Here is a 72,089-nt window from a genome sequence, read left to right on the forward strand (position 1 = left end):
CACTCTGACCTGACATTCAGCCACCCACTGCCTTCAACTAAATAAGCACTCATATCTAAGAAATTGGAAGATATCTTTATCATGTCATGTTATGTTATGTTATGTGTATCTGTAAAGTGCGTATGACTCACAAGGGTGGAGTGGAAGGCCGTTCCACGCTTTAGGAGCATTGTAAGAGAACACCCACCACCCAGATCTAGTTCTGGTTCTGTGTATGTGTGGGATGTCTGTGAGTAGAAGTCCTGCGGGGCGGAGGTGTCTGAGTGGTTGGTGGAAGGAGATGCAACTGTTTGGGTAGGTGGAGTCTGAGTTGTGTAGCACCTTGAATGTGTGCACAAGGGGTTTGAACTGAGCACATATGTGTATCAGGAGCCAGTGGAGCTCCCTGAGATGTGGTCTAATGTGAGTTGTATGTGGGAAGTTGAGGATAAGTCTGGCTCCCAGGTTCTGATTAGTTTGAAATCTTATACTTAGTTGCTTGGCGATCCCAGCATAGAGGGTGTTCCCATAGTCCATCCTTTGCCGGTGACTAGAATGCGAGTGACTGGTTTGATGGTTTTGCTTGGGAGCCAAATCTTCTTCACCATCTTTAGAGTGTGGAAGCAGGATGCAGTAAAGTGTTGACATGTGCGGTCATGTCCAGTTTGGTATTGATGATTATTCCAAGGTTCCTGGCGTAAATTTTCAGTGTGAGTGTGGGTCCGAATTCTGCCGACCACCAGTAGAGGCCGATGATGAGGTGTTTGTGCTGAAGATCACTACTTCTGTCTTGTCTGGGTTGAGATTGAAACAGCTGGCTTACATCTTTGCAACATTGACTAATATGTTCTATCACATTTGGCATACCTTCAGAAAATCTCTCTGTGACTCTCCAGGTTTTGATGCAAATTTGAGTTTTTCTAAAACTGAAATACTGACATTAGCCCTGAAATAGATGTCAAACTTGTTTAGGACTATCCTTCTTCTTTCATAAATAACTATATTTTCTCTTTTTCGAAAAAGGAACCTGAATCAAAAATATATTCACTGTAGTTGTCTCATAAACTGCAATGTAATAAACACATGTTAGAATTATAAATTACACATGAGCAGCAAGCAATCCATTCTCCAACCTGGTTCCAGCTAAAATGTTTCTCAATTTCCTATCAAGGCTACTCTGGATTGCAAGGAACCAATACTTTGTAACTTCAAAATGGCCACTACCACTTGCAAAGCTTGAGAGACTTCTCTAGCTTCATGAAGCATGTATTTTATTTGATTGTACTCGGGTTTCTTGTGTAATGCATCTAGCAAAGATACACAGCATCCCACCAAGTGCCATCTACACTCCACAGCATCTCCAACCTTTCCTTCCTCTGAACGTGTGGACCACTTGACAGCTTGGGGAATCGCACTTTCACGCTTCTCGAGCATGGAGAGATGAGTGCCAGCCAAAGATCATGACAATTGGCTAAAAGGAACAGAGAGATGATACAACTTAGGTTGGGTAAGATGTTGGGGGCAAGTGTTGCTTTATTGAATAGATGTGCCACAAACCATATTTCCAAGAATAACAATCACAGCCCTTTGAGGCCCAACTGAGCCCTTGCAGTTATGACCAGATTGTGCCTTTCATGTGGGATTTTATTAAAGAGAAATAAATGAAGGCCTTTACAAGAATTCTGGGAAAACTTCATTATTGGGGCTTGGGAAAGTTGGAGGGATCCTAGTAATCGCATAAATAATATCCAAGGGTGGGTAGCCGCATTATGGATAGTTTTGGCCCAGAATCCATTTAGATCAACCAGTGGCAGCTTTATATGATTGAAATTGAGAATAAAAAAATATTTTATCTTCAGTTTTATGATTCCTAAACTATCTGATCTCAGTTCTACACTTAGCATCGTCATTTGCTTAACTGCAGAGAGTACCAGGTAGGAAAATGTGTCTGATCCTAGCTAGTTTATCTGGAGTGACTTTATCTATAAGCTGGTGCATAAAAAGTATACGTGTAATCTTCTTGGCTGTACTCCTCTAAGCAAAAAGTAGAGGGAGGAAACATATCGAGTAAAGGGCAGGAGAGTGCAGAATGACTCTCACCCTGAAAGTGTCTCTCCAACTACACAGCAGGGGGTTAGAAATTGCACCTCATAAATTAAGATTCTTTGAAAATTTCACTATATACATGGAGAAATACTGGTGGAATGGTTTAAATAAATATGACATTGAGAGTGTGACCTTTGGCATGAGTAGGTATCAGAATTAGGGGCTGATTGCTCAGACCATCTAGTGAGTTGAGTGAGAAGAGATTGGCAGATCCTCAGGAGTCTCTAACCAATGATTCCAGTTTCCCTGAATGGTGAGTCTAAAGAATGCAACAAAAATATGGCTACAAAGTAAGAACATTGAGGGGTGTTTAGCTTCTGCCTAGTAATAGGTGTGTATCCACCTTCTGTTGTCTGCACAGGAGGTAGCTATGGAAATTACCATATGTTCCCACCCAGGACAAAGGTCTAAGTGCATCACTTTGGAAATAGGAATTGAGACTCTAACAACAACTGCTAGTACTTCCCTAACCCTACAGCTTTGCGGAGGCTCATTATCTTGCAATCCTCTTGTACCAGGGTTGACCAAACAACCAATATACAAATAGCAGATAACCACTAACTACACATAGCTGCCACCCTTTGCTTTTAAACTTGTGCAACAGGATATGTAGCGCTTGAATGAAAAAAAATACATTTGGCCCAGTGTGTCGTGGTTTTCAATGGTCTTACCCTCGTAGCTGAGAGGTGTAGGGGAACGGTCCTTGTTCCGACGGGTTCTGCTCTGGCCGAGGTAGGGGCGACCCCTTCCGGTAGCCACGGTGCTGTTTGGTATGAGCGAACCACTACAGTCCGTGCCCTCCAGAAGGAGTCCCAGAGGAAAAACCCCAGTAGGGTAAAAAACCTCCACAGGAACTCCCTGAAACGAAAAGGAGGACACCAGGGTATTAGGACCGCAGATCAGGAAGGCAGGAAAACAAGGCAGCTCAGGAACAGACAGGATTCGTAGAAGGATATCAACTAGGAGCGTGACTATCACCAAGGAGTGTTGCAACGCAATGAACAGGCAGTTGGAATCCCCTTAAATACCCCTGGACAGGAAACAGGAAACAGGAAGTAGAACACCGCCATCTTGGATTGGGGAAGAGATAACAATAGTGAATTAGATATATGCGTAAAACAATGCATGCTGGGTAGAGAGGAAGTGGTCAGCATGCTGAGAGGAAAAGAGACAAGTATAAAGTTCCCCAAGTGTAAGGGTTCGGTTTGTTTCTGATAACATCGGTAAGTGATTGGCAGGTATTAGTCATGCAGGAAAAATAGATGTTATGCGCAAACTGCGCTAATTGCGGCCATGCCTGAAACCCCCTTCGGGGTCTCAGGCTCTGCCGCTTCTGCCCTTACGGCAGAACTTGAAGTAGGGCCAGCGGCGAGCGGCGCGACCCCTAGACTGGCTGCCAGGAGCCTCCATGGCTCTTGTCTGGGCCGCGGCAACCCCCGCGACCCGGACGTTGGCCGCGGCGCCCACCGCGGCGCTCTCCGCGGTCCGGGCGCCGGCCGCGGTAGAATGCACTTGCCGCGGCGCGGCAACCCGAGCCCGCGGCCGCGGCGCTTGCCGCGACATAACAGTATGCCCCCCCCGAGGCCCCAGGCTTGTGAGGGAAGAGCCGAAAAAAGCGGCGGAGCAACAGAGGAGCATGGACTGACGAGGCATCCTCCCAGGAACACTCACTCAAAGGATATCCCTTCCAATGAATAAGGAATTGGAGGCGCCCATGAAAAAAACGAGAGTCACAGATCTCCTGAACTTCCTACTCAGGCACATTGTCAACCAACAGAGGAGGGGGATAGGGCAACTGCCTATGAAAAAGATCAGGACGGTAAGGTTTCAGTTGCGAGACATGGAATACAGGGTGGATCTTCCATGTCCGAGGTAGGCGAAGACGTATAGATACTGGGTTGATTTTCTTGAGAATGAGAAAGGGACCATAAAAGCGGGGTTTGAATTTGTTTTGGGTGAGTCGGAGAGGTAGGAATCTAGAGGAGAGCCAGACCTTATCATGGACCTGATACGGAGGAGCCGCACAGCGTCTCCTATCTGCCATTTTCTTCATGCAGGACTTAGTGGACACAAGGTTGGAATGGATAATTCGCTGTATACCCCGTAACTGTCGAACGAAGGAGGAGATAGCGGGAAGATTGGAGTTGTCTCTCAGGGGAGTTGGGAAAGCCCTGGGATGGAAACCATAAGAGCCATAGAAAGGAGAGAGTTTAGAGGCACTGTGTAGAGAGTTATTATAGGAGAATTCTGCAAGCGGTAAGTAGGGAGCCCAATTACTTTGTGTAGCGTTACAGAAGCTACGTAAGTACTGTTCGAGACCCTGATTGAGTCGTTCCGTTTGTCCATCAGTTTGAGGGTGGAACCCGGATGATAAGGCTACTTGGATCCCCAAGATCTTGCAGAATTGATTCCAGAAACGGGAGATATATTGAGGACCCCTGTCCGATATAATAACTTGGGGTAGCCCATGTAGCCTGAATATTTCTTGAGTAAAGACCTGACTTAACTCTTTTGCCGTAGGTAACTTTCTCAAGGCTGTGAAGTGGGCCATCTTGGTGAAGGAGTCCACAGTTACCATTATGACGTGGTTTCCCATTGAGGAAGGTAATGCGCACATAAAATCAGTGGATATGGTATGCCATGGGCCTGGGGGAACAGGTAATGGGCGGAGTAACCCCACAGGTCTGGTTCGGGGTGTCTTGGCTTGAGCACATGTAGGACAGGATAACACATATGCCTCAGTGTCAGCCTTGAGAGTTGGCCACCAGAAAGAGCGAAGCAAAAGATCTTGAGTCGCTTTCATTCCTCGATGACCTGCAATGGGGGAATCATGGCACATGCGTAAAGCTTCGATTTGTACTGTTTTAGTGGGCAAAAACAGGGCCTTATCATGATAATAGTAGTCATGATCTATGTGCAACTGTGGACGTAACCTTTTTAGTTCTGTTTCGTGTAGACGGGCATATTCAGATTTGACTTGATCTAAAAAGGTCTGTGCTACCCCTATGATTTTATTGTTGTCAAATAAGTTTTGAACCGCAGAATCACCGCACCCAGGATAACGTCGGGACAGGGCATCCGCCAGAATGTTCTGAGAACCAGGGATGTAGGTGATATAAAAATCATATTGGCTGAAGAAGAAGGCCCATCGAGCCTGCCGGCTGTTTTGGCACTGGAAATTTCTTAAGCACTGTAGATTTCTGTGATCGGTTCGGGCTTCGAAGGGCTCCTTGGATCCCATCAAAAAGTGTCTCCATTCGGTGCACGCGACCTTTAAGGCAAGTAATTCGCGTTCTAGCACGGAATAGTTTCGCTCAGAATCAGATAGAATGTGTGATAGATAAAATACAGGGTGTTCTAGGTCATCATCGTCTTGTCTTTGTAACAAGGCAGCCCCAATGGCTCTTTCTGAGGCGTCTGTGACAACAATGAATTGTTTGCTGGTGTCTGGGTGTCGAAGAATAGGAGCTTGAATAAAGGCTTTCTTTAAGTCCTGAAAAGCTGACTCGGCACCTGGTGTCCAACAAAAACCTTTCTTTAGGTGTTCTTTTTTGAGGGTTTGGGTAATGAAGCTGGTTTTCTGGGCAAAGTCTGCTATGAACTGTCGGTAGAAGTTGGCTAGTCCCAGAAAACATTGAGGGCCTGATTCTAACTTTGGAGGACGGTGTTAAACCGTCCCAAAAGTGGCGGATATACCACCTACCGTATTACGAGTTCCATAGGATATAATGGACTCGTAATACGGTAGGTGGTATATCCGCCACTTTTGGGACGGTTTAACACCGTCCTCCAAAGTTAGAATCAGGCCCTGAGTCTCCTTAATGGAAGAAGGAGATGGCCAATCCAATATTGCCTGTACCTTGTCTGAGTCCATGGCAACTCCGGTTTGGTCTATACAGTATCCCAAATATTTTACTTCTATCTGATCAAATTCACATTTTTCAGGCTTACAGAACAAATGGTGTTGTCGGAGTCTCTCTAAGACTTGGCGGACGTGCTTGGAATGTTCCTCTGGATGAACCGAATAAATTAGGATATCGTCAAGATACACTACCACTGTTTGTTGCAAAAGATCAGAAAAGATAGAATCCATGAATCTTTGAAAGATGGACGGGGCATTAGTGAGTCCGAAGGGCATTACTCTATATTCGAAGTGACCAAAAGGTGTTCTAAAGGCGGTCTTCCACTCATCACCTTCTCTGATTCTTAGTAGTTGATAGGCTCCTCGGAGATCCAGCTTGGTTAATCTCTTGGCTCCTCTGACTGCTTTTAAGATGTCCTTGATGAGAGGTAATGGATACCGGTCTTTGATAGTGATCCTGTTTAACCCTCTGAAATCGATACAGGGACGCAGATCTTTGGTTTTCTTTGGTACGAAGAAAAGAGGAGCCCCAGCGGGTGAAGAGGAGGGAGTTATTAACCCACTTTGTAGATTCTCATCTAAGTATTCCTTCAAAATTTGTTTCTCTGGTTCAGTGAGGGAGTACATCCGCCCAAAAGGAACTACAGTGTCTGGCTCTAAAGAAATGGCAGAGTCGTATTCTCTATGGGGTGGCAATTCAGGTCTTTCTGGCTTCTGGAATACATCGATATAGTCATGATACTGTCTGGGAACTCCCTGTAGGGCATTAATGGATCTTCCCACCTGAGAAGGTGCTGTTGAGAGACTTTTTGGGGACCAATAATCCCCGGCCGGATAGCAATGGTGTTGACAAAAGTGGGAGGATAATGAAATGGTTTTTGTTTCCCAGTTGATGTAAGGATTGTGCCGTGTAAGCCATGGAATTCCCAGGATCATGACATGGTGTGGTGATGAGATTAAGTCAAACAAGAGGATTTCCTGATGTTTACCGAACTGTAAACAAAAAGTAGGGGTGGTGTATTGTACAGGCCCAGAGGCCAAGAGCGACCCATCAACGGTATGTACCTGTTCTGGTATTTCTTTGGGTATTTGTGTTATCTGTCATTCTTTGGCCCAGGTTTCATCTAAATAGAGGCCACTGGCTCCGCAATCCAATAAAGCCAAAGTTCTTGCTTCGCGGCCATCAGTCAAATGGAGGGTAACTGGTAAGAGAAAAAGAGCAGTTCCTTCCTCCCTGGAAGAGCAAATAGAAGGTACATCACGATATCCCGCCCTCACCCTTCTTACTGAGGACGGGAGTTGGCGTTTCCAAGGGCTTGGTTGGACGAATGGGACAGGCGCGAATTAGGTGACCAGCTGCACCACAATATAGGCAAAGCCCCTTCCTTCGTCTATGTTCCCTTTCACTGGCGGATAGAGGTCCGCGAGCTGTGTCAATCTGCATGGGCTCTTCCTCGATATTCCCTTTGGATTCAGGGCGGACTTCCTCAGAACGATGGGCGAAGGGACGAGATGGTACTGAGTGAGAAGGCAAACGACTCTTCTTTTTCTCCATTCTTCGTTCATCCAAACAATACTCTATCGTTAGTGCCTGGTCCATCAATCCTTTAAGGTTTTCTATCCTGGCAGAATGTACTAGTTCATCTTTGATGTCCTCTCTTAGACCCCTACGGAAGAGTGTCACCAAGGTACGTTCCACCCAGGTTGTTTCTGCAGCTAATTGTCTGAAACGGGTGATGTATTGTAATACATCTTGACTCCCTTGTTGGACTTCGCAAAGAGCCTCTTCTGCTGACGCCTCGAGTCCAGGGCGTTCAAACATCTGTTTGAAAGTCGTGATAAAGGTGGAATAATTAGATAGACAGGGATCGTTTCTGGTTACTAAAGGTGTGGCCCAGGCCAAGGCTGGTCCTGATAAGGCACTAATCAAATACCCCACCTTGGTCTTGTCTTGTACAAATTGCGAGGGGCGAAAGGCAAAGTACACCGTTAAGGCATCCAGGAATTCTTTTAATGTGGTGGGATCCCCGGAAAATCGAGGCGTAGAGGCGGCTACTGCAGGGACATCTGTGGTCCTGGAGGCAAAGGCTTGTCGATAAACAGTATTCTCAGTACGTAGTTGCTGGAGTTCTTGAGCCTGTTGTTGTATCGTCGCCATTAGGTCCTGGTTAGTAGGTTCTGTGTTTGCCACTGGGTTATCCATAGTTCCGGACTGCAACGGGAATTTTGGGCGTTGCAATCTGTCGTGGTTTTCAATGGTCTTACCCTCGTAGCTGAGAGGTGTAGGGGAACGGTCCTTGTTCCGACGGGTTCTGCTCTGGCCGAGGTAGGGGCGACCCCTTCCGGTAGCCACGGTGCTGTTTGGTATGAGCGAACCACTACAGCCCGTGCCCTCCAGAAGGAGTCCCAGAGGAAAAACCCCAGTAGGGTAAAAAACCTCCACAGGAACTCCCTGAAACGAAAAGGAGGACACCAGGGTATTAGGACCGCAGATCAGGAAGGCAGGAAAACAAGGCAGCTCAGGAACAGACAGGATTCGTAGAAGGATATCAACTAGGAGCGTGACTATCACCAAGGAGTGTTGCAACACAATGAACAGGCAGTTGGAATCCCCTTAAATACCCCTGGACAGGAAACAGGAAACAGGAAGTAGAACACCGCCATCTTGGATTGGGGAAGAGATAACAATAGTGAATTAGATATATGCGTAAAACAATGCATGCTGGGTAGAGAGGAAGTGGTCAGCATGCTGAGAGGAAAAGAGACAAGTATAAAGTTCCCCAAGTGTAAGGGTTCGGTTTGTTTCTGATAACATCGGTAAGTGATTGGCAGGTATTAGTCATGCAGGAAAAATAGATGTTATGCGCAAACTGCGCTAATTGCGGCCATGCCTGAAACCCCCTTCGGGGTCTCAGGCTCTGCCGCTTCTGCCCTTACGGCAGAACTTGAAGTAGGGCCAGCGGCGAGTGCCGCGACCCCTAGACTGGCTGCCAGGAGCCTCCATGGCTCTTGTCTGGGCCGCGGCAACCCCCGCGACCCGGACGTTGGCCGCGGCGCCCACCACGACCAAAGCACCGGCCGCGGCGCTCTCCGCGGTCCGGGCGCCGGCCGCGGTAGAATGCACTTGCCGCGGCGCGGCAACCCGAGCCCGCGGCCGCGGCGTTTGCTGCGACATAACACAGTGCTGCATAAGTAGAACAGGAGGTTAATACTGAAGGGATGAAGTAACTAGCACCAGTGGATGATGAAGCTCTTCAGACTGGAAGCCAGGTGTGGCGTGTTCCCACCCCTAACATGTTGTTTAATGTACTCTGCTGTGGATATGCCTTCTCCAGGACAGTAGTAATGATCTATGTGCATCACTTGAGCACTCAACCATCTGAGCAATTTCCTGCACAATCAACCTATTGAGTAAACTGTACAGACACAGAAATTATAAGGCAGCTGAGGATGCCCAAGTTTCCAGGTTTTTCTGAGCTACTGGAAATGAGTTTGTGTAGGGCAGTAAAGATGGCATATCTGCCACCTGTCTGCTCCTATTGTGTCTCAGACTGGGAGAAACATTTGTCCACCGGTTCCATCCCCGTACCCTGAAGTTGTCTGGGTTCCATGTGTGGAGGAAGACTACAAGAGCTTAGAACAGCTCCTGTTGTCACCTTTAAGCCTGCAGTTACAGTACTCTCACATCACCATTGCACCATGCTTTAGTGTATCCCCTATGGAATGCTATGTCACACACCCAAGAAGGATATCATTCTGCCCTTCAACCGGGACTACGGCGGAGCCACTGAATGTGTCCGCACCTGGTCATTGTCAGCCTGACTTTCACTGACACAAGTCACACACACCAACCAAACCCAGCATTTCGGGTGGCTATGAAATACTTGGTTTGTCAATGCGCATGTCAACCTTTCATCTGTGTATGCAAAAATACCTTTGCCTTTACTGATGATTAACAGTCCTTCTTTTTCAGATTTTACTTCATCAGCCCCTACTGTATCGGACTGTCAGGGTTAGATTTCAGTTGATGGAGCCAGCGGGGGCTCTACTGATGGATATCTTACTGTACGTCCATCTCTCAATGAAGCCGGTAAATCAAGAATTTAGTGGATAGGGTTCTAGGTTGTGTTTGCGATGAAGTACCCTGTGCACCAAACTCTCAACCAGCCCAATATCCTCTTTTAGTGATTGTCTTGATTATTTATAGTCAAGGAATAACACAGAAACGTGCCTACTGTGACACAACAGCCCAGTAGAAGCAGGATAACTACAAAATATTAGTAATACCTGCTATGTAGTTTACTTTTCCTACATTTAGAAGAGGAGGTGTGTGTTGGTGTGTCACTTGTGTGCTAGGGGGGAGGTTTTTTATTTCCTGTGTCATCCAGGCCACCCACAAGTGGATCTCAGTGAGTACAGGATGGCAGTGTCAGTTGGATGATGGGAGCTGAAAAGTAAAGATAGAGTTGGACCCCATGGTAAAAATGAACTTGGATGCATAGCATAGTCCAAATGGTCGTTCTGAGGTTCCCCCCAAAAAGTGATAATCCAGAACATACTCAGTTCTAAGAGTCCAACCTGCAACTGCTCCTGAATGATAGCATGAGCAATGGCTGCCGCTAGTGCCTTGCATGAAATATGTGTGTAGATGTAACTTGGATTCCCACAACGAGATGGCACAGATACCCTGCTGGGGAAAGGGTGGAAGGTGGTGGGTTAGCACTGTCTGAAATAATTGTTAGGGGGGATATTACACTAAAGTTCTTGAAAATTATGCAAATTAAGGTAAATTAATTTTGCTATATACCATGTAACAGTTGAACTAGAGGGCACACCTTGCATTCAAATATCACATGATATATGTACATGGGGACTCACTCAATTAAAAAATGTATCCTAGAAGATATTTTCTGCACAATCCAATCTTCTGCAAAACATTTTCTATTTGACCCGAAAATAAACACTACAAAATAGGGAACAATTCACATGTGATGAGTGTAATAATAATGTTGCACAACCTGAGTAATGGGCAATGTGATGATGGAACCCTTGGGAGGAATAGGAGGGATTTTGCATTATTTATGGGATAATGGTGCCATGCTGTACATTACAAGCATATTAGAGGTCACTGAGGCATTCCTTGGCCATATAGAGGAAAGAAGCCAAAGGCCGAGTTCCTTTACATGGTTATAGAACTCCAAAGTGAGATGCAATATCCTTATCATGTACATCAGCGGGTAATTTATTCCCTATAATACATGGTCACACCTTCACCTTTCCCACAAACCACTTAAATACTTGGTGTGTGGCTCTTTCATATTATATTGAGAGCACGTTTGCAAACAGAACAAAAATATAATCTCTACTTTAAAATTAAACACATTAAAAAGCTGTTAGACACTTGTTGCAAAAAGATATTAGAATTAGTTTAGTAAAAGTCAGTTTAAAAAAAAGTGCAGTAGCTCAGCTTGTGTAGAAACATGCAGAAAGATTATAACTTTTCCATAATTACCCAATGAGTGCAAAAAATAAACATGTTTTCATAAATATCTCCTTTATGCTTTTCACTATAAGGCTAGAAAAACAGAGCAGAAGAAAGACCATTTTTTTTGTTTTGTTCCTTAAACATCTGCTTTAATTATGCTTCATGACCTGACCTGCCTTTCCCCTTAAGCTGCCGCCAGCAGGCATTGTGAAGTCAGATATAATTTCTTTATTAGGTGACTAGGTGTGTCACAAGTCGCCTATTGTAAAGAAATTACAGACAGGTTTTATACAGGGATTGCACAATCCTATGTATTATAGAACCCTTATGTATATCAGAGAAGTACTTAATATAAGTATAGAGTCCGAACACTAATTATTAGTGAGGAATGGTTATCTGTCTCTGCTTGTAATTGAGAATGTAAACTGTAAATTGTAATTAAATAGCACTTACTATCACTGATGAGTCATTGAAGCGCTGTGCGCAAGAACCCTGCTACCCCGGAACCGAAGATTAGAGGGAAATAGTTAGTTAATTAGTAATATGTACCGACTTTTTTGTAGGATTGTGACACATTAGTGCTCTCAAGATCTCATGCATTCTCTACTATTTTGAATAGGGACACATTCATTGAAATTGATTGAATTTTAAAAGATCCAAACCTAGAAAGAGCTCTGATCAAAAGGCATATGGAACCCTAATCTGAGGGAGAGTGACTTTACTGAAGGGCAGAGCGCTTAACCTGACCAAGCCTGCTCAAACTCCTCACCCGCCTACTCAGAAGGTGCTTGTGTGGCAAGAAGAGGGGATGGGAGAAGATGGGAAACCTACAGAAGGGCACAAGAGAAGTAGTCATGCATAAGGGCAGAGAGAGGGGTGATCATGCACAAAGGCCCACTGGTTTGCATTTGGACACCCTTGGTAACCCTCTAGATAGCAATGGGTGGTCACTGAGTGAAGAGCGTGCATTCTGCAGCTCTTTAAATGGCGAGCAACTCGTGTGAATATATGTTTATCCAGAGTTTCTTATGTGTATTAAGCATTCTTTAATTGCACTGCTTTTTCAGAGCTTTTCACTGTACTCAGCAGCTCAGTATGAGCAAAAATCTCAAATGTTATGGTCTGTGCTTCAGGAATTCTGCTGGATGTATATTTATGGCCTAGCCCAGGTACCAGGTTGGTGATGGGTTGGTCCATGGATCTCTGGTCAGGGACTTTCCTGTGGGACAATGCTTGTGTTATACTGGGTTCGATTACCTTTGTGCTGTGGTTCACAATTGGCCCATGTAACCACTGCAACACTGCTGTAGTCGAATATCACTGCCGGTTGCTGCAGGATTTGAGAATTTTCTCACAAAACTGGCTTATTTGATCAAGTCCCATTGCAATCACTTCTACAGGCTGTTATGTATAAGGCAGCCGTTTTATTAACTTCTCCTCTAAGATGTATCTGTTCTCAACTTTCAGTGAATGTGTTTTTGTACAGTTAACTGAAACGGCCTTGTTTTCTTGGAAGTAGAGAAGGTGACCCTCAGTGGTGTAATTGCAGTGGTGTGCAGTGCCACTTTCCTTAAATCTGCCCCTAAATTTCTCCACTTTGGTTACATCAAAAATCTCTCAGAATGAATGAGCCCACTTTAAACTGAAAACTGTAGAAGAGACAACCAGAGCTTAGTTAATCTTGCACTAGTTCCCGCACTCCAAACTGATATCCTTAATCCCAGATTCAGTTATCAATCCTGGGAACGTCAAGCGTAATTTTCAAACGAAAACAAACAAAAAAAATAAACAAATAAAGACTACTTGAATGCAGGCGAACCAAATGTATGATCCACAAATGAAAGCAGATTTACCACTGCATGACAAGTCTTTTGTACGCACAGCTGTGACACTAGAAAGTCAGCATTATTGTAATGGAATTTACTTATTGCAAATGCAGCCACTAAAATGTTACTATTTCAAGTGGAGCCACCAGCAATTTCCAGACACTTTCTTCTTGACGCTCACTGGAAGCATTCCCAACCCCTGTTCACTGAAGTTTGTAATCGGTCTCCTTTTCGGTCCTGGTCAACAGATCTTTTATTCGGTGTGCTAATTTTTGGCTTCAGATAGAGGAAGAAGGTAAATGGAAGTGCTTTAGTTATATGCAGAGCCACTGGAATTATGTGACAGGAAAAAAACAAATTATGAGGCAGGGTTGACAAATGTATGTGTCAAGAAAAGTCCAATTATAAATTTACAACGCCAATAGCTCAAACACAATCAAATGCAAGACCCATTGCATTGCAAATGCTTGTTTTTGTATTTGGGCCTCCTGGCTTTTGTCATCCAATGTGATCTGGGGCCTGTTGAAGAGACTACAGAACCTCTATGCTTGCGCAACCTGACTTTTTTGTATATACTGCCCCATATGACTGCTATAATCTCTTGTCCTGAAGTCAGGACAGTAGACGGACATCATGAGGTGTAACACATTAACAGCTAGTCATATATGAGAGAACAGGAAGTGTACGGACTAATTTGTTGGGTCTTTGTGGACCTTATGTAATACTGCTTTCTTTTACTTGTATTTGTTTTGACATGTTGCATGTGAAATCCTCACAGCGTCAGCTCTGTCCAAGATTCCAGAGCGTCCGTTTTGGCAGTTGTTCACAGACGCCAGTCTAGGATGGCAGCTGAGGTTGTCGTGCATCCTTCAGAATAAAAGAAACTGGCCTAATCTTGCTCCCGCCTGCATTGTCCTATTGTGAGAAAGTAGCCTCTTTCTAGCCTTGTTACCCCCACTTTTGGCCTGTTTGTGAGTGTATGTCAGGGTGTTTTCACTGTCTCACTGGGATCCTGCTAGCCAGGGCCCAGTGCTCATAGTGAAAACCCTATGTTTTCAGTATGTTTGTTATGTGTCACTGGGACCCTGCTAGTCAGGACCCCAGTGCTCATAAGTTTGTGGCCTATATGTATGTGTTCCCTGTGTAGTGCCTAACTGTCTCACTGAGGCTCTGCTAATCAGAACCTCAGTGGTTATGCTCTCTCATTTCTTTCCAAATTGTCACTAACAGGCTAGTGACCAATTTTACCAATTTACATTGGCTTACTGGAACACCCTTATAATTCCCTAGTATATGGTACTGAGGTACCCAGGGTATTGGGGTTCCAGGAGATCCCTATGGGCTGCAGCATTTCTTTTGCCACCCATAGGGAACTCTGACAATTCTTACACAGGCCTGCCACTGCAGCCTGAGTGAAATAACGTCCACGTTATTTCACAGCCATTTTACACTGCACTTAAGTAACATATAAGTCACCTATATGTCTAACCTTTACCTGGTAAAGGTTAGGTGCAAAGTTACTTAGTGTGAGAGCACCCTGGCACTAGCCAAGGTGCCCCCACATTGTTCAGGGCCAATTCCCCGGACTTTGTGAGTGCGGGGACACCATTACACGCGTGCACTACATATAGGTCACTACCTATATGTAGCTTCACAATGGTAACTCCGAATATGGCCATGTAACATGTCTATGATCATGGAATTGCCCCCTCTATGCCATCCTGGCATAGTTGGCACAATCCCATGATCCCAGTGGTCTGTAGCACAGACCCTGGTACTGCCAAACTGCCCTTCCTGGGGTTTCACTGCAGCTGCTGCTGCTGCCAACCCCTCAGACAGGCATCTGCCCTCCTGGGGTCCAGCCAGGCCTGGCCCAGGATGGCAGAACAAAGAACTTCCTCTGAGAAAGGGTGTGACACCCTCTCCCTTTGGAAAATGGTGTGAAGGCAGGGGAGGAGTAGCCTCCCCCAGCCTCTGGAAATGCTTTGTTGGGCACAGATGTGCCCAATTCTGCATAAGCCAGTCTACACCGGTTCAGGGGACCCCTTAGCCCTGCTCTGGCGCAAAACTGGACAAAGGAAAGGGGAGTGACCACTCCCCTGACCTGCACCTCCCCTGGGAGGTGTCCAGAGCCCCTCCAGTGTGCTCCAGACCTCTGCCATCTTGGAAACAGAGGTGCTGCTGGCACACTGGACTGCTCTGAGTGGCCAGTGCCACCAGGTGACGTCAGAGACTCCTTGTGATAGGCTCCTTCAGGTGTTGCTAGCCTATCCTCTCTCCTAAGTAGCCAAACCCTCTTTTCTGGCTATTTAGGGTCTCTGTCTCTGGGGAAACTTTAGATAACGAATGCAAGAGCTCATCCGAGTTCCTCTGCATCTCTCTCTTCACCTTCTGCCAAGGAATTGACTGCTGACCACGCTGGAAGCCTGCAAACCTGCAACAGAGTAGCAAAGACGACTACTGCAACTCTGTAACGCTGATCCTGCCGCCTTCTCGACTGTTTTCCTGGTGGTGCATGCTGTGGGGGTAGTCTGCCTCCTCTCTGCACTAGAAGCTCCGAAGAAATCTCCCGTGGGTCGACGGAATCTTCCCCCTGCAACCGCAGGCACCAAAAAGCTGCATTACCGGTCCCTTGGGTCTCCTCTCAGCACGACGAGCGAGGTCCCTCGAATCCAGCAACTCTGTCCAAGTGGCTCCCACAGTCCAGTGACTCTTCAGTCCAAGTTTGGTGGAGGTAAGTCCTTGCCTCACCTCGCTAGACTGCATTGCTTGGAACCGCGACTTTTGCAGCTACTCCGGCCTCTGTGCACTTCCGGCGGAAATCCTTTGTGCACAGTCCAGCCTGGGTCCACGGCACTCTAACCTGCATTGCACGACCTCCTAAGTTGTTCTCCGGCGACGTGGGACTTCTTTGTGCGACTTCGGGTGAGCACCATTTCACGCATCCTCGTAGTGCCTGTTTCTGGCACTTCTCTGGGTGCTACCTGCTGCTAAGAGGGCTCCTTGTCTTGCTCGACGTCCCTTCTACCTCCTGGTCCAATTTGCGACCTCTTGGTCCCTCCTGGGCCACAGCAGCATCCAAAAACACTAACCGCATGATTTGCAGCTAGCAAGGCTTGTTGGCGTTTTTTCGGCGGGAAAATACTTCTGCACGACTCTCCACGGTGAGAGGGATCCGTCCACCAAAGGGGAAGTCTCTATCCCTTTTTGTTCCTGCAGAAACCTCAGCTTCTTCTGTCCAGTAGAAGCTTCTTTGCACCCGCAGCTGGCATTTCCTGGGCATCTGCCCATCTCCGACTTGCTTGTGACTTTTGGACTTGGTCCCCTTGTTCCACAGGTACCCTAGATTGGAAATCCACAGTTGTTGCATTGTTGGTTTGTGTCTTTCCTGCATTATTCCTCTAACACGACTTCTTTGTCCTTAGGGGAACTTTAGTGCACTTTGCACTCACTTTTCAGGGTCTTGGGGAGGGTTATTTTTCTAACTCTCACTATTTTCTAATAGTCCCAGCGACCCTCTACAAGGTCACATAGGTTTGGGGTCCATTCGTGGTTCGCATTCCACTTTTGGAGTATATGGTTTGTGTTGCCCCTATCCCTATGTTTCCCCATTGCATCCTATTGTAACTCTACATTGTTTGCACTGTTTTCTAAGACTATACTGCATATTTTTGCTATTGTGTATATATATCTTGTGTATATTTCCTATCCTCTCACTGAGGGTACACTCTAAGATACTTTGGCATATTGTCATTAAAATAAAGTACCTTTATTTTTAGTATAACTGTGTATTGTGTTTTCTTATGATATTGTGCATATGACACTAAGTGGTACTGTAGTAGCTTCACACGTCTCCTAGTTCAGCCTAAGCTGCTCTGCTAAGCTACCATTATCTATCAGCCTAAGCTGCTCGACACCCTATACACTAATGCAAGTACTTGTGCAAGGTGCAAGTACCCCTTGGTACTCACTACAAGCCAGTCCAGCCTCCTACACCTATTATTGGCGATCGAACCCTTGGAACTCTCCTGTCAACCCATCTTACATATTTTGGTACCAGGAGTGGGGTAACGCCTTTTGTTTCTGAAGTTGGACCCACCGACGGATTCTGCAGCCGTGTATGGGTGTCTACCTACACGTTGGAGGCATATTTAGCCTACACTTCCCGGCAAGCTGACTCTTTTGAAGTATGACTCCACGCCCTCACGCCAGGGGCCATCGGATTTCTTCAGTTTATGCTCTGTGAATCAGCACGGAGTGGTGTGATGGATACATCAAGCTGCTATCAAGCTGCCATTCTTTTATAAATGTGGAGAAAGGCTACCTGACTACTGCTCTCTTCACTCTAAAATTTTGGGCTGGATTTTCGGTTTTGTTTTAAGCCAGCTTTTGTCTTATTTTCACCACTTTTATGCAGTTAATTTCCTTAAACCTTAAATTTTAACTATGGCATACAATCAAGGAATTGTTCAGCCTCCCCCTTTTTTACAAAGCAGTGGCAAGCCAGATATAAAATGGAGTGAGTGGCTGAGGATTTCTGAGAACTACCTCACAGCCATTGATGCTATTGGATTTTCTCCTGTTAGAACATGGCCTTGCTGTTCAATCATCTAGGGGCTGCTGGTCAATGTGTGTTTGACAATTTGCCGCGTGTTCAGGCGCAGCAAAGTGGTGATACAGTTTGGAACGTTTATTTGGAAGGAAAGGATGGGAAAACAGTATTCCGATGAGTCCAGTGTACTTCTTGAAGGATTTAACTTTGCCATGTGCAAGCAATATGCTGAAGAAACTGTCGAGGAATATGTGGCAACTTTGCGAGTTTTAGCTGCTAAATGCGATTTTGGCAATAGTGTTGACATTTACATAAGGGATCAATTTGTGTTTTACTGCTTTTCTAAGAAAATACAGGAACGTCTGCCAGCCTGTCGACATTCGTCTTTGGTAGAAACAATTGACATTGCAAAAAGTATAGAAAGGTCTTTTGTTTCTTCCAAAGTTTTATCAGGTCACATTAGTCAATCTTCTCTTAATTGCATGACTGAGGATGATTCGATCTGTGCAGTTAACACTAAGTCTTCCAAACAAAATAGGGGTGCTAGAGTTTGTTTCCGATGCGGTTCTCGCAATCATATTGGAAATAGTCCGTCATGTCCTGCAATGGGAAAAAAATGTTTGAAATGTCACAAAGAAGGACATTTTCAGGTGGTGTGTAGAAGCACAGCCAGTTGTGTTGGTACAACTAGCAATCTCAGTAGAGTAAAGATTAGCAATGTACATACTAATGATATGGAGGATCAGTCTCACAGTTTGCTAGAAGGCTTTTCCAATGTAGTTTTGACTGTAGATTCTATAGCTTCGATTGTGCGTTGGAAGCTGGAGCTATCAAAGGACCTTTGTGTGAAGCACCCCTGGATTGCAGAACAATAACAGTTATGGCTGATTCAGGGGCTCCTGTGACAATTTTAGCAGACACTACTTATAGTAAATTCTGGTCGGATTCAAATGTTTTAGAAAGGCCTGATATAAGGCCTAAAGATTTTGGTGAACAGGATATTGAACTCCTTGGATTCTTCTTGTCAAATTTAGAAATTTTGAAGAGGTGCACATATACTAAAATATATGTTGCGGTTAATTGAAGAGACATTGTGGGCTGGAAAGATTTAGCTAACTTGGCATTATTCTGCGTCCCGGACATGATGTTCCTATTGTTTTGGGTGACTTTGGATGCCTTTTTTGTTGATAGGAGTGTTGTTTCTTCATCTCTAGTTTCTGCAGATGGACTGTTTGAGGAGTTGAAATCTCAATTTCCTAAAGTTTTCGCAGATAAGGCTGGAACTGTTGTACGCTTTGAGCATTGCATCAAATTAAAGAAAGGAAATGTACCCATAGTACATAAGGTTAGACCAGTACTTTTGAGTAGCAGGCAGAATTTGAAGGAGTTGTTGGATAGGTTAGTTACTGAGGGTATAGTTTTGCCTACTGATTCTTTGAATGGTTTTCTCTCATTGTTCTCACAGAGAAGAGGTCTGGTGATCTTAAACTGTGTGTTGATTTGAGATCTCTTAACATAAATATTTTAGTGGATTGTAATCCCCCTCCCCACATACAAGAAATGGTGACTAGCATAGGAAATTCTACGTTTTTTTCCTACTTTAGACCTACATTCAGCTTACCATCAAATAACACTGAGTGAATGTTCCCAACCATTTACTACTTTTGTCACACCATTTGGTGCATTTAAGTATTGTAGGTTACCATTTGGATTAGCATCTGCTACTAGTCTCTGTAGGAAAGTACCATCTTGCCTGGCATGTTACCCCCAATTTTTCACTGTATATATGTTGTTTTAGTCGTATGTGTCACTGGGACCCTGGTATCCAGGGCCCCAGTGCTCATAAGTGTGCCTGAATGTGTTACCTGTGTAGTGACTAACTGTCTCACTGAGGCTCTGCTAATCAGAACCTCAGTGGTTATGCTCTCTCATGTCTTTCAAATTGTCACTAACAGGCTAGTGACCAATTTTACCAATTTACATTGGCTTACTAGAACACCCTTATAATTCCCTAGTATATGGTACTGAGGTACCCAGGGTATTGGGGTTCCAGGAGATCCCTATGGGCTGCAGCATTTCTTTTGCCACCCATAGGGAGCTCTGACAATTCTTACACAGGCCTGCCACTGCAGCCTGAGTGAAATAACGTCCACGTTATTTCACAGCCATTTTACACTGCACTTAAGTAACTTATAAGTCACCTATATGTCTAACCTTTACCTGGTAAAGGTTAGGTGCAAAGTTACTTAGTGTGAGAGCACCCTGGCACTAGCCAAGGTGCCCCCACATTGTTCAGGGCCAATTCCCCGGACTTTGTGAGTGCGGGGACACCATTACACGCGTGCACTTCATATAGGTCACTACCTATATGTAGCTTCACAATGGTAACTCTGAATATGGCCATGTAACATGTCTGTGATCATGGAATTGCCCCCTCTATGCCATCCTGGCATAGTTGGCACAATCCCATGATCCCAGTGGTCTGTAGCACAGACCCTGGTACTGCCAAACTGCCTTTCCTGGGGTTTCACTGCAGCTGCTGCTGCTGCCAACCCCTCAGACAGGGTTCTGCCCTCCTGGGGTCAAGCCAGGCCTGTCCCAGGATGGCAGAACAAAGGACTTCCTCTGAGAGAGGGTGTTACACCCTCTCCCTTTGGAAAATGGTGTGAAGGCAGGGGAGGAGTAGCCTTCCCCAGCCTCTGGAAATGCTTTCATGGGAACAGATGTGCCCAATTCTGCATAAGCCAGTCTACACCGGTTCAGGGGACCCCTTAGCCCTGCTCTGGCGCGAAACTGGACAAAGGAAAGGGGAGTGACCACTCCCCTGACCTGCTCCTCCCCTGGGAGGTGTCCAGAGCTCCTCCAATGTGCTCCAGACCTCTGCCATCTTGGAAACAGAGGTGCTGCTGGCACACTGGACTGCTCTGAGTGGCCAGTGCCACCAGGTGACGTCAGAGACTCCTCCTGATAGGCTCCTTCAGGTGTTGCTAGCCTATCCTCTCTCCTAGGTAGCCAAACCCTCTTTTCTGGCTATTTAGGGTCTCTATCTCTTGGGATTCCTTAGATAACGAATGCAAGAGCTCATCCGAGTTCCTCTGCATCTCTCTCTTCACCTTCTGCCAAGGAATCGACTGCTGACCGCGCTGGAAGCCTGCAAAACTGCAACATAGTAGCAAAGACGACTACTGCAACTCTGTAACGCTGACCCTGCCGCCTTCTCGACTGTTTTCCTGGTGGTGCATGCTGTGGGGGTAGTCTGCCTCCTCTCTGCACTAGAAGCTTTGAAGAAATCTCCTGTGGGTCGACGGAATCTTCCCCCTGCAACCGCAGGCACCAAAAAGCTGCATTACCGGTCCCTTGGGTCTCCTCTCAGCACGACGAGCGAGGTCCCTCGAATCCAGCAACTCTGTCCAAGTGACTCCCACAGCCCAGTGACTCTTCAGTCCAAGTTTGGTGGAGGTAAGTCCTTGCCTCCCCACGCCAGACTGCATTGCTGGGAACCGCAACTTTTGCTGCTACTCCGGCCTCCGTGCACTTCCGGCGGAAATCCTTTGTGCACAGTCCAGCCTGGGTCCATGGCACTCTAACCTGCATTGCATGACCTCCTAGGTTGTTCTCCGGTGATGTGGGACTCCTTTGTGCGACTTCGGGTGAGCACCATTTCACGCATCCTTGTAGTGCCTGTTTCTGGCACTTCTCTGGGTGCTACCTGCTGCTGAGAGGGCTCCTTGTCTTGCTCGATGTCCCCTCTCTCTCTTGAAGCAATTTGCGATATCCTGATCCCTCCTGGGCTACAGCAGCATCCAAAAACGCTTACCGCATGATTTGCAGCTAGCAAGGCTTGTTGGTGGTCTTTCGGTGGGAAAATACTTCTGCACGACTCTCCACGGCGTGGGCAATCCGTCCTCCAAAGGGGAAGTCTCTAGCCCTTGTCGTTCCTGCAGAAACCTAAGCTTCTTCTGTCCAGTAGAAGCTTCTTTGCACCCACAGCTGGCATTTCCTGGGCATCAGCCCATCTCCGACTTGCTTGTGACTTTTGGACTTGGTCCCCTTGTTCCACAGGTACCCTCGACTGGAAATCCATCGTTGTTGCATTGCTGGTTTGTGTCTTTCCTGCAGAATTCCCCTTTCACGACTTCTATGTCCTTTGGGGAACTTTAGTGCACTTTGCACTCACTTTTCAGGGTCTTGGGGTGGGCTATTTTTCTAACCCTCACTATTTTCTAATAGTCCCAGCGACCCTCTACAAGGTCACATAGGTTTGGGGTCCATTCGTGGTTCGCATTCCACTTTTGGAGTATATGGTTTGTGTTGCCCCTATCCCTATGTGTCCCCATTGCATCCTATTGTAACTCTACATTGTTTGCACTGTTTTCTAAGACTATACTGCATATTTTTGGTATTGTGTACATATATCTTGTGTATATTTCCTATCCTCTCACTGAGGGTACACTCTAAGATACTTTGGCATATTGTCATAAAAATAAAGTACCTTTATTTTTAGTATAACTGTGTATTGTGTTTTCTTATGATATTGTGCATATGACACTGAGTGGTACTGTAGTAGCTTCACACGTCTCCTAGTTCAGCCTAAGCTGCTCTGCTAAGCTACCATTATCTATCAGCCTAAGCTGCTAGACACCCTATACACTAATAAGGGATAACTGGGCCTGGTGCAAGGTGCAAGTACCCCTTGGTACTCACTACAAGCCAGTCCAGCCTCCTACATTAGTTGTGCAGCGGTGGGATACGTGCTTTGAGACTACTTACCACTCTTGTCATTGTACTTTTCATAAGAGAAAAATATACAAAACAAGGTCAGTGTGTGTACACATAGCTAAAAAGTTTTGCATTTCCTCTTTTCACTCTTTTCTAAGTGCTGAAAAGTACTTCTAAACTTTCAAAAAAGTTCTAAAAAGTTGTAAAAGTTTTTTTTTCTCTGTCTTTCTAAAAGCTCTGACAAACTTTTTTCTCTTTTTCTATCACTTTAACTCTCTCTAAAAATGTCTGGCACAGGCCAAAATGTTGATCTGTCCAAAATTGCATATGATCACCTTAGCTGGAAAGGAGCAAGGAGTCTCTGCATAGAGAGAGGTTTGAGTGTAGGGAAGAATCCTTCCTTGGAATTGTTATTTAACATGCTTAGAGAACAAGATAAGGCTAAAAGTGCCCCATCTGTTGAAAAAGTAGCTAATGGTTCCCAATCTGATCCAGGGACTCCGCCAGGAAAAGATTCAGGAAAGAAACTTCCAAGCCTGCCCATTACTAGACAGTCTAGCATAGTTGGTACTGATGTTGAGTCACACCATACAGATAGTGTTGTCTCACATCATAGCAAGAGCATTCATTCTCATCACAGTAGAAATGATGTTTCTGTTAGCCAAGCTGTTAGGGTGCCCTCTGTAAGGGACAGGTCTCCTTCTGTCCATTCTCATCATACTTCTGTTTCAAGACATGTCCCTCCCACCCACCCTGATGACAGATTGTTAGAAAGGGAGCTCAATAGATTGAGAGTGGAACAAACCAGACTGAAACTCAAGAAGCAACAGCTGGATTTGGAGAGACAGACTTTAGAAGTAGAGAAGGAGAGACAGAAACTGGGTTTAGAAACCCATGGTGGCAGCAGCAGTATTCCCCATAGTCATCCTGCAAAAGAGCATGATTCCAGGAATCTGCACAAGATAGTTCCCCCTCATAAGGAGGGGGATGACATTAACAAGTGGTTTGCTGCACTTGAGAGGGCCTGTGCTGTACAGGATGTCCCTCAAAGGCAGTGGGCTGCTATCCTATGGCTATCATTTAGTGGAAAAGGTAGGGATAGGCTCCTTACTGTGAAAGAAAATGAAGCTAATGATTACAAAGTTCTTAAGAATGCACTCCTGGATGGTTATGGCTTAACCACTGAACAATACAGGATAAAGTTCAGAGAGACCAAAAAGGAGTCTTCACAAGACTGGGTTGATTTCATTGACCATTCAGTGAAGGCCTTGGAGGGGTGGTTACATGGCAGTAAAATTACTGATTATGACAGCCTGTATAACTTGATCCTGAGAGAGCATATTCTTAATAATTGTGTGTCTGATTTGTTGCACCAGTACTTGGTGGACTCTGATCTGACCTCTCCCCAAGAATTGGGAAAGAAGGCAGACAAATGTGTCAGAACAAGGGTGAACAGAAAAGTTCATACAGGGGGTGACAAAGATGGCAACAAGAAGAAGGATGGTAAGTCTTCTGACAAGGGTGGGGACAAATCTAAAAATGAGTCTTCATCAGGCCCACAAAAACACTCTGGTGGGGGTGGTGGGCCCAAATCCTCTTCTAATCAAAACAAGGAAAAGAAACCATGGTGCTATTTATGTAAAATAAAAGGCCATTTGACAACAGATCCCAGTTGTCCAAAGAAAAGCACCAAGCCTCCTACCACTACAACCCCTACTGCTACACCTAGTGTCCCTACTAATAGCAGTGGTGGTGGGAGCAAACCTACTAATAGCCAATCCAAGGGAGTAGCTGGGCTCACTATTGGTAACTTAGTTGGGGTTCGTCTTGTTAGGGAGACCACAGAAGCTATATTAGTCTCTGAGGGGGCTATTGATTTAGCCACCTTAGTTGCTTGTCCCCTTAATATGGATAAGTACAAGCAGCTACCCCTAATAAATGGTGTTGAGGTTCAGGCCTACAGGGACACTGGAGCCAGTGTGACTATGGTCATAGAGAAACTGGTCCACCCTGAACAACACCTACTTGGTCACCAGTACCAAGTAACCGATGCTCACAACAACACACTTAGCCACCCCATGGCTGTTGTAAATCTCAACTGGGGGGGGGTTACTGGTCCAAAGAAAGTTGTGGTAGCCACAGATTTACCTGTAGACTGTCTACTAGGAAATTATTTGGAGACATCAGCTTGGTCAGATGTGGAGTTGGAGGCCCATGCAGCAATGCTGGGCATCCCAGGGCATATTTTTGCTTTAACCAGGGCTCAGGCCAAAAAGCAAAAAAGACTGGGAAGCTTGGATCCTGGAACAATGGACCAAGTGCTCCCTAAAGCTAGGGCTAGTAGAAGTAAAGCACTTCCTACTATCCCTCCCTCTACAGTGGATTCTAATTCTGAGGAAGAAGAATTTCCACCCTGTGCAGAACCTACACCAGAGGAGCTTGAAGCAGACACTGCTGAGCTTTTGGGTGAAGGGGGGCCTGCCAGGGAGGAGCTGAGTGTGGCACAGCAAACCTGTCCCACACTAGAGGGTCTAAGACAGCAAGCTGTAAAACAGGCTAATGGGGATGTCAGTGACTCTCACAGAGTTTACTGGGAGGACAACCTCTTGTACACTGAAGCAAGGGATCCTAAACCTGGAACTTCCAGGAGGTTAGTGATTCCTCAGGAGTACAGAAAGTTCCTCCTAACTCTAGCCCACGACATTCCTCTAGCTGGACATCTGGGACAAATGAAAACTTGGGACAGGCTTGCCCCTTGTTTCATTGGCCTAGGATGTCTGAGGACACAAAGGAATTTTGTAAGTCCTGTGAAACCTGTCAAGCCAGTGGCAAGACAGGTGGCACTCCAAAGGCACCCCTTATTCAACTGCCTGTGGTTGGGGTTCCCTTTGAAAGGGTAGGGGTTGACATAGTTGGCCCCCTTGACCCTCCTACTGCTTCAGGCAATAGGTTTATCTTGGTGGTAGTGGACCATGCCACAAGATATCCTGAAGCTATTCCTTTAAGGACCACTACAGCACCTGCAGTGGCAAAGGCCCTCCTGGGAATATTTTCCAGGGTGGGCTTCCCAAAGGAAGTAGTATCAGACAGGGGAAGCAATTTCATGTCTGCATACTTAAAGGCCATGTGGAAGGAGTGTGGTGTAACTTACAAGTTCACTACACCCTATCATCCACAAACAAATGGACTGGTGGAGAGATTTAACAAAACTCTCAAAGGCATGATTATGGGTCTCCCTGAAAAACTCCGCAGGAGATGGGATATCCTGTTACCATGCCTCCTTTTTGCCTACAGGGAGGTACCCCAAAAAGGAGTGGGCTTCAGCCCCTTTGAACTCCTCTTTGGTCACCCTGTTAGGGGTCCACTAACACTTGTCAAGGAGGGTTGGGAACAACCTTTAAAAGCTCCAAAACAAGATATTGTGGATTATGTACTTGGCCTCAGATCAAGGATGGCTGAGTATATGAAAAAGGCCAGTAAAAACCTTCAGGCCAGCCAGGAGCTCCAGAAGCAATGGCATGATCAGAAGGCTGTTTTGGTTCAGTACAAACCAGGGCAGAAAGTGTGGGTCTTGGAGCCTGTGGCCCCAAGAGCACTCCAAGATAAATGGAGTGGACCCCACACAATTGTTGAGAAAAAGGGTGAAGTCACTTATTTAGTTGACTTAGGCACTGCCAGGAGTCCCCTTAGGGTGCTTCATGTCAACCGCCTGAAACACTACTATGACAGGGCTGATCTCACCCTGCTCATGGCAACTGATGAGGGACAGGAAGAAGACAGTGATCCTCTACCTGATCTCTTCTCTTCCACAGAACAAGATGCTCTTGTGGAAGGTGTAGTTTTGGCTGATTGTCTTACTGCTGAGCAGAAAGACCATTGCATAAATCTCCTGGGTCAGTTTTCTGAACTCTTCTCTACTGTGCCAGGTACCACTTCTTGGTGTGAGCACACTATAGATACTGGAGACAGCTTGCCTGTCAAAAGTAAAATCTATAGGCAGCCTGACCATGTCAGGGACTGCATAAAGCAAGAGGTGCAGAAAATGTTAGAACTGGGAGTGGTTGAGCACTCTGAAAGTCCATGGGCTTCTCCTGTGGTACTTGTACCAAAACCCCATTCCAAGGATGGAAAGAAGGAAATGCGGTTTTGTGTAGACTACAGAGGTCTCAACCAGGTAACCAAAACTGATGCTCACCCTATACCCAGGGCAGATGAGCTCATAGATACACTGGCATCTGCCAAGTATCTAAGCACTTTTGATTTGACTGCAGGGTATTGGCAGATCAAATTATCAGAAGATGCTAAACCTAAACAATGCTCAACCATTGGAGGCCATTACCAGTTCACAGTAATGCCTTTTGGATTGAAAAATGCACCTGCCACTTTTCAGAGGTTGGTGAACACAGTCCTGCAAGGGCTGGAAGCTTTCAGTGCAGCATATTTGTACGATATAGCTGTCTTTAGCTCCAGCTGGGATGATCACCTGGTCCACCTATGGAAAGTTTTAGAAGCCCTGCAAAAGGCAGGCCTCACTATCAAGGCTTCAAAGTGCCAGATAGGGCAGGGTAAGGTGGTTTATCTGGGACACCTTGTTGGTGGGGAACAGATTGCACCACTTCAGGGGAAAATCCAAACAATTATTGATTGGGTTCCCCCTACTACTCAGACTCAGGTGAGAGCCTTCCTAGGCCTCACTGGGTATTACAGGAGGTTCACTAAGAACTATGGCTCCATTGCAGCCTCTCTTAATGACCTCACATCCAAGAAAATGCCTAAAAAGGTATTATGGACAGCAAACTGTCAGAAAGCTTTTGAGGAGCTAAAGCAGGCCATGTGCTCTGCACCTGTCCTGAAAAGCCCTTGTTACTCTAAAAAATTATATGTCCAAACTAATGCATCTGAATTAGGAGTAGGGGCAGTCCTATCACAACTTAATTCTGAGGGCCAGGATCAACCTGTTGCTTTTATTAGTAGGAGGTTGACCCCTAGAGAAAAGCGTTTGTCTGCCATTGAGAGGGAGGCCTTTGCTGTGGTCTGGGCACTGAAGAAGTTGAGGCCATACCTGTTTGGCACTCACTTCATTGTTCAGACAGACCACAAACCTCTACTTTGGCTGAAACAAATGAAAGGTGAAAATCCTAAATTGTTGAGGTGGTCCATATCCCTACAGGGAATGGACTATACAGTGGAACATATACCTGGGAGTAGCCACTCCAATGCAGATGGACTCTCCAGATATTTCCACTTAGACAATGAAGACTCATCAGGTCATGGCTAGTCTTATTGTCCTTCGTTTGGGGGGGGGGGGTGTTGTGTAGGAAAGTACCATCTTGCCTGGCATGTTACCCCCATTTTTCACTGTATATATGTTGTTTTAGTCATATGTGTCACTGGGACCCTGGTATCCAGGGCCCCAGTGCTCATAAGTGTGCCTGAATGTGTTACCTGTGTAGTGACTAACTGTCTCACTGAGGCTCTGCTAATCAGAACCTCAGTGGTTATGCTCTCTCATGTCTTTCAAATTGTCACTAACAGGCTAGTGACTAATTTTACCAATTTACATTGGCTTACTAGAACACCCTTATAATTCCCTAGCATATGGTACTGAGGCACCCAGGGTATTGGGGTTCCAGGAGATCCCTATGGGCTGCAGCATTTCTTTTGCCACCCATAGGGAGCTCTGACAATTCTTACACAGGCCTGCCACTGCAGCCTGAGTGAAATAACGTCCACGTTATTTCACAGCCATTTTACACTGCACTTAAGTAACTTATAAGTCACCTATATGTCTAACCTTTACCTGGTAAAGGTTAGGTGCAAAGTTACTTAGTGTGAGGGCACCCTGGCACTAGCCAAGGTGCCCCCACATTGTTCAGGGCCAATTCCCCGGACTTTGTGAGTGCGGGGACACCATTACACGCGTGCACTACATATAGGTCACTACCTATATGTAGCTTCACAATGGTAATTCCGAATATGGCCATGTAACATGTCTATGATCATGGAATTGCCCCCTCTATGCCATCCTGCCATAGTTGGCACAATCCCATGATCCCAGTGGTCTGTAGCACAGACCCTGGTACTGCCAAACTGCCTTTCCTGGGGTTTCACTGCAGCTGCTGCTGCTGCCAACCCCTCAGACAGGGTTCTGCCCTCCTGGGGTCAAGCCAGGCCTGTCCCAGGATGGCAGAACAAAGGACTTCCTCTGAGAGAGGGTGTTACACCCTCTCCCTTTGGAAAATGGTGTGAAGGCAGGGGAGGAGTAGCCTTCCCCAGCCTTTGGAAATGCTTTCATGGGCACAGATGTGCCCAATTCTGCATAAGCCAGTCTACACCGGTTCAGGGGACCCCTTAGCCCTGCTCTGGCGCGAAACTGGACAAAGGAAAGGGGAGTGACCACTCCCCTGACCTGCTCCTCCCCTGGGAGGTGTCCAGAGCTCCTCCAATGTGCTCCAGACCTCTGCCATCTTGGAAACAGAGGTGCTGCTGGCACACTGGACTGCTCTGAGTGGCCAGTGCCACCAGGTGACATCAGAGACTCCTCCTGATAGGCTCCTTCAGGTGTTGCTAGCCTATCCTCTCTCCTAGGTAGCCAAACCCTCTTTTCTGGCTATTTAGGGTCTCTGTCTCTGGGGAAACTTTAGATAACGAGTGCAAGAGCTCATCCGAGTTCCTCTGCATCTCTCTCTTCACCTTCTGCCAAGGAATCGACTGCTGACCGCGCTGGAAGCCTGCAAAACTGTAACATAGTAGCAAAGACGACTACTGCAACTCTGTAACGCTGATCCTGCCGCCTTCTCGACTGTTTTCCTGGTGGTGCATGCTGTGGCGGTAGTCTGCCTCCTCTCTGCACTAGCAGCTCCGAAGAAATCTCCCGTGGGTCGACGGAATCTTCCCCCTGCAACCGCAGGCACCAAAAAGCTGCATTACCGGTCCCTTGGGTCTCCTCTCAGCACGACGAGCGAGGTCCCTCGAATCCAGCAACTCTGTCCAAGTGACTCCCACAGCCCAGTGACTCTTCAGTCCAAGTTTGGTGGAGGTAAGTCCTTGCCTCCCCACGCCAGACTGCATTGCTGGGAACCGCGACTTTTGCAGCTACTCCGGCCTCCGTGCACTTCCGGCGGAAATCCTTTGTGCACAGTCCAGCCTGGGTCCATGGCACTCTAACCTGCATTGCACGACCTCCTAGGTTGTTCTCCGGTGATGTGGGACTCCTTTGTGCGACTTCGGGTGAGCACCATTTCACGCATCCTTGTAGTGCCTGTTTCTGGCACTTCTCTGGGTGCTACCTGCTGCTGAGAGGGCTCCTTGTCTTGCTCGATGTCCCCTCTCTCTCTTGAAGCAATTTGCGATATCCTGATCCCTCCTGGGCCACAGCAGCATCCAAAAACGCTTATTTATTTATTTATTGATTTTATATAGCGCACAGCTACCCGAAGGTTTCCCGGCGCTAAAGACAATGCAAGACAAAGGCAGGCTCAGGCGAGCAACTTAGGCAATTACTGGTTAAAGAGCCATGTCTTAAGCTCTTTGCGAAATCTAATGAACACCCTTTCATGACGCAAGTAAGAGGGAAGAGAATTCCAGAGAGAGGGAGCTAGGAAAGCAAAAGAGCGTCCCTCCATTTTGGCAAGTCTGAATTTGGGCACCTGGAATTTTATTGTATTAGAGGATCGAAGTAAACGAGAGGGCCGGTATTGTTGGACCAGGATATTAAGGTAGCTAGGCCCGTATTAATTTTATGCATGTAGCATAGGGCTTTAAATTTGATACGATTCTCAATTCTTAGCCAATGAAGTTCACGAAGTGCACCAGAAGTAGGAGTGATTCTGGGAAGTTGGCAAAGAAGCCTGGCCGCCGAGTTCTGAACAACTTGCAGTTTATGTAGCGCTTCTTTATTCGCACCCAAATAGAGCACGTTTCCGTAATCCAGTCTAGAAATAACTAGCGCTTGGATCACAGTTCTCTGGGCAGCCATAGGAAGCATCCAGAGAATTTTGCGAAGCCACTTCAAGATAGCGAAACAGGTAGAAGCTACTTTGGTCACCTGTTTTTTCATATTCAACTGATCATCAATTATGATGCCTAGGTTACGTGCAGAGAGGGAAGGCATAGGGGGGGCACCCAACTCAGAGGGCCAATGTTAGGGGCCCCAAAGAGATTTTTTATTTCCAAAAATGAGGAGTTCTGTCTTACCTCCATTAAGTTTGAGTTTATTAAAATGCATCCAATTGGCTATCTTAGATAGTCCCATTTGCAAAGAGGGAGGGTTAGCGGTTTCTTTAGAAGAGAGTGAAAAAATAAGTTGAGTGTCATCGGCATAAGAAAAAATAGTTAAACCAGCTTGTTCTGCTATGCTCGCCAAAGGACTGACATATATATTAAAGAGTAGTGGACTGAGAATGGAGCCCTGGGGAACTCCATAAGGGGATGCATGAGTCAAAGAGGAAGCTATATGAGAGAAAACCTGAAAAGTCCTATTAGATAAAAAACTGGATAACCACAGAAGGGCTTTGCCGCCAATGCCCTTAGTATTAAGAGTTTTTAGGAGAGATGAGAGAGATACAGTGTCAAAAGCTGCGCTTAAATCCAATAGGATAAGAGCTACAGTTTCTCCTTTGTCAATTTGTTGGCGGATATTTTCAGTCACACCCAGTAAGGTCGCCTCAGTTGAGTAGCCAACACGAAAACCAGATTGGGAAGGGTGGAGGATGTTATTGGTTTCTACAAACTGGGATAATTGAAAATTAACATGTTTTTCCAAAATTTTGGAAAAAACAGGCAAAAGAGAAATTGGGCGAAAGTTAGAGAAAATTTCAGGATCAGAGTTAGTTTTCTTAAGTAAAGGAAGAACCATTGCATGCTTCCATGATGCCGGCACATAAGCTTCGGTAAATGACAAGTTAAGAAACTGCATAATGAAGAGAAGTATGGAGGGGTCAAGCTTTTGTAGTACCGAGATGGGGATAGGATCTTGCGGGGAACCAGTTTTAATGCTTGTGAGAATATTAGAGAAAGAGGCAGTATCCATAGGGAGCCATTCATTGAGTAAGTTAGAATGATTGACTTGGGTTGTTTCTTGAATGATAGGAAAAGGTAAAGAGTGAGTAGATTGGGATTTAGTAATAATACTGGCATGATTCGAGTCATTGTGGAATTCAGCATAAATTTTGTCAATTTTATCCACAAAGAAGGTCGCCAAATCATTACATTTCTTGGAGTCAAAGTCAGGGGGCTTAGATAGGCGAGAGCCACCAGAGAGTTCCTGAACTACTTCAAACAGCACTTTGGGGCAATTCTGGGATTGTAGAATAATCTCGGTGGCGTGTTTGGCGCGCGCGATCTTACATAATCGGTGATAATTAAGAAGGGCTAGTTTGTAAGTAGCTTTTCTGTCTGGGTCATAGTTTTTTCGCCATTTCCTTTCCAAGTTCTTGCATTTAGTTTTTTCTATTTTAAGGGTTTCTGAAAACCAAGGGGCAGGAGGATGTTGGTAGCCCTGTTTGTTCTTTTTATTTGATAATGGAAGACATTCATCAGTGGCAAATGAAAGCCAATCAACAATGACCCCATCATCTCTTATACTCGTGATTAAAGGTAACGTTTTTCCCAACATCGAGTTCATAATATCAATATCTAAGTTTTTCCAATTCCTGTAAGTGCTGGATTTGGCGGAGGAAGAGGAAAGAGTCAGACCCTGTTTTGGTACAATCGAAAATTCCACCAAAAAATGATCAGACCATGGAATGGGAATGGCTTGTTTACATGAAATCGTAGCAAGATTGGAAAAAATAGGGTCTAATAAATATCCTGCCTTATGTGTGGGGCCTGAGTTGTGTAAAAAAACATTTAATGCCGCTAAGTTATCTAAAAGAGTAGCGCTCGTAGTACAGGATATATCATTAAAATGTAAGTTCAGGTCACCTAAGATCAGAAAGTTAGTGGTTTCTAATAAAAAGGGAGCAATAAGATCGGGGAAGGTCGATGCCCAGGGACCAGCGGGGCCAGGAGGAAGGTATATGAGGGCCCCGGAAAGAGTGAAGTTAGGTGATAGTAAAAGTTTAAAAAACCCGGCTTCACAGTTTTTAAAATCCAGATCTACCCATTTACATGTATGGTCTGTTTTAAAAATTAAAGCTATACCCCCACCAGTTCGGTCAATGCGATTTCTTCCAAGATAGGTGTAATTGGGGGGAAGTGCATAGGCCATATCGGGTCCAGAACTCACATTGAGCCAGGTTTCGGTTAAGAAAAGGGCATCAGGTTGTCGGTCCGTGAGAATGCTCAGAATATCGTCCTTATGCTTAGGTAGTGAGCGACAGTTTAAGCTGAAGAAAGTGAAGGGGGTAAGAGATAAGTTAGTCTTGTTAGTCAGAAGAGGAATTCGGCTAGACTCGTAACGAAGGGAGCTCAAATAAAGGGGTGGTGAAAGAGTAAAGCTGCAGCAAGAGCAGCTGTATGGGGCTATATCAGGGATAAGGAGAGAACAAAAAGGATTGGGAACAGGTCGTAGGATCAAAAGATTATTACGTGTATAAGCAACAGAATTCTGAGCAGGGGTTCTGGCCCCGGGCCCCGGACGGTCACGGACGGGCGCAGACGGGCTTGCCTTAGGCGCGCCTTTGGCGTGCCAACGGCGCGCCCGCTGCGCGCGTCCGCTGCGCGTTGCGGGAGGCATCTGAATTTAAACTAAATAGTCAGCTGTGGAATTTCCAATTAATGAGCAACCCGGAAGTGGTTAATCACTTCCTGTTGCACCAGTCGTCCCTCCACACAATCCAAACAATTGGCGGTGGATCGGGGACGCAGTGCAGGTAAGGGGAACGATTCAAAGATTAGAATAACTAATCCAAAGGTGCGATGAAATAATGAAAGACAGAGTGTGGTTTTAATTTAAAAGCAGCACACGCGAAAAGTACAATGATTAAAGAAACCGGAGCCCTTTACCAGGCGCTCCGCTGCAGCCAGTGATAAGCGCTGTACTAAAGTTAAAATATGAGCAGATATACCATTAAAATATTAGCGGCGAAAAAAAAAACACGGAGCCCTTTACTCGGCGCTCCTTATCAGCAGATTCAAGTATAGTCATAAAAAAGGAACATTCAATTCGAAATTCGAAATTACGAAATTACAGGCAGCAGAAGACAGAGCCCTATACCAGGCACTTAGTCAATTTACCAAAGTTAGGGAGAGCTGCCACTCATCCAGCGCGTCCGCTGCGCGTTGCGGGAGGCATCTGAATTTAAACTAAATAGTCAGCTGTGGAATTTCCAATTAATGAGCAACCCGGAAGTGGTTAATCACTTCCTGTTGCACCAGTCGTCCCTCCACACAATCCAAACAATTGGCGGTGGATCGGGGACGCAGTGCAGGTAAGGGGAACGATTCAAAGATTAGAATAACTAATCCAAAGGTGCGATGAAATAATGAAAGACAGAGTGTGGTTTTAATTTAAAAGCAGCACACGCGAAAAGTACAATGATTAAAGAAACCGGAGCCCTTTACCAGGCGCTCCGCTGCAGCCAGTGATAAGCGCTGTACTAAAGTTAAAATATGAGCAGATATACCATTAAAATATTAGCGGCGAAAAAAAAAACACGGAGCCCTTTACTCGGCGCTCCTTATCAGCAGATTCAAGTATAATCATAAAAAAGGAACATTCAATTCGAAATTCAAAATTACGAAATTACAGGCAGCAGAAGACAGAGCCCTTTACCAGGCACTTAGTCAATTTACCAAAGTTAGGGAGAGCTGCCACTCATCCAGCGCGTCCCATGATTTGCAGCTAGCAAGGCTTGTTGGTGGTCTTTCGGCGGGAAAATACTTCTGCACGACTCTCCACGGCGTGGGAAATCCGTCCTCCAAAGGGGAAGTCTCTAGCCCTTGTCGTTCCTGCAGAAACCTAAGCTTCTTCTGTCCAGTAGAAGCTTCTTTGCACCCACAGCTGGCATTTCCTGGGCATCAGCCCATCTCCGACTTGCTTGTGACTTTTGGACTTGGTCCCCTTGTTCCACAGGTACCCTCGACTGGAAATCCATCGTTGTTGCATTGCTGGTTTGTGTCTTTCCTGCAGAATTCCCCTTTCACGACTTCTATGTCCTTTGGGGAACTTTAGTGCACTTTGCACTCACTTTTCAGGGTCTTGGGGTGGGCTATTTTTCTAACCCTCACTATTTTCTAATAGTCCCAGCGACCCTCTACAAGGTCACATAGGTTTGGGGTCCATTCGTGGTTCGCATTCCACTTTTGGAGTATATGGTTTGTGTTGCCCCTATCCCTATGTGTCCCCATTGCATCCTATTGTAACTCTACATTGTTTGCACTGTTTTCTAAGACTATACTGCATATTTTTGGTATTGTGTACATATATCTTGTGTATATTTCCTATCCTCTCACTGAGGGTACACTCTAAGATACTTTGGCATATTGTCATAAAAATAAAGTACCTTTATTTTTAGTATAACTGTGTATTGTGTTTTCTTATGATATTGTGCATATGACACTAAGTGGTACTGTAGTAGCTTCACACGTCTCCTAGTTCAGCCTAAGCTGCTCTGCTAAGCTACCATTATCTATCAGCCTAAGCTGCTAGACACCCTATACACTAATAAGGGATAACTGGGCCTGGTGCAAGGTGCAAGTACCCCTTGGTACTCACTACAAGCCAGTCCAGCCTCCTACAGTCTTTTCCAAAAATGATGGATGCTTTATTTGGGGCAATGGATAATGTTCAAGCATTCCAGCATGACATACTAGTTCACACTGAGACAGTTGAAGAACACGTTGAGGCTTTAACCCCTTCTGTGCCCAGGACGTAATGGTTACGTCCTGAGGCACAGTGCTGCTGTGCCCAGGACGTAACCATTACGTCCTGTGCACAGAGCCCAGAGGGAGCGCTCTCGCTCCCTCTGTGGGGTTCCCCCCCACACCCCCAAGTCAGGGATGGAAGGGGAAGCCCTTCCCCTCCCACCCCCTACCCCCCCTGTGACGTCAGCGCGCGAGCGCGCGCTGATTAGTCACAGGGTCTCCCCCATCGCGCTGGAAGCAGAGCTTCCAGCGCGATTGAAAAAGAAATGCTTTTGCATTTCTTTTTCAATCCCATGGGGGAGGCCCCAAGAGGCTTCAAAGGGAAGGAAATGTATTTCCTTCCCTTTGAAGTCTCTCACAGGTTTCAAAAGCCGGATTGCTTGCAATCCGGCTTTTGAAACCCCACTAGACACCAGGGATTTTTTTTTTTTCTTGAAATTGGCAAAAGGGAGCGACCCCTTGGGCAAGGGTCGCTCCCAGGGGGGCATTTTTTTAGGAAGGCCTTTTCTGCCCCCCCTGGGGGCAGATTGGCCTATTATTAGGCCGATCTGCCCCCAGGGGGGCAGAAACCTCTAGGCACCAGGGACCATTTTTTTTTTTTTTTTTTGTGATGAATTCTTTTTTTTTTAGGCAAGGGTCGCTCCCCTACGGGGCAATATATATTTAGGCCATTTCTGCCCCCCTTGGGGGCAGATTGGCCTATTTTGATAAGGCCAATCTGCCCCCAAGGGGGGCAGAAACCATTAGACACCAGGGAGTTTGTTTTTGCGCGCGAATGTCACGCAACAAAGCGACCCCTTTGGCAAGGGTCGCTCCCAGGGGGGGCAATTTTTTGGGAAGGCCTTTTCTGCCCCCCCTGGGGGCAGATCGGCCTATTATTAGGCCGATCTGCCCCCAGGGGGGGAAGAAACCTCTAGGCGCCAGGGCAAAAAAAAATTTGGTGTTTTTATTTTTTGTTCTTTTTTTTTTTTTGAGATGGGGAGCGACCCATCAGGCAAGGGTCGCTCCCCTGGGGGGCAAATTGTATTTAGACCATTTCTGCCCCCCTGGGGGCAGATTGGCCGATTTTAGGTCAATCTGCCCCCAAGGGGGCAGAAACCACTAGGCACCGGGGATTTGTTTTTTGGCGCCAATGTCACGCAGGGGGAGCGACCCCGTAGGCAAGGGTCGCTCCCGGGGGGGGGGGGGGGGGGGGTTGGGGGGGCAAATTTATTCTAGGCCATTTCTGCCCCCCCGGGGGACAGATCGGCCTATTATTAGGCCGAACTGCCCCCGGGGGGGGGCAGAACACTCTAGGCGCCAGGGCAATTTTTTTTTTGTGTTTTTTTTTTTTGTTGTTTCTTTTTTTAGAGATGGGGAGCGACCCATCAGGCAAGGGTCGCTCCCCTGGGGGGGCAAATTGTATTTAGACCATTTCTGCCCCCCTGGGGGCAGATTGGCCAATTTTAGGTCAATCTGCCCCCAAGGGGGCAGAAACCACTAGGCACCGGGGATTTGTTTTTTGGCGCCAATGTCACGCAGGGGGAGCGACCCCGTAGGCAAGGGTCGCTCCCGGGGGGGGGGTGGGGGGGCAAATTTATTTTAGGCCATTTCTGCCCCCCCCGGGGGACAGATCGGCCTATTATTAGGCCGAACTGCCCCCGGGGGGGGGCAGAACACTCTAGGCGCCAGGGCAATTTTTTTTTGTGTTTTTTTTTTTTGTTGTTTCTTTTTTCAGAGATGGGGAGCGACCCATCAGGCAAGGGTCGCTCCCCTGGGGGGGCAAATTGTATTTAGACCATTTCTGCCACCCTGGGGGCAGATTGGCCAATTTTAGGTCAATCTGCCCCCAAGGGGGCAGAAACCACTAGGCACCGGGGATTTGTTTTTTGGCGCCAATGTCACGCAGGGGGAGCGACCCCGTAGGCAAGGGTCGCTCCCGGGGGGGGGGGGGTTGGGGGGGCAAATTTATTTTAGGCCATTTCTGCCCCCCCGGGGGACAGATCGGCCTATTATTAGGCCGAACTGCCCCCGGGGGGGGGCAGAACACTCTAGGCGCCAGGGCAATTTATTTTTTGTGTTTTTTTTTTTTGTTGTTTCTTTTTTTAGAGATGGGGAGCGACCCATCAGGCAAGGGTCGCTCCCCTGGGGGGGCAAATTGTATTTAGACCATTTCTGCCCCCCTGGGGGCAGATTGGCCAATTTTAGGTCAATCTGCCCCCAAGGGGGCAGAAACCACTAGGCACTGGGGATTTGTTTTTTGGCGCCAATGTCACGCAGGGGGAGCGACCCCGTAGGCAAGGGTCGCTCCGGGGGGGGGGGTGGGGGTTGGGGGGGCAAATTTATTTTAGGCCATTTCTGCCCCCCCGGGGGACAGATCGCCCTATTATTAGGCCGAACTGCCCCCGGGGGGGGGCAGAACACTCTAGGCGCCAGGGCAAATTTTTTTTTGTGTTTTTTTTTTTTGTTGTTTCTTTTTTTAGAGATGGGGAGCGACCCATCAGGCAAGGGTCGCTCCCCTGGGGGGGCAAATTGTATTTAGACCATTTCTGCCCCCCTGGGGGCAGATTGGCCAATTTTAGGTCAACCTGCCCCCAAGGGGGCAGAAACCACTAGGCACCGGGGATTTGTTTTTTGGCGCCACTGTCACGCAGGGGGAGCGACCCCGTAGGCAAGGGTCGCTCCCGGGGGGGGGTGGGTGTTGGGGGGGCAAATTTATTTTAGGCCATTTCTGCCCCCCCGGGGGGCAGATCGGCCTATTATTAGGCCGATCTGCCCCCGGGGGGGGGGGGGCAGAAACCTCTAGGCGCCAGGGGAATTTTTCTTTTTTTTCTTTGTTTTGTTTTTTAAGAGATGGGGAGCGACCCATCAGGCAAAAGTCGCTCCCCTGGGGGACAAATTGTATTTAGGCCATTTCTGCCCCCCTTGGGGGCAGATTGGCTGAGTTTAGGTCAACCTGCCCCCAAGGGGGCAGAAACCACTAGGCACCGGGGATTTGTTTTTTGGTGCCAATGTAACGCGGGGAGCGACCCCGTAGGCAAGGGTCGCTCCCGGCGGGGGAGGGTGGGGGTTGGGGGGGCAAATTTATTTTAGGGCATTTCTGCCCCCCCCCCCCTGGGGCCGGCTGAGCTACAGGCCAAACACCACAGGTAGGCACCTTGCAAAAAACACCTCTGTTTTCTGTGAAAAAATATGTTGTGTCCACGTTGTGTTTTGGGCCATTTCCTTTTGTGGGCGCTAGGCCTACCCACAGAAGTGATGTACCATTTTTATCGAGAGACTTAGGGGAACGCTGGGTGGAAGGAAATTTGTGGCTCCTCTCAGATTCCAGAACTTTCTGTCACCGAAATGAGAGGAAAAAGTGTTTTTTGGGCCATATTTGGAGGGTTGCAAAGGATTCTGGGTAACATAACCTGGTCAGAGCCCCGCAAGTCACCCCATCTTGGATTCCCCTGGGTTTCTAGTTTTCAAAAATGCACTGGTTTGCTAGGTTTCCTCAGGTGTCGGCTGAGCTACAGGCCAAAATCCACAGGTAGGCACTGCTTTTTATAAAAAAATGTGATGTGTCCACGTTGTGTTTTGGGCCCTTTCCTTTCGTGGGCGCTAGTCCTACCCACACAAGTGAGGTATCATTTTTATCGGGAGACTTGGGGGAACGCTGGGTAGAAGGAAATTTGTGGCTCCTCTCAGATTCCAGAACTTTCTGCCACAGAAATGTGAGTAACATGTGTATTTTTAGCCAAATTTTGAGGTTTGCAAAGGATTCTGGGTAACAGAACCTGGTCCGAGCCCCGCAAGTCACCCCTCCTTGGATTCCCCTAGGTCTCTAGTTTTCAGAAATGCACAGGTTTGGTAGGTTTCCCTAGGTGCCGGCTGAGCTAGAGGCCAAAATCTACAGGTAGGCACTTCGCAAAAAACCCCTTTGTTTTTTTCCAAAATTTAGGATGTGTCCACGTTGCGCTTTGGGGTGTTTCCTGTCGCCGGCGCTAGGCCTACCCACGCAAGTGAGGTATCATTTTTATCGGGAGACTTGGGGGAACGCTGGGTGGAAGGAAATTTGTAGCTCCTCTCAGATTCCAGAACTTTCTGCCACAGAAATGTGAGGGACATGTGTTTTTTTAGCCAAATTTTGAGGTTTGCAAAGGATTCTGGGTAACAGAACCTGGTCCGAGCCCCGCAAGTCACCCCTCCTTGGATTCCCCTAGGTCTCTAGTTTTCAGAAATGCACAGGTTTGGTAGGTTTCCTTAGGTGCCGGCTGAGCTAGAGGCCAAAATCTACAGGTAGGCACTTCGCAAAAAACACCTCTGTTTTTTTCCAAAATTTAGGATGTGTCCACGTTTCGCTTTGGGGTGTTTCCTGTCGCCGGCGCTAGGCCTACCCACGCAAGTGAGGTATCATTTTTATCGGGAGACTTGGGGGAACGCTGGGTGGAAGGAAATTTGTAGCTCCTCTCAGATTCCAGAACTTTCTGCCACAGAAATGTGAGGGACATGTGTTTTTTTAGCCAAATTTTTAGGTTTGCAAAGGATTCTGGTTAACAGAACCTGGTCCGAGCCACACAAGTCACCCCTCCTTGGATTCCCCTAGGTCTCTAGTTTTCAGAAATGCACAGGTTTGGTAGGTTTCCCTAAGTGCCGGCTGAGCTAGAGGCCAAAATCTACAGGTAGTCACTTTGCTAAAAACAGCTCTGTTTTCTGTGATGTGTCCACGTTGTGTTTTGGGGCATATCCTGTCGCGGGCGCTAGGCCTACCCACACAAGTGAGGTATCATTTTTATCGGGAGACGTGGGGGAACGCTGGGTGGAAGGAAATTTGTGGCTCCTCTCAGATTCCAGAACTTTCTGCCACAGAAATGTGAGGAACATGTGTTTTTTTAGCCAAATTTTTAGGTTTGCAAAGGATTCTGGTTAACAGAACCTGGTCCGAGCCACACAAGTCACCCCTCCTTGGATTCCCCTAGGTCTCTAGTTTTCAGAAATGCACAGGTTTGGTAGGTTTCCCTAAGTGCCGGCTGAGCTAGAGGCCAAAATCTACAGGTAGTCACTTTGCTAAAAACAGCTCTGTTTTCTGTGATATGTCCACGTTGTGTTTTGGGGCATATCCTGTCGCGGGCGCTAGGCCTACCCACACAAGTGAGGTATCATTTTTATCGGGAGACGTGGGGGAACGCTGGGTGGAAGGAAATTTGTGGCTCCTCTCAGATTCCAGAACTTTCTGCCACAGAAATGTGAGGAACATGTGTTTTTTTAGCCAAATTTTGAGATTTGCAAAGGATTCTGGGTAACAGAACCTGGTCCGAGCCCCGCAAGTCACCCCTCCTTGGATTCCCCTAGGTCTCTAGTTTTCAGAAATGTACAGGTTTGGTAGGTTTCCCTAGGTGGCGGCTGAGCTAGAGGCCAAAATCTACAGGTAGTCACTTTGCTAAAAACAGCTCTGTTTTCTGTGATATGTCCACGTTGTGTTTTGGGGCATAGCCTGTCGCGGGCGCTAGGCCTACCCACACAAGTGAGGTATCATTTTTATTGGGAGACGTGGGGGAACGCTGGGTGGAAGGAAATTTGTGGCTCCTCTCAGATTCCAGAACTTTCTGCCACAGAAATGTGAGGAACATGTGTTTTTTTAGCCAAATTTTGAGGTTTGCAAAGGATTCTGGGTAACAGAACCTGGTCCGAGCCCCGCAAGTCACCCCTCCTTGGATTCCCCTAGGTCTCTAGTTTTCAGAAATGCACAGGTTTGGTAGGTTTCCCTAGGTGGCGGCTGAGCTAGAGGCCAAAATCTACAGGTAGTCACTTTGCTAAAAACAGCTCTGTTTTCTGTGATATGTCCACGTTGTGTTTTGGGGCATATCCTGTCGCGGGCGCTAGGCCTACCCACACAAGTGAGGTATCATTTTTATCGGGAGACGTGGGGGAACGCTGGGTGGAAGGAAATTTGTGGCTCCTCTCAGATTCCAGAACTTTCTGCTACAGAAATGTGAGGAACATGTGTTTTTTTAGCCAAATTTTGAGGTTTGCAAAGGATTCTGGGTAACAGAACCTGGTCCGAGCCACACAAGTCACCCCTCCTTGGATTCCCCTAGGTCTCTAGTTTTCAGAAATGCACAGGTTTGGTAGGTTTCCCTAGGTGGCGGCTGAGCTAGAGGCCAAAATCTATAGGTAGTCACTTTGCTAAAAACAGCTCTGTTTTCTGTGATGTGTCCACGTTGTGTTTTGGGGCATATCCTGTCGCGGGTGCTAGGCCTACCCACACAAGTGAGGTATCATTTTTATCGGGAGACGTAGGGGAACGCTGGGTGGAAGGAAATTTGTGGCTCCTCTCAGATTCCAGAACTTTCTGCCACAGAAATGTGAGGAACATGTGTTTTTTTAGCCAAATTTTGAGGTTTGCAAAGGATTCTGAGTAACAGAACCTGGTCCGAGCGACACAAGTCACCCCTCCTTGGATTCCCCTAGGTCCCTAGTTTTCAGAAATGCACAGGTTTGGTAGGTTTCCCTAGGTGGCGGCTGAGCTAGAGGCCAAAATCTACAGGTAGTCACTTTGCTAAAAACAGCTCTGTTTTCTGTGATGTGTCCACGTTGTGTTTTGGGGCATATCCTGTCGCGGGTGCTAGGCCTACCCACACAAGTAAGGTACCATTTTTATCGGGAGACTTGGGGGAACATAGATTAGCAAAACAAGTACTATTGCCCCTTGTCTTTCTCTACATTTTTTCCTTCCAAATATAGGAGTGTGTGTAAAAAAGACATCTATTTGAGAAATTCCCTGTAATTCACGTGCTACTATGGTCACCCCGGAATTCAGAGATGTGCAAATAACCACTGCTCCTCAACACCTTATCTTGTGCCCTTTTTGGAAATGCAAAGGTTTTCTTGATAGCAATTTTTTACTCCTTATATTTCAGCAAATGAATTGCTGTATACCCGGTATAGAATGAAAACGCACTGCAGGGTGCAGCTCATTTATTGGCTCTGGGTTCCTCGGGTTCTTGATGAACCTACAAACCCTATATATCCCCACAACCAGAGGAGTCCAGCAGACGTAACGGTATATTGCTTTCGATAATCTGACATTGCAGGGAAAAGTTACAGAGTAAAACGTAGAGAAAAATTGATGGTTTTTTCACCTCAATTTCAATATTTTTCTTTTTCAGCTGTTATTTTCTGTAGGAAACCCTTGTAGGATCTACACAAATGACCCCTTGCTGAATTCAGAATTTTGTCTACTTTTCAGAAATGTTTAGGTTTCTGGGATCCAGCATTGGTTTCATGACCATTCCTGTCACTGACTGGAAGGAGGCTGAAAGCACAAAAAATTGCACAAATGGGGTATGCCCCAGTAAAATGCCAAAATTGTGTTGAAAAATTGGGTTTTCTGATTCAAGTCTGCCTGTTCCTGAAAGCTGGGGAGCTGCTGAGTTTAGCACCGCAAACCCTTTGTTGATGCCATTTTCAGGGGAACAACCACAAGCCTTCTTCTGCAGCCACTTTTTCCAATTTTTTTGAAAAAAACGAAATTTTCACTGTATTTTGGCCAATTTCTTGGCCTCCTTCAAGGGAACCCACAAAGTCTGGGTACCTCTAGAATCCCTAGGATGTTGAAAAAAAAGGACGCAAATTTGGCTTGGTTAGCTTATGTGGACAAAAAGTTATGAGGGCCTAAGCGCGAACTGCCCCAAATAGGCAAAAAAGGCCCGGCACAGGAGGGGGAAAAGGCCTGGCAGCGAAGGGGTTAAAGAGGGTTTTGGTTGTTTTACTGTCTTGTGGCATGACAGTCAATTCAGAGAAGTGCAAATTCATGTTGAGTGAAGTGGAACATTTGGAGCATACAATTTCTGGGGATGGCATAAAACCAAAATCTTGTAATTTAGAAGCTATTGAAAATGCTCCAGCTCCCTCTGACAAGGATGCGCTTCGCTCGTTTTTGGGGTTGTGTGATTATTATCCTAGATTTGTCCCGGGGTTTGCTATGATGGTTAAACCTTTGAGATCGTTGCTTAAAAAAGGCAACAAATTTGTGTGGGACTCTCAAGCAGCTGACTCATTTCAGAATATTAAGGAGGTAGTTTTGTCTTCTCCTGCTCTTAAGCCTTTTGTCTCTTTAGCCAAGTCTTTTATAAGTCTTTTATAAATGTTGATGCCAGTCTTAAAGGGATCGGTGCTGTGTTTGGGCAGTGGGTCAATGGGCAGAAAAATACTGTTGCTTTCACTTCAAGATCTCTTACTGATGCAGAAAGTAATTAGAGCACAATTGAAAAAGAGTGAAAAAGAAGCCTTGGCGTGTGTGTGGGCGGTGGAAAATTTTAAGACTTACATTTGGGGTGCCAGGTGTGATTTCTACACTGATCACAAACCTTTAGTGTATCTTCTTTGTGGCAATGGTTTGGGTAAAGCATCTGCTCGCTTGGTCCATTTACTTTCTAAATTACGGGAGTATAATCTTAGTGTGAAATATGTACAAGGAGGGAAAAATACTTGTGCAGACTGTCTTTCACACATGCCATTGCCGCATTCTGATTACATTTTTGCAGATCATGATACAGAGGGGCATATTTATACTCCGTTTGCGCCGAATTTGCGTCGTTTTTTTCGACGCAAATTCGACACAAAACTAACTCCATATTTATACTTTTGCGTTAGACGCGTCTAGCGCCAAAGTTCATGGAGTTAGCGTCATTTTTTAGCGTGAACACCTTCCTTGCGTTAATGAGATGCAAGGTAGGCGTTCCCGACTTAAAAAATGACTCCCTGGCATGTGCGTGGTATTTATACTCCCGGGCAAAAATGACGCCCGGGAGTGGGCGGGGCAAAAAACCCTGCATTTGCGCCTCTTTTTAACGCCTGGGTCAGGGCAGGCGTTAAGGGACCTGTGGGCTCAGAATGAGCCCAGAGGTGCCCTCCCCTGCCCCAGGGACACCCCCTGCCACCCTTTCCCATCCCAGGAGGACACCCAAGGATGGAGGGACCCATCCCAGGGAAGAAAAGGTAAGTTGTGGTAAGTATTTTTTTTAATTTTTTTTTGTGGCATACGGGGGCCTGATTTGTGCCCCCCTACATGCCACTATGCCCAATGACCATGCCCAGGGGACATAAGTCACCTGGGCATGGCCATTGGGCAAGGGGGCATGACTCCTGTCTTTGCTAAGACAGGAGTCATGTTAATGGCGTCTGGGCGCCCAAAAAAAATGGCGCAAATCGGGTTAAGACGATTTTTTTGCCTCAGCCTGACTTGCCCCATTTTTGGACGCCCAAACGCCATTTTTCCCTACGCCGGCGCTGCCTGGTGCACGTCGTTTTTTTTCACGCACACCAGGCAGCGCCGGTCGGCTAACGCCGGCTAACGCCATTCAATAAATACGGCGCCCGCATGGCGCTTCAGAATGGCGTTGGCCGGCGCTAATTTTTTGGGCGCAAAACTGCGTTAGCGCAGTTTTGCGTCAAAAAGTATAAATATGGCCCAGAGTGTGTTGTAGGTTTGGTGGATGCTGTTTCACCTTGTGATGGCTTTATTACAAAGGATGACTGGAGTTCGGCCATCTCTAAAGATGGAGTGTTGTTGCAAGCACTGCACTTCATTAAAAATGGGTGGCCTTCTGAAAAAAATCTCAAAGATGACTTAAAAACGTTTAATCAAATTGCTATGGAATTGTCATGTGAGAATGGTATATGTATGAGGGGGGATTGTTTGCTCCACCTAGTCACCTGGGGGTCAAAATGATCAAAGTAGCACATGAGGGGCATTTAAGCATTTCTGCTATGTGCAAAAAGTTAAAGGAAGTTTATTGGTGGCCCAGTATTGACAAACAGGTTACCGATTTTGTGGACAATTGTTCACACTGTGTTGTTTCAGATAAACACTGGAATTGTACTACCAAGCCTTTATGTAATGTTCCTCTTCCTGACAAAGCTTGGGATAAATTGGCTATAGATTTTTCCAGGCCTTTCCACCTATTGCCTAATTCAATTACATATTAAATTTTTTTGGTTGATTACTTTTCTAAATGAATTTATTATTCATTTGTGGGGTTTGCTACTTCAGATACTGTAATTTCGTTTCTAGAGAAACTGTTCTTTGTTTAATGTTATCCTTCCCTGATTGTTACAGACAATGGGGTACATTTTACATCGAAAAAAATGGAAGACTTTGTGAGAAATTTTAATGTAAAGCATTCCCAAGTAGCTCTATACAGTCCAGCGTCAAATGGTCTGGTAGAAAGGGCCAATCGATTTTCAAAACAGGGAATTCAAACAGCTATTGCTGTCAATGTAGATGTCTCATGTTTTCTTAAAGATACAATTTGGGCTTATCTTACCACACCTCACTCCACTACAGGGTTGTCTCCTTTTACTCTTCTTAGAGGCAGAGAGATAAGAACCAATTTGATTCCACCTTGGTTGACTCATAATGGGGGGAATAAATCCAAATGTTTTGTGAAATTGACTGGAGCAAATTGCAAAACAGTGTTTAGAAAAAAAAAGGTTGCAAAAGTGCAATTACGACTTCAGGAATAAGGTTAAAGAAGTGCCAATCAATGCACGTGATTATGTTCTAATAAGAAAACCACCGAGAGTTATTAAAGGAGAAACAAAGTTTTCTTTACCTGTGAAGGTCACAAAGACTTGTAAGTCTTCTTTTTTGTTGGAAGGAAAGGGATGGTGGAACAGAAACAATGTAGGGCCTATTTCTACATCGCAAGTTGATATTTTCAGAAGAGGGTACTCTGACAGGGATGTTCGCATGAACACTGATAACATGATATCAACTGATAAATCTGTTGGTGCTAGCGAGAACTCATCACTTTCTGAGAATGATGAGGGGGTAATCAGTGGTTTTAATACTCAGGAAATGTGTGCTGACAAAAAAATGATATCGTTGAGCAACGTACTCACAGTAATCGTACAGTTAGATTGCCGTCAAAATTTTCTGATTTTGTCTTGAATTAATAATTATCGTAGTTATGGTTTATTGTAATTTTGTTGTGAGGAAAGGAGAAGATGTAATGCTGCTTTCTTTTACTTGTGTTTTGTTTTGAGATGTTGCGTGTGGAATCCTCGCAGCGACAGCTCTGTCCAAGATTCCAGAGCGTCCGTGTTGGCAATTGTTGTCGACCGGCAGTCTTGGATGGCAGCTGAGGTTGTCGTGGGTCCTTCAGAATAAAAGAAATTGGCCTAATCTTGCTCTCGTCTGCATTGTTCTACTATTGGCGATCAATCCCTTGGAACTCTCCTGTCACCCCTTCCTACACCTCTGTCTTCCTAGAGTGACGCACATATGTGGTAAGCAATTTGTAATCATGACTCAAGTTCCAGCTGTGTGCAAATAGCATCTCTGTCACAAGAACAAAGAGACGAAGAAGCCTTGAAATGTAGAGAGACAATGCTTTCTACATGAATTCTCTCAAACTAGACTTATGAGTTGTTTTCTGGAAGATAAGGGAGATAGTAAAGGGGTCTTCCTGTCGCACTTCAACCATGACAAAAGGAAGCAGCTTTGTGCTTCGGAAATGGCGATGGAGTTTGCTCGTCTCTGTAGGAGGCTGGACTGGCTTGTAGTGAGTACCAAGGGGTACTTGCACCTTGCACCAGGCCCAGTTATCCCTTATTAGTGTATAGGGTGTCTTGCAGCTTAGGCTGATAGATAATGGTAGCTTAGCAGAGCAGCTTAGGCTGAACTAGGAGACGTGTGAAGCTACTACAGTACCACTTAGTGTCACATGCACAATATCATAAGAAAACACAATACACAGTTATACTAAAAATAAAGGTACTTTATTTTTATGACAATATGCCAAAGTATCTTAGAGTGTACCCTCAGTGAGAGGATAGGAAATATACACAAGATATATGTACACAATACCAAAAATATGCAGTATAGTCTTAGAAAACAGTGCAAACAATGTATAGTTACAGTAGGATGCAATGGGGACACATAGGGATAGGGGCAACACAAACCATATACTCCAAAAGTGGAATGCGAACCACGAATGGACCCCAAACCTATGTGACCTTGTAGAGGGTCGCTGGGACTATTAGAAAATAGTGAGAGTTAGAAAAATAACCCTCCCCAAGACCCTGAAAAGTGAGTGCAAAGTGCACTAAAGTTCCCCTAAGGACAAAGAAGTCGTGTTAGAGGAATAATGCAGGAAAGACACAAACCAACAATGCAACAACGATGGATTTCCAATCTAGGGTACCTGTGGAACAAGGGGACCAAGTCCAAAAGTCACAAGCAAGTCGGAGATTGGCAGATGCCCAGGAAATGCCAGCTGTGGGTGCAAAGAAGCTTCTACTGGACAGAAGAAGCTCGGGTTTCTGCAGAAACAAAAAGGGCTAGAGACTTCCCCTTTAGTGGACGGATCCCTCTCGCCGTGGAAAGTCGTGCAGAAGTGTTTTCCCACCGAAAGAACGCAAACAAGCCTTGCTAGCTGCAAATCATGCGGTTAGCGTTTTTGGATGCTGCTGTGGCCCAGGAGGGACCAGGAGGTCGCAAATTGGACCAGGAGGTAGAGGGGACGTCGAGCAAGACAAAGAGCCCTCTTAGCAGCAGGTAGCACCCAGAGAAGTCCCACGTCGCCGGAGAACAACTTAGGAGGTCGTAAAATGCAGGTTAGAGTGCCGTGGACCCAGGCTGGACTGTGCACAAAGGATTTCCGCCAGAAGTGCACGGAGGCCGGAGTAGCTGCAAAAGTCGCGGTTCCCAGCAATGCAGTCTAGCGAGGTGAGGCAAGGACTTACCTCCACAAAACTTGGACCGAAGAGTCACTGGACTGTCGGGGTCACTTGGACAGAGTTGCTGGATTCGAGGGACCTCGCTCGTCGTGCTGAGAGGAGACCCAAGGGACCAGTAATGCAGCTTTTTGGTGCCTGCGGTTGCAGGGGGAAGATTCCGTCGACCCACGGGAGATTTCTTCGGAGATTCTAGTGCAGAGAGGAGGCAGACTACCCCCACAGCATGCACCACCAGAAAAACAGTCGAGAAGGCGGCAGGATCAGCGTTACAGAGTTGCAGTAGTCGTCTTTGCTACTATGTTGCAGTTTTGCAGGCTTCCAGCGCGGTCAGCAGTCGATTCCTTGGCAGAAGGTGAAGAGAGAGATGCAGAGGAACTCTGATGAGCTCTTGCACTCGTTATCTAAAGTTTCCCCAGAGACAGAGACCCTAAATAGCCAGAAAAGAGGGTTTGGCTACCTAGGAGAGAGGATAGGCTAGCAACACCTGAAGGAGCCTATCAGAAGGAGTCTCTGACGTCACCTGGTGGCACTGGCCACTCAGAGCAGTCCAGTGTGCCAGCAGCACCTCTGTTTCCAAGATGGCAGAGGTCTGGAGCACACTGGAGGAGCTCTGGGCACCTCCCAGGGGAGGTACAGGTCAGGGGAGTGGTCACTCCCCTTTCCTTTGTCCAGTTTCACGCCAGAGCAGGGCTAAGGGGTCCCCTGAACCGGTGTAGACTGGCTTATGCAGAATTGGGCACATCTGTGCCCAAGAAAGCATTTCCAGAGGCTGGGGGAGGCTACTCGTCCCCTGCCTTCACACCATTTTCCAAAGGGAGAGGGTGTAACACCCTCTCTCAGAGGAAGTCCTTTGTTCTGCCATCCTGGGCCAGGCCTGGCTGGACCCCAGGAGGGCAGATGCCTGTCTGAGGGGTTGGCAGTAGCAGCAGCTGCAGTGAAACCCCAGGAAGGGCAGTTTGGCAGTACCAGGGTCTGTGCTACAGATCACTGGGATCATGGGATTGTGCCAACTATGCCAGGATGGCATAGAGGGGGCAATTCCATGATCATAGACATGTTACATGGCCATATTCGGAGTTACCATTGTGAAGCTACATATAGGTAGTGACCTATATGTAGTGCACGCGTGTAATGGTGTCCCCGCACTCACAAAGTCAGGGAAATTGGCCCTGAACAATGTGGGGGCACCTTGGCTAGTTCCAGGGTGCCCTCACACTAAGTAACTTTGCACCTAACCTTTACCAGGTAAAGGTTAGACATATAGGTGACTTATAAGTTACTTAAGTGCAGTGTAAAATGGCTGTGAAATAACGTGGATGTTATTTCACTCAGGCTGCAGTGGCAGGCCTGTGTAAGAATTGTCAGAGCTCCCTATGGGTGGCAAAATAAATGCTGCAGCCCATAGGGATCTCCTGGAACCCCAATACCCTGGGTACCTCAGTACCATATACTAGGGAATTATAAGGGTGTGCCAGTAAGCCAATGTAAATTGGTAAAATTAGTCACTAGCCTGTTAGTGACAATTTGGAAAGAAATGAGAGAGCATAACCACTGAGGTTCTGATTAGCAGAGCCTCAGTGAGACAGTTAGTCACTACACAGGTAACACATTCAGGCACACTTATGAGCACTGGGGCCCTGGTGAACAGGGTCCCAGTGACACATACAACTAAAACAACATATATACAGTGAAAAATGGGGGTAACATGCCAGGCAAGATGGTACTTTCCTACCCCCCCCCCAAACGAAGGACAATAAGACTAGCCATGACCTGATGAGTCTTCATTGTCTAAGTGGAAATATCTGGAGAGTCCATCTGCATTGGAGTGGCTACTCCCAGGTCTATGTTCCACTGTATAGTCCATTCCCTGTAGGGATATGGACCACCTCAACAGTTTAGGATTTTCACCTTTCATTTGTTTTAGCCAAAGTAGAGGTTTGTGGTCTGTCTGAACAATGAAGTGAGTGCCAAACAGGTATGGCCTCAACTTCTTCAGTGCCCAGACCACAGCAAAGGCCTCCCTCTCAATGGCAGACCAACGCTTTTCTCTAGGGGTCAACCTCCTACTAATAAAAGCAACAGGTTGATCCTGGCCCTCAGAATTAAGTTGTGATAGGACTGCCCCTACTCATAATTCAGATGCATCAGTTTGGACATAGAATTTTTTAGAGTAACAATGGCTTTTCAGGACAGGTGCAGAGCACATGGCCTGCTTCAGCTCCTCAAAAGCTTTCTGACAGTTTGTTGTCCATAATACCTTTTTAGGCATTTTCTTGGATGTGAGGTCATTAAGAGGGGCTGCAATGGAGCCATAGTTCTTAATGAACCTCCTGTAATACCCAGTGAGGCCTAGGAAGGCTCTCACCTGAGTCTGAGTAGTAGGGGGAACCCAATCAATAATTGTTTGGATTTTCCCCTGAAGTGGTGCAAATCTGTTCCCCACCAACAAGGTGTCCCAGATAAACCACCTTACCCTGCCCTATCTGGCACTTTGAGGCCTTGATAGTGAGGCCTGCCTTTTGCAGGGCCTCTAAAACTTTCCATAGGTGGACCAGGTGATCATCCCAGCTGGAGCTAAAGACAGCTATATCGTCCAAATATGCTGCACTGAAAGCTTCCAGCCCTTGCAGGACTGTGTTCACCAACCTTTGAAAAGTGGCAGGTGCATTTTTCAATCCAAAAGGCATTACTGTGAACTGGTAATGGCCTCCAATGGTTGAAAATGCAGTTTTAGGTTTAGCATCTTCTGATAATTTGATCTGCCAATACCCTGCAGTCAAATCAAAAGTGCTTAGATACTTGGCAGATGCCAGTGTATCTATGAGCTCATCTGCCCTGGGTATAGGGTGAGCATCAGTTTTGGTTACCTGGTTGAGACCTCAGTAGTCTACACAAAACCGCATTTCCTTCTTTCCATCCTTGGAATGGGGTTTTGGTACAAGTACCACAGGAGAAGCCCATGGAATTTCAGAGTGCTCAACCACTCCCAGTTCTAACATTTTCTGCACCTCTTGCTATATGCAGTCCCTGACATGGTCAGGCTGCCTATAGATTTTACTTTTGACAGGCAAGCTGTCTCCAGTATCTATAGTGTGCTCACACCAAGAAGTGGTACCTGGCACAGTAGAGAAGAGTTCAGAAAACTGACCCAGGAGATTTATGCAATGGTCTTTCTGCTCAGCAGTAAGACAATCAGCCAAAACTACACCTTCCACAAGAGCATCTTGTTCTGTGGAAGAGAAGAGATCGGGTAGAGGATCACTGTCTTCTTCCTGTCCCTCATCAGTTGCCATGAGCAGGGTGAGATCAGCCCTGTCATAGTAGTGTTTCAGGCGGTTGACATGGAGCACCCTAAGGGGACTCCTGGCAGTGCCTAAGTCAACTAAATAAGTGACTTCACCCTTTTTCTCAACAATTGTGTGGGGTCCACTCCATATATCTTGGAGTGCTCTTGGGGCCACAGGCTCCAAGACCCACACTTTCTGCCCTGGTTTGTACTGAACCAAAACAGCCTTCTGATCATGCCACTGCTTCTGGAGCTCCTGGCTGGCCTGAAGGTTTTTACTGGCCTTTTTCATATACTCAGCCATCCTTGATCTGAGGCCAAGTACATAATCCACAATATCTTGTTTTGGAGCTTTTAAAGGTTGTTCCCAACCCTCCTTGACAAGTGTTAGTGGACCCCTAACAGGGTGACCAAAGAGGAGTTCAAAGGGGCTGAAGCCCACTCCTTTTTGGGGTACCTCCCTGTAGGCAAAAAGGAGGCATGGTAACAGGATATCCCATCTCCTGCGGAGTTTTTCAGGGAGACCCATAATCATGCCTTTGAGAGTTTTGTTAAATCTCTCCACCAGTCCATTTGTTTGTGGATGATAGGGTGTAGTGAACTTGTAAGTTACACCACACTCCTTCCACATGGCCTTTAAGTATGCAGACATGAAATTGCTTCCCCTGTCTGATACTACTTCCTTTGGGAAGCCCACCCTGGAAAATATTCCCAGGAGGGCCTTTGCCACTGCAGGTGCTGTAGTGGTCCTTAAAGGAATAGCTTCAGGATATCTTGTGGCATGGTCCACTACCACCAAGATAAACCTATTGCCTGAAGCAGTAGGAGGGTCAAGGGGGCCAACTATGTCAACCCCTACCCTTTCAAAGGGAACCCCAACCACAGGCAGTGGAATAAGGGGTGCCTTTGGAGTGCCACCTGTCTTGCCACTGGCTTGACAGGTTTCACAGGACTTACAAAATTCCTTTGTGTCCTCAGACATCCTAGGCCAATGAAACAGGGGAACAAGCCTGTCCCAAGTTTTCATTTGCCCCAGATGTCCAGCTAGGGGAATGTCGTGGGCTAGAGTTAGGAGGAACTTTCTGTACTCCTGAGGAATCACTAATCTCCTGGCAGCTCCAGGTTTAGGATCCCTATGCTCAGTGTACAAGAGGTTGTCCTCCCAGTAAACTCTGTGAGAGTCACTGACATCCCCATTAGCCTGTTTGACAGCTTGCTGTCTTAGACCCTCTAATGTGGGACAGGTTTGCTGTGCCACACTCAGCTCCTCCCTGGCAGGCCCCCCTTCACCCAAAAGCTCAGCAGTGTCTGCTTCAAGCTCCTCTGGTGTAGGTTCTGCACAGGGAGGGAATTCTTCTTCCTCAGAAGTTGAATCCACTGTAGAGGGAGGGATAGTAGGAAGTGGTTTGCTTCTACTAGCCCTAGCTTTAGGGAGCACTTGGTCCATTGTTCCAGGATCCAAGCTTCCCTGTCCTTTTTGCTTTTTGGCCGGAGCCCTGGGTAAAGCAAAAATATGCCCTGGGATGCCCAGCATTGCTGCATGGGCCTCCAACTCCACATCTGACCAAGCTGATGTCTCCAAATCATTTCCTAGTAGAGAGTCTACAGGTAAATCTGTGGCTACCACAACTTTCTTTGGACCAGTAACCCCCCCCCAGTTGAGATTTACAACAGCCATGGGGTGGCTAAGTGTGTTGTTGTGAGCATCGGTTACTTGGTACTGGTGACCAAGTAGGTGTTGTTCAGGGTGGACCAGTTTCTCTATGACCATAGTCACACTGGCTCCAGTGTCCCTGTAGGCCTGAACCTCAACACCATTTATTAGGGGTAGCTGCTTGTACTTATCCATATTAAGGGGACAAGCAACTAAGGTGGCTAAATCAATAGCCCCCTCAGAGACTAACACAGCCTCTGTGGCCTCCCTAACAAGGCCAACCCCAACTAAGTTACCAATAGTGAGCCCAGCTACTCCCTTGGATTGGCTATTAGTAGGTTTGCTCCCACCACCACTGCTATTAGTAGGGACACTAGGTGTAGCAGTGGGGGTTGTAGTGGTAGGAGGCTTGGTGCTTTTCTTTGGACAACTGGGATTTGTTGTCCAATGGCCTTTTATTTTACATAAATAGCACCATGGTTTCTTTTCCTTGTTTTGATTAGAAGAGGATTTGGGCCCACCAGCCCCACCAGAGTGTTTTTGTCGGCCTGATGAAGACTCATTTTTAGATTTGTCCCCACCCTTGTCTGAAGACTTACCATCCTTCTTCTTGTTGCCATCTTTGTCACCCCCTGTATGAACTTTTCTGTTCACCCTTGTTCTGACCCATTTGTCTGCCTTCTTTCCCAATTCTTGGGGAGAGGTCAGATCAGAGTCCACCAAGTACTGGTGCAACAAATCAGACACACAATTATTAAGAATATGCTCTCTCAGGATCAAGTTATACAGGCTGTCATAATCAGTCACTTTACTGCCATGTAACCACCCATCCAAGGCCTTCACTGAATGGTCAATGAAATCAACCCAGTCTTGTGAAGACTCCTTTTTGGTCTCTCTGAACTTTATCCTGTATTGTTCAGTGGTTAAGCCATAACCATCCAGGAGTGCATTCTTAAGAACTTTGTAATCATTAGCTTCATTTTCTTTCACAGTAAGGAGCCTATCCCTACCTTTTCTACTAAATGATAGCCATAGGATAGCAGCCCACTGCCTTTGAGGGACATCCTGTACAGCACAGGCCCTCTCAAGTGCAGCAAATCACTTGTTAATGTCATCCCCCTCCTTATAAGGGGGAACTATCTTGTGCAGATTCCTGGAATCATGCTCTTTTGCAGGATGACTATGGGGAATACTGCTGCTGCCACCATGGGTGTCTAAACCCAGTTTCTGTCTCTCCTTCTCTACTTCTAAAGTCTGTTTATCCAAATCCAGCTGTTGCTTCTTGAGCTTCAGTCTGGTTTGTTCCACTCTCGATCTATTGAGCTCCCTTTCTAACAATCTGTCATCAGGGTGGGTGGGAGGGACATGTCTTGAAACAGAAGTATGATGAGAATGGACAGAAGGAGACCTGTCCCTTACAGAAGGCACCCTAACAGCTTGGTTAACAGAAACATCACTTCTACTGTGGTGAGAATGAATGCTCTTGCTATGATGTGAGACAACAGTATCTGTATGGTGTGACTCTACATCTGTACCAACTATGCTAGACTGTCTAGTAATGGGCAGGCTCTGATTTTTCTTTCCTAAATCTTTTCCTAGGGGTGTCCCTGGATCAGATTGGGAACCATTAGCTGCTTTTTCTACAGATGGGGCCTTAGTGGCTTTATCTTGTTCTCTAAGCATGTTAAGTAACAGTTCCAAGGAAGGATTCTTCCCTACACTCAAACCTCTCTCTATGCAGAGACTCCTTGCTCCTTTCCAGCTAAGGTGATCATATGCAAGTTTGGACAGATCAACATTTTGGCCTGTGCCAGACATTTTTAGAGAGAGTTAAAGTGATAGAAAAAGTGAAAAAAGTTTGTCAGAGCTTTTAGAAAGACAGAGAAAAAAAACTTTTGAAACTTTTTAGAACTTTTTAGAAGTTTAGAAGTACTTTTCAGCACTTAGAAAAGAGTGAAAAGAGGAAATGCAAAACGTTTTAGCTATGTGTACACACACTGAACTTGTTTTGTATATTTTTCTCTTATGAAAAGTACAATGACAAGAGTGGTAAGTAGTCTCAAAGCACTTATCCCACCGCTGCCACCAATGTAGGAGGCTAGACTTGCTTGTAGTGAGTACCAAGGGGTACTTGCACCTTGCACCAGGCCCAGTTATCCCTTATTAGTGTATAGGGTGTCTAGCAGCTTAGGCTGATAGATAATGGTAGCTTAGCAGAGCAGCTTAGGCTGAACTAGGAGACGTGTGAAGCTACTACAGTACCACTTAGTGTCACATGCACAATATCATAAGAAAACACAATACACAGTTATACTAAAAATAAAGGTACTTTATTTTTATGACAATATGCCAAAGTATCTTAGAGTGTACCCTCAGTGAGAGGATAGGAAATATACACAAGATATATGTACACAATACCAAAAATATGCAGTATAGTCTTAGAAAACAATGTATAGTTACAATAGGATGCAATGGGGACACATAGGGATAGGGGCAACACAAACCATACACTCCAAAAGTGGAATGCGAACCACGAATGGACCCCAAACCTATGTGACCTTGTAGAGGGTCGCTGGGACTATTAGAAAATAGTGAGAGTTAGAAAAATAACCCTCCCCAAGACCCTGAAAAGTGAGTGCAAAGTGCACTAAAGTTCCCCTAAGGACAAAGAAGTCGTGTTAGAGGAATAATGCAGGAAAGACACAAACCAACAATGCAACAACGATGGATTTCCAATCTAGGGTACCTGTGGAACAAGGGGACCAAGTCCAAAAGTCACAAGCAAGTCGGAGATGGGCAGATGCCCAGGAAATGCCAGCTGTGGGTGCAAAGAAGCTTCTACTGGACAGAAGAAGCTGAGGTTTCTGCAGGAACAACAAGGGCTAGAGACTTCCCCTTTAGTGGACGGATCCCTCTTGCCGTGGAGAGTCGTGCATAAGTGTTTTCCCGCCGAAAGAACGCCAACAAGCCTTGCTAGCTGCAAATTGTGCAGTTCGCGTTTTTGGATGCTGCTGTAGCCCAGGAGGGACCAGGAGGTCGCAAATTGGACCAGGAGGCAGAGGGGACGTCGAGCAAGACAAGGAGCCCTCTTAGCAGCAGGTAGCACCCGGAGAAGTGCCAGAAACAGGCACTACAAGGATGCGTGAAACGGTGCTCACCCGAAGTTGCACAAAGAAGTCCCACGTCGCCGGAGAACAACTTAGGAGGTCGTGCAATGCAGGTTAGAGTGCTGTGGACCCAGGCTGAACTGTGCACAAAGGATTTCCACCAGAAGTGCATGGAGGCCGGAGTAGCTGCAAAAGTCGCGGTTCCCAGCAATGCAGTCTAGCGAGGTGATGCAAGGACTTACCTCCACAAAACTTGGACTGAAGAGTCACTGGACTGTGGGGGTCACTTGGACAGAGTTGCTGGATTCGAGGGACCTCGCTCGTCATGCTGAGAGGAGACCCAAGGGACCGGTAATGCAGCTTTTTGGTGCCTGCGGTTGCAGGGGGAAGATTCCGTCGACCCACGGGAGATTTCTTCGGAGCTGCTAGTGCAGAGAGGAGGCAGACTACCGCCACAGCATGCACCACCAGGAAAACAGTCGAGAAGGCGGCAGGATCAGCGTTACAGAGTTGCAGTAGTCGTCTTTGCTACTATGTTACAGTTTTGCAGGCTTCCAGCGCGGTCAGCAGTCGATTCCTTGGCAGAAGGTGAAGAGAGAGATGCAGAGGAACTCGGATGAGCTCTTGCACTCGTTATCGAAAGTTTCCCCAGAGACAGAGACCCTAAATAGCCAGAAAAGAGGGTTTGGCTACCTAGGAGAGAGGATAGGCTAGCAACACCTGAAGGAGCCTATCAGAAGGAGTCTCTGACTTCACCTGGTGGCACTGGCCACTCAGAGCAGTCCAGTGTGCCAGCAGCACCTCTGTTTCCAAGATGGCAGAGGTCTGGAGCACACTGGAGGAGCTCTGGGCACCTCCCAGGGGAGGTACAGGTCAGGGGAGTGGTCACTCCCCTTTCCTTTGTCCAGTTTCGCGCCAGAGCAGGGCTAAGGGGTCCCCTGAACAGGTGTAGACTGGCTTATGCAGAATTGGGCCCATCTGTGCCCAAGAAAGCATTTCCAGAGGCTGGGGGAGGCTACTCCTCCCCTGCCTTCACACCATTTTCCAAAGGGAGAGGGTGTAACACCCTCTCTCAGAGGAAGTCCTTTGTTCTGCCATCCTGGGCCAGGCCTGGCTGGACCCCAGGAGGGCATGATGCCTGTCTGAGGGGTTGGCAGCAGCAGCAGCTGCAGTGAAACCCCAGGAAGGGCAGTTTGGCAGTACCAGGGTCTGTGCTACAGACCACTTGGATCATGGGATTGTGCCAACTATGCCAGGATGGCATAGAGGGGGCAATTCCATGATCATAGACATGTTACATGGCCATATTCGGAGTTACCATTGTGAAGCTACATATAGGTAGTGACCTATATGTAGTGCACGCGTGTAATGGTGTCCCCGCACTCACAAAGTCAGGGAAATTGGCCCTGAACAATGTGGGGGCACCTTGGCTAGTGCCAGGGTGCCCTCACACTAAGTAACTTTGCACCTAACCTTTACCAGGTAAAGGTTAGACATATAGGTGACTTATAAGTTACTTAAGTGCAGTGTAAAATGGCTGTGAAATAACGTGGACGTTATTTCACTCAGGCTGCAGTGGCAGGCCTGTGTAAGAATTGTCAGAGCTCCCTATGGGTGGCAAAAGAAATGCTGCAGCCCATAGGGATCTCCTGGAACCCCAATACCCTGGGTACCTCAGTACCATATAATAGGGAATTATAAGGGTGTTCCAGTAAGCCAATGTAAATTGGTAAAATTAGTCACTAGCCTGTTAGTGACAATTTGGAAAGAAATGAGAGAGCATAACCACTGAGGTTCTGATTAGCAGAGCCTCAGTGAGACAGTTAGTCACTACACAGGTAACACATTCAGGCACACTTATGAGCACTGGGGCCCTGGTGAACAGGGTCCCAGTGACACATACAACTAAAACAACATATATACAGTGAAAAATGGGGGTAACATGCCAGGCAAGATGGTACTTTCCTACAGTCTCAGGCTCAGACGACATTGATGCTCCAAAGACCTATGCCAAACTGGGAGTATTTATTAATTTACCACAGTTGGAGCCTACGGTGCTCAGGACTATTGTCTCCTGAGTGGACATCCTGGTCTCTGGAGAAGCCAGATGGGCTGTGGAGCTCTGAGATGGCCTCGTACCTCACACAAATGTTGGCCTATGGAGATGACTGAAGGTCTCAGGAACACGCCCCTCTCTGGTTGCTTTTTTTCTGGACAGACTCTGATGCTGAGAACTGATGGGATTTGGAGTGAGCAAGTTTCCAAGCTGTCTAGAAGTTGACAAGCACCTGCCATAGGAAATCTGATTGTCAGCTAGAGGAAGCTACCCTATGTTGCATCAAAAGCATTGTGTCGGCTAGCTCCGCGGAGAGGTCCACATTGGAAACTTTGTGCCCCTAAACTTGTGTCTTAGTCACTAGTTCTGCAGAAATAACTTCCAAGAATACAACTTGAAAAGAAAGTTATGCATATATGCACCGCTAGGCTACTTGCAACTACAGAGGACTGACACTGCCCCAGCCACACCAGCCTGTGTAAGGGCCAGGACTTCCAGGTAGCTGCTCTTGAACATCCTCAGTGCCCTGCAGCTCGCCAGTGGCTGTTTTTGACAGCAGACTTATGTTTGCCTGTGTATCTTTGGACAAAAAGTATTATAATCCATTAAGTCTTTTTCAATGCCCTTCCTTTTTTCTATTTTTTCTTACTAAGCATATATAATTTACATTACCATGGTGTGACAACACTGAGGCACCCATTAGCGTCATTTTTTAACGCTAATGTTGCCCAATGACGCCAAAATACCTGCACCAGTTTGACAATGCATTGTGCCACTTTGTAACCCCTTGCGCCACATGATGCCTGCGCCAGGCCTAATGTATGCAACGGGAGTGTTCCCCCGTTAGGGGGGTTTAAAAATGGCACAAAGAAATCTAAAATATTCCTTTGCGGCATTTTTTGTGGCATTTTTAACACCTGCACAGAGCAGGCATTAAAATGAGGCACACTGTTATTTATAATGGGCCTCAATGTGCTTTGCAGGATTAGTGTCAACATTTTTTACGCTAAATGAGAACCACTGGCCATCTCACGAGCAGAGTGTATGTCAATCAGTTGGTTTGTGCCCTTCCAATACCACAAGGGAAGCTGCGTTTCTGCCACTTAAATCCCCACCCATTACTTTGTGCACGTGGCCGGTGCTGTGATTAGCTCAAATACGAGTGTTACATTTTTCAGCAATTAATGCACGTTTTATGTAGCTCCGCCTTCCTCAGAATATGGAAAAAAATGTATTTGAAATATTCGCAGGCATCATTTAATGAAATGTGCAGTCACTGGTGAAAATATAGCATGCACATTTGCACTAATCACAGTTGAGTACATGTGCAGGGACTGATAACTAGGCCTAGGGCCGCCAGGTATGCAGTCGCAAACTGCTAACGCAGGTGCACAGAACAATTTTTGCCCAGTCGCCTGCTGTTCACAGGGGCCCATGTGCTGCGGGGGTGGTATGTTGGATCTGGAATGACATTCCAGACAACACACATGCAAATAGCCCACGGTGTGGCTCAGCGAGTCCAGCTCCCTGCTGTTGTCTAGTGTGACCTGTAAATCAGGAGTTTGAATCCCCTTGCCCACCATCCCCCAAGCATTTCAAGCGGCAAACTGCACACCATTAAGCATTTCTTCCAACCCTGGTCGGCAAATTGCACTCCGTTAACTTGTGTGATAACGACGCATCCCTCGTGCAGTGCTTAGAAACCCAGAGGCCCGTTGTTACATTATGCATTTTTTTCTTTTTTTCTTTCTTTCTTTCTTTCTCTTTCCATCTTTCCTAATGCATCCCAAGCCCTCTGCCAGCCTTGTGACAGTCCAAACCTAGCTTTCCCTTTGCTGCACACCCTCCTATAAGATGACCAGATTTTGAGGAGCAAAAACCGGGACAGGTCAGACATAAAAGAAGGACTAAATACATTACTCTCACTTTTATGTGTCCTGTCCCGTTTTTTTGCATACCTTTGTGAATGTGTGCCTATACATGTGTGTGTGTGTGTGCATGTATATATATATATATATATATATATGTATATATACATATATATATATACACACACATATATATACACACACTTACATGACTATATATATAAAATTAGCTATGGCTTGACCTCCCACACTGCACCCCCAACCCGTTCCCACCCACCTCTCTCAGCTCCCCAGACAGGGGACTGTGTTGCATGACAGTAACAGATAACATAGTTTATTTATTGTATACTTTGTAGGCCTCTTTAACTTATGCTTCCCTAGATCATCTGACCTTTGTCCCAAAAACCGGGACATTTATTTAATATTCTGACCTTTGTCCCAAAAACCGGGAAATTTATTTAAAATTAAGAGAAGCGTCGGGACACCGGGACAGTCCTTTGAAAACCGGGACAGTCCGGGGAAATCCGGGACGTCTGGTCTCCCTAGGCTCCTGATGGCGCCCGGCCCCACGTCCTCTCAGGTTTTGTTTGCTCCCTCCCCGTGCTTCAACTCTTCTCACAACGACCTAATTCATTTGCTGACATCTCGCGTTTTCCCATCTCTGCATCTGTTGCGCAGCCTGCCCAATGAGAGGGCACCAAACAATAGGCGCTTTATAGCCTCGCCAAAGACAGCTCTGGAAACCGAGAAACACAATAGCTGAGGACTAGAAGGAAGAAACGCGCCGAAGTTCTGTAATCCGCTCCCCGTCTTCATCTTCGGGGCCTTCTTCATGTTATACGATGTGAACCTTGTAAACCTGTCATTTTATTCGCATGGAAATGCCTTAGGAGTCTCAGCTGAAGGTATCTCATTACAGCAGCTCTTTGTGTGGGGTTGGACTCAAACCAACAATTACAAACCTCTTTAAATTTACGGTTCTCCCTCCCTGGCCCAAAAGTTGTGGGGGAGGTATGCAAATATAGGCAGGGTTAGACGTACTTATATTCTCCGGACTCCTGCCGGGGTCCGCGTGCTGACATGGGGGCGGGGTCGCAGCAGTACCTCAGTCCTTGGAAGCCCCTACACGTCTCCGATGAGTATTAGGAATGAGGGATCGTATAAAGGCACCACAGGGTTAAGGTGACTCCAGTCCTAGAATATTTGTGCAAAGACCAACTTTCGCCCAAATATTTCAGGAGCCTTACTTGGTATTCCAACTCCAGTCCTGAAATATTTTAGGGAGAGTTATACGTTCCCCAAGTATTTGTATGAACGGTTGAAAATTCGTTAATTTTGAATGTCCAAAAGTGCTGCCCTGAGAGCGTAGCTCAGGCAAAGAAAACTAGAAATACTACATTTTGACACCAGAAATGAAGACATTCCACAAACACAATAGGACTCAGCCTCGGACTGGCCTGTGGGGCAATCAGGCAGTCGCCAACGGGCTGGCCTGGCAGGTCAGTGTGTGGCTTGCTATTTCTAGGGACATGCGAAAAGTGCTCCATCCCTCTTCTAATCTCTCTTTAGGGGGATTTTAACCACGCCCATGTCACGTCAGTCACTTTCATTGGTTAGTGGGCTCGCCTTTTAAAATCCGCTTGTTTTCATTTGTGAAAGGCAGGCATGCGTCATGCCTTTTCCGGTGTTTAGCCCTCCTCAAGCGAGGCTCTATGGGCCAGATGTAGCAAAGGGATTTACCCATTTTGTGTCTATGGGAAAATGTGTTTGTACATATGGCCCCATGTTTTCTGCATGGTTTCTGGACTACTTTTTCTCTTTATTTCGCAGCGCGATTGCACTCATTTTTTTTTTTTTAAATTTAATGTGGCAAGAAAAGTCCAGTTGGGAGTTTACAACACTAATAGCTCTAACTCAACGTAAGGTGAGACCCATTGCATTGCAAATGCTTGTTGTCTGTCTGTGGGCCAGTTTTGTGATCTGCTGATCCGGTTTTTGTTCTTGATTTCTCTTTTCCTACCACTAACATGACCTGCAGCAAGCACAAATGCATTCAGGTGCCCATAGTCTGCAATGCACCCATACAACGCGACTTTATAAGCTGAAAACCACCCCAGTATGTAAATGTGGGCCACTTGATCAGCTACATGATTCGCTAATGGGGGACACTTTTATTTTCGTGACCGGGCCATTTGTCTGTCTCAGTCCGAACCCAGGTGGACTGCAATTTTTCATTGACTGAGAGGCATAGAATGGCTTCCCTGACATTCCACACCAATACTGACGAGATGGCCCTACGGTAGGGTGACCAGATTTTTAAAACAAAGAAATTGAACATTTAATAAACATAGAAGAAGGACTACACTTTTACATCAGCTAAAAGGCACAAAATGACTTAAATAACAAGTGCATCAACATAGAAACACATGCAACAGGGCATAACGGAGCTACAATAAAAGCAACTTTAAAACCCAACTTCATGGGTATTAATTAAATTGTGTTTTTATAAGAGCGGCTAACTCCTCCTCCCTCGGAGCACACATAAACCTTCCTCCCTCTGTTTTCTGTCGTTACTCTCTAAAAAGCGGGACAGGAGCTAAGTTTGGCGACAGCTGGTGAAAAACCGGGACTGTGTTGGCAAATCCGGAGCAGCTAGTCACCCTACACTAGGAGAAATTAAATACAACTTTTAAATACAGTACCATCTGTGTTAACTAACTTGCTTTATGCTATAGCTCCTAGCTAACTCTGCACTGCAATGCATGAACTAGTGCCTTCCTGTGTGTTCAGTCGACGCTCTCTGAAAACTGGGGCATGTGCTAAATTTAGTGAAATTGGCCAGGACAGATAGTGAAAAACTGGGACTGTCCTGGCAAATCCAGGACACCTGGTCACATTACACAGTGCGGGATGAGGTACTGAGCAACAACAGACTAGCAAGTGCAAGCAAGGAAACTTTGGCAGTGAAATACTGCAGAGGGCTCCTTGCACCCTTTGGTTCCAGTGCCACAGCACCTGCTGCACTATTGATATCTACACTCCTGCAGCGTTAGCAGCTACTATTCCCTCTGTGTCTCTCCCATAAATATTCCACAAAAGCGGAGTGTGGGGAAGGAGGCATCTGTTTCCTACAACCTCTAACAGGATTGGATTCAAAATGGCCGCCAGCCAATAAACTTCACCGCCTTGCGAGCCTTCTCACGAGGGAGGTTTATAAGAAGTACATTCCATGTGTTTTGTCAGGTGCAGCTCTATTTTTCTCCTACAGTTTGGTTAGTTGGCTGCGGCGTGACATTTTGTGTTTTTTACATTTGCTTTATTCTATAGTGGAGATGCTGCTGCCATTACAAACCATACTCGTTCTCCAGGTGTTGAGTTCGCTTGCATTAGGGATGTGCTGTAGAAAGCGTGTCAAGAGATTGCAAAAGATTGCAGAGATAATAACTACCTAAATACTACTGTGTGTAAAAATACAACATGCAATAAGCATCAAATCAAATCCCTTCAGAGAAATGGTCTTCACAACTTTCAGTGCATGGGGAAAGAAGGCGAGTACATTTGAATATATAGAAACAATACCTTTTAGAAATATGTTTTTTTTTCTCCAAAAAATATACAATTTGGAGTCATAAAGTAGTGCCTTCGTTTAGTAAACAAATGCAGCTGCTTTAATAAGATTAGGGCCCAGATTTATGAATAGTGGCCCAGCAGCTAGTGCATGGCTGTAGTCAGGGGGACTAGCTTCATACTTTTTGACGTAAGTCTGGTGCTTTTGCAGGACTAGCGTCATAAATTCTGATGCCAATCCTGCAAAGCACCCGGAGGCCCATTTAACCCAATTTAGCAGGTGTTAAAAAATGCAGATAAAAATGGCAGAAATGAACCTCATAGATTCTTTTGCACCATTTTTATGGCCCCCCTAGCGCCGGAACGCCCCTTTTGCATACATTATACCATGTGTTGTCATAAGGTGGGGCAAGTAGTTACAAAGTGGTGCAAAGCAAGCATTGTGCCACTTTATAAACATGGCACAGCGTTTTTGCCCTTCCAATGCCACATTAGCGTAAAAAAAACCCGCTAATGTAGTGTTGAAATGGTGCTAGGCCACCATGAATCTGGGGATAAGTATGGGACTTGGAGAGAGCTGTTGTGAGTGTATCCATAGTCGCTGAGGAATCACCCATACCCTTCAAAATGAGCATGTCTACTCTGTGCCTTCATGCACCTGATGTTAAGACTGCTCTCCCTGAAGAGTTCCTAGGTGCTTCTGCCATGTTATACAACTACCCCTATTGAAATAGGTAGCAAAACATCTCAGTGCTAGGTCAGTCATTAGAGTCAATGAAATGCTGAATCTCACGGTATTTGACTTTGAAAGTGCCTGCACCTTGCCCCTCACCTTTGCCTCTATAGAGGGGTTCATGACCAAAGACACCCTCGTTTCGGATGGCATTGCTGTTTGTATCCCCTGCACCCAATCAAATGTTTTTCTCCTTCTCCCTACAGGCTCCCAGTTTCTTTTTTTTTTTTTTTTTTACTGTATCCCACCTCTTCCCAAGTATCTCGCATCCTTTTATATTGATGTTGCTTATTTATTTAGAGAAACTGAACAGCCAAGCATTCTTCATTTTAAGCTGTAATGTGATGTAAGGGCCTGTACAAGCCCCCAAGAAAGGCTGCCTCAACCCGCTAATAACAACATTTTTATGAGAAATGTGAAAACTGAGAGGCACCTTGGATGAAAGTGCACCTCAACCCGCTAATCACATAATTCATGAAACTATGAAGCGCTATGGATAAAATCCCACCTCAGACAGCTAATCACATCATTCATGAAACTATGAAGCGCTATGGATAAAATCCCACCTCAGGCCGCTAATCACATCATTCATGAAACTATGAAGTGCTTTGGATAAAATACCACCTCAACCTGCTAATTGCATCATTCTTGAACACTATGAAGTGGTTTGGATAAAAGGCCACCTCAACCCACTAATCAGATCATTCATGAAACTATGAAGCGCTTTGGATAAAAGCCCATCTCGACCCTCTAGTCGCATCATCCATGAACAAAAGAAGTGTTTTGGATAAAAGGCTGTCTGAGTCCCCTAGTAGAAGCGTTCCATACAAACTATGAAGCACTTTCAGTACAAGGGTTATTGGCAGTACACATGTGAGTGATATAGCCCTAACAGTTACAAGGCAAGGGAGAGTGGCACAAAAGGGGGTTTCACAGTAGGTAGAAGATGGAGGGCAATTATATTGCATTACTGCATATTATCTGAGGAAACCCAGGACAGGGGGAAATCTTTCTTTAATTTGTAAAAGGTGAGACAAAAGGTTAGTGACACCCCTGCATCACCCCACCCCCTGAAAATTGAACAAGAAGTTATCTGTGAAAAATCTCTACAGGAATACATATGGTTGAAGTGTATTTGCTTCTAAAAGGTTTAAGACAAAAAGGCCACAGTCTATGAACAGCTGTTTCAGTCCCCAGAGGTGCTCTGAAATGTCTGCAAAACAGGAAACCTGCATAGCCAATGAAAGGTTGGACCTCTGAGAAAAACAGGGCTCAGAAGGAACATGCTGGCAGACCGAATGGCCGGAGCAGGTAAACACTCTCTCTCATAATTCCATGAAACATTTTTCCAAGTTACATTCCCTTGGACCAAAGTCAGAGAGGGCGATACCGAATGGAGATGGCTAGGACCGGAGAGATTAGAATTTAGGGTCATATGTACGAACACTTTTTCCCATAGACACAGAATGGGTAAAAACATTTGCTACATCTGGCCCTTAGTAAGATAATAAAGAATTCTACGAGGGAAGCACAACAGTGACACTTTTTTCGTCATAATAAATGTTTTCAAACTGAGATCATAAAACAATTAAAATGTAGACTATGGCCAATCACGATTCAAAACACTGCAGAAATCAATGTTTATTAAAATTTATAGTATATGACAATGACCATGAACTGAGAATACAAATTCAAAATTCACAAGAGCGTGTTTTTCCCAGTTGTAATCCATAATGAGAAACATAAGTAGATTTATAGGGTCAAGTGGCCGCTTTTCGGATCTCAGATATGGATGCCCTCCAGGACGTCTCCCAAAAAACTGCTTAATCCCTGGTTAACTGACTATGAATGACCTGAGACAAGCAAGCATGCTCCTGGTCTTCATCTAACGCTGTCTTAGGCTGTACTCAATGTAGCAGCCAGCTTCTTTCCTTTATGCTCTGACCAACAGGAGACAAAGAGGTAACCTGAAGATCTTAAAGAAACTGTCTAATCCAGATAAATACCACCTACTATACCCCACAAACAGAAGATGCAAATTACACTCATCAGCAGAGGTAAAGTCATCACTGAATACTAGGAAGATCATCTCCTGATGCAAATGTACGTCAGGCAGAACCTATGTCACAAATAAATTAGACTGACTGGGTGCACCGCTTTCTGAAAGACAGCAGATTTAGTCCTCTGAGCTATGCCCCAAAATCACCCAATCTATGAGGCAGGTTATTAATATTCTGAGAAAAACTTTTCAATCAAACTCATAAAGCCATAAGGTCGAAGGACCTAAGCACAGAAGGAAGATCCAGACAGGAACAGGTTAAGCATGTAGCCAGGAAGAAAAAATGCTCAATGGGCCTAAGTGTGCCTGTCTTGGTCCACCACAAGTGCCAACACTTGAGAGAGGATCTTTATTTCCATAAAGAGAGCACAGATTGATCAAAGGCTGACCTAGGAGCAGAAGGGAATGAGCTAATCAATAGAATCCACTCTGATGCATCTATTAGTTGATGATAAAAGATTCAAACACAACATTCCGTTCACACAAAGTCCTACAAAAATATCATCTGTTCCATCCCTTTTGATCTTGCACACAATCCAAGCTGTGGGGTGGATCAGGTGGGAAGGTGACAGAGATATCCAATAGCCAGCAAAACAAATGATAAATGATCTATTGCACAGTTAGGGCGATCCATGTCTGGCCCTGATTCTATACGTTGAGAACAAAGCAGCCCTATTAGACATACCAAGCCACGAGAACTAAAACACTCTTAAGGGAGAACTTTTCTGACAATATGAACATGCTTCCTACAGGTCCTGCCCACTGATTGCACCACTGTGAAAGGTAAGCATCCCTCAAGGGCAGCAGATGAGACACTGCCCACAAGCAGAGACATCAAGCCAGGTCTCATAGTTCATGTGCAAGCACCTTCATGGTGGTCCACAAAAAGCCTGTTTCTATAACAACTGCTCTGCCCCACTGTTAGAAATTGGGTCTCTAGCTGGCACAGGTATGCACCCTGTCCAAGTAGGGACCACAATTCTAGTCAGAGCAAGTCAATTACACCACCTAAATCATCCTGTGCTCACCCTCTGGTAGCTTGGCACAGAGCAGGCAGGCTCAACTTAGAAGGCAGTGTGTAAAGTATTTGTGCAACACCCATAATAACACAGCAAAAGCACCAGAAAAGAGTCTCAACGCAGATTTGGAAAAATAGATGATCTTCATCTGGTTTTAAGAAGACCAATTAAAAAAAAAAACCAATTGATAGCAATACGATATGCAATTTAGAAAAAGTACAATCACTACAGCGCTGCCAAGATTAAGCGTAATCTTTACCAGTAAAGAGGATTTATAACTACCATTCCAATGGTACTAAACATGATTCAGCTACTCCTCTCAGATCAGGAATTACAGCTTAAAGATATTATAAGGAATTCCCAGTGCTGGCGTACGAGGGGGGCAGGCCTCAAAGTAATGAAAAAAACGACTTTAGGAGTTTTCATTACTAGGACATGAAAAACTTTAAGGTACAGTAGCCTGAGGTCCCAGAACCCAAAATTGCTATGACAACCACATCCATTACCAAAACAACACAACACACCTCCCCCAATATAATTATTAAAGAACTTACAAAGGTAACAACAAAAAAACGTAAGAATACTTATGTATTTTTTTTTAATGTATTTATTATGTTCAGCGTATTAGCCAAGGCAAAAGAAAAACAGTCCATTTGCATTTTGTTTCATAAAAAATGTAACCAGTCCCAATATAGAGTCAAGGCAGTAAGTGTGGCCAATATTTGAGCCCAGAAAAGTTAACATTGTACATTAGTATAATCAAACAACATCAGTACATCAACGAGAAACTAGCAGCTGCAGTGAGCAGATACTGAACAACTAGCAGCTGCAGTGAGCAGATACTGAAATCAGGCTTCCATTAACAGGAGTTCTTCCGCTCCACTTCTCTGATAACTATCGCAGGAGGGGTAACTGGGCAAACAAATATTAAAGCAAGTGGGAGAGAGAGGGAAGGAGAGAAACTCCTCTTCATTGGGGTGTCAATAGGGGAGGGACTACCACCGATGCAAAAACCTCCAGCCCATTGTCAGCACTGCATCCCAACTCATTTGCTAACGTTCACTCATCCAAACCCATCTCATGTGGCCACCATCTAACCTTCCATTGAGGTGGGCTCAGTGTCTGAGCCCCAGGTGGTGGCCGGAGATTCATCCGTCAGCATGTCCACCACAGCCAAACTATCCAACATATCCGTCTACCTGTCTAAATCCTGTTCCACATGTACGTCAGTGTACCCCGCTCAACTTCCTCTCCTCTGCTGTGCCCCACTCCTGCAGACCCAGTATAAATTTCTGCACCTCAGCTGCATGGGTGCATCCAGTGGATGGCTACCCGATGCTTAGTGAGCACCAGCCCCAGGAGAGCAAACTGACAGCTCATCTTGGTCGCTTACCAGGGCATCTGGAGTATCCCAAATAGACAGTGGGTGACAGATGACTCCAACAACATATTCGTGACCTCACGTAAACCTCCAGCACTGCCTTCCAAAACCCCCTTAGTCCACCACAGTCCCATGTCATATGAAGGAAAGTCACTGGTGTAGACACACACCTTTGGGTAAGCAGCAGACCAAGCTCTGTGCAATCAATCAATCATTTGTTGAGCATGGCGCTGTCACCCCTTGGGGTATCTGGGCACTGGGGTGCGATATCTCTGTTGAACAGCCAGGTTTTGAGTCTCTTCCTGAAGTCCAGAAGTGGGGATGCAGTTCAGAGGCACGGGGTAGATCATTCCATGCTTTGGTGGTGATGTAGGAGGAGGAGGGAACCGCTATGGCTGCAGCAGATTGTGGAGGTGTATGCGAGGGCCAGAGAGGAGGAGCACAGGTGTCTGGTAGGTTGGTGGAAGCGTAGTCAGTGATTGATTTAGTCTAGTCCTTGATCATGTAAGGCTTTGTTGGTGTGAGTGAGGGGCTTGAAATGGCATCTCTTCTGGACGGGGAGCCAGTGAAAGTTTCTGAGGTGGGGGTGATGTGGGCACGTTTGGGGAGGTCCAGGATGAATCTGGCTGCTGTGTTTAATATGGTCTGGAGTCTGTTTGGGAGCTGGGAGGAGGTACCAGCATAGAGAGCATAGCCGTAGTTGGGCAACTGGTGAGGAGAGCCTGGGTGACTTTTTTCCTGGTATTAGCGGGGACCCATCTGAAGATTCTGTGGAGCATGCAGAAGGTGTGGAAGCAGGAGGAAGTGTCTGTGTTGATCTGCCACTATACAGTTCGCTGTCAAGGATGATGCCAAGGTTGCATGCATGGTTCGTAGGTGTGGGAGCGGGACCAAGTTCGGCTGGCTATCAGATATGGTCCCATATTTTCCTGACGATCAGAACTTCCATTGTATCAGAGTTAAATTTGAGGCGGTTTGTTTTCATCCAGTCAGTTACGTTGGTCATGGCGTTCCACAGGTTTGTTGTAGTGGTGGAGGGGACTTCAATGACGAGAAGATGAGCTGAGTATCATCTGTGTAGGAGATGATGTTGAGTCCACAGGAACTGACGATGTCAGCCAGGAGGGTCATGTAGGTGTTGAACAATGTGGGGCTGAGGGATAAGCCTTGGGGTATGCCACAAATGTTGTTCTTGGGTGCAGAGGTGAAGGGAGCAGCTGGACGCTCTGGGTGCATCCTGTCAGGAAGGAGGCGATCCATTTGAGGGCACCGGCTTGTATGCTGATGCTGTGGCGTCTGTTGATGAGGGTGTGATGGGTGATGGTGTTGAAAGCAGCTGGTAGGTCTAGGAGGATCAGGGCAGCAGTTTTCCCATGATTGAGGAGTGCTCTGATGATGTCTGTGGCAGTGATGAGAGAAGCTCGGTGCTGTGGTTAGAACTGAATTCTGATTGGGAGATGTCTAGTAGGTTGTTTTCTTCCAGGTAGCTGATGATTGATGGCCTTCTTCAGTACTTTGGTAGCGTAGGGGAGCAACAAGATGGGTTGGTAATTTTTGAGTTCGCTAGGGTCAGCGGAGGGTTTCTTTAGGAGGGGTCTGATTTCTGCATGTTTCCATTTGTCTACCCACAAAAACTGCTGAGGTGATTGAGGTGTTGAGGATGCTGATGAGTTCCGTGCTGATGTGGTTGGTTCTGAGGTTGAACAGGTGGTGGGGACATAGGTCGGTGGGTGATAATCTGTTGATTCTCTGTAGCTGCTGTGGTGTCAAATAAGCTTGATGTTAAAAGTAAAATTAAGTTAGTTTGAGTCATGCATTACTCACCACTTCCCAGACCTCTGCAAGAGCTCGTCTCATGCCATCAGAGAGAGGCTCCGGCAGAGCAGCAGTCCATCTTTCACAATCCCCTGACAAGTCAGTCTGGTGATCGCCCTTTAGGGCCCTGAAAATGCAAGAGATAAATCTGTCTAAACAGGTTTTGTGCCTCCCGGAACGTTATGGAAGACCCATTTAGGTAGTGGTCACTGGCAGGGCCCTGGTCCACTACACCAGCATTGGCCGAAGCAACTCCCTCATGTACTGCTTTAAGCAACTCAGTTCTTTGATCTTGGTTGGGGATCACACGATCACCCACCCCTGGTATTGTTACTAGGGCAGAATTGAGGCTAGATATGCTGTAGGAATATTTAGCAGGATATGCCTTTAGCATGGGCTTGCCTTCAGCCGAAGCTTTCACGGCAGCCAGTGTTTAATCATCCAACCTCATCCTTGAATGAGTTATTGCAGCAACAGAAGCCATGGCTACTGCTGACTTGGCCGCTTCATCAGCCAAACTATTGTCAGTAATCTGTATTCCAACAAGTTGATGTCCCAATGTATGTACTACATGGACATTGAATGGTGTTTCTTACAGATCTGCTACTTTCCCCCATAGGAGTCTATGTTTAATGGTGTTGCCTTTTGTATCTCTGAACCCACTCTGGCACCAGTAATGCAGATATTTATTGAAGGACTGGACAACAGACGATTAATGTTAACTTTTCTGGATGCCAGTGTTCCAGTGTCATCACCTGAGCATTGAGCTCTGCTAACTGTGCAGTGCAGTTCCCTAAAGTCTGCGTGTAAGTGTGTTGTGAATGGAATTCACCATCTTTCATGTAGCCACTCATGACCGCACAGGCGGCAGAGTATTGCTATTTAGTGCCTACTGCAGGTTGGGCTGAGCCATCAGTGTACATAATTATTTTATATTGTTCAATAGGCAATGTGCTTGCTGGAACTGAGTATTCAAGTTCATGTTGTAGGAATTCTTGAGTTTGTAATTTTGGGTCAAAAACATAGTCAAAATCAGTGGCCGTCAGAGACGCTGCCCATTGAATCCAACATGGATGTAATACCTTAGCATTAGGAATGCTGGCTTTTGTGCCTCAAGAGCTGGGATCGGAAATACGACAATAATGCGTTTCCCCTAGGCCACAGTTCTCTCTTTAATGACAGCCTTCTGAACAGCAGCCAGCATTTGTTTCTGTGGGAGCAAAGCATTGTTCAGCTGTGGAATACAAATATGATTTGTATGCAATTGGGATGGTTTCACCCTCATTGAATGTTACATAGGTGAAACCAATGGCACCAGCAATTACTCTGATGACCATGTGTGTTTGTTATTCCTTGTGTGTAAGTGTTTAGCTGCAAGCATGTCTTGTTGCAATGCTATGAGAATGCGCGTGTGTTCGACTGTCCAATATTTACTTGAAAAATCATGACGTATTAAGTCAAATAATGGTTAGATGCATTGTGCATAATCTGGAATGTATGTTC

The sequence above is a fragment of the Pleurodeles waltl genome, chromosome 6 (assembly GCF_031143425.1).
Source record: "Pleurodeles waltl isolate 20211129_DDA chromosome 6, aPleWal1.hap1.20221129, whole genome shotgun sequence".
Lineage (NCBI taxonomy): Eukaryota > Metazoa > Chordata > Amphibia > Caudata > Salamandridae > Pleurodeles > Pleurodeles waltl.